This window comes from Arabidopsis lyrata, assembly GCF_000004255.2.
Source record: "Arabidopsis lyrata subsp. lyrata unplaced genomic scaffold ARALYscaffold_4, whole genome shotgun sequence".
In the NCBI taxonomy this organism is placed as follows: Eukaryota; Viridiplantae; Streptophyta; class Magnoliopsida; order Brassicales; family Brassicaceae; genus Arabidopsis; species Arabidopsis lyrata.
The window spans coordinates 992721-1045041 of NW_003302552.1; the positions used below are offsets into that span (position 1 = coordinate 992721).

The window sequence follows — 52321 nt, forward strand, 5'->3', positions numbered from 1 at the left end:
TTCCCAAAGTGAGGGCTAAAGAGTAAAGAGAAGATGAAAAATCTGCAAGTAAGTTCGAAAGGTCCCCACACTTTTATGACTCCCTCAAAATGCACTCTCCCCCATACTTTTTACTTTTTACATTTTGACTCTTGTTCTTTTCTTTTTACCCTTTTTCGCCATTTTACTTTTTTGCTCTTTTAAGCTTTTCTTGTTTGGTATAATTTAAAGTTTAAGAATGGTATAAATCATTAAATAGAGAATCTTAAATCCGCAAGTGTGTCTGGTTGCTCATAAGAATAAAATAATTACCGTTTACGTGTGTAATTAATGTTCGCGAGAACCAAAATACTTCCTGTTCATTAATTAGAGATATAATTTAAACTAATAGTAAGTTCCTGTGTTATTTTAAAATCATGACATAAAATAAATACCTTATGGCTTAAACGTGTAGTTTTATATCTTATCCTTAATTTTAAAAAATATGCATAATAAGCTATCATGGATTCCAATTCCATGATATAAGCTGACGAAAATTCAATATATAAATGATAAGACAAAGTACAGTACTGTCTTATGTGTGTTTGAGAATATTAAACAAAAATCTGAAATCACGAAATAGTTAGTTAATTTTATAATTAGAAAAAAGGACTAGGCACGCCGCATGCACCAACTTACATTAACAGTTCAACTTATTACATTGGAATAAAGTTTATAGATATAACTGATGTGTATAATTATTCTGAAGTTCGAACACTAAAGTTAAAAGTTGTGTCTGAAATCACGATGTCAAACTAGATTCGATTCCATTATTGGTATCAACCAAAAAAGTTTATTTTGCTAATTTGATTTGAAATTCTAATTTAAGGTTACATATATTTAGTACTCTCATGTATTGGTATATCAAAAATTAGATAAATAACATGTATATGGTTGGATTCATATACTTTATATTTATTAGTCACTGTAATTGAAAAATTATATAACTAATACCGGGCTCATAGAAAAACATTGCGATGTTAATTTTGTCATTGGTTCGATAAGTTTTAAAATATTATTTAATTTGAAAAAAATTAGAAATAATTTAAGAAAATATTCAATATTGTATAAGTAAATTCAATTTCAGCTTTTCCTAATTATATCTAGACCATGACAAATAGCAACAAATTAAACTCAAATAAGTATAAATTCAATTGTATTTTTTATGCATTTGGGAGTGGCGTCGGCAGGAGTGGCTGATGCAATTGGGAATGTCTACGGTGAAAGGATCATCTATCTTCGTTGATCTCGCCTAGGCATATGATTTTGGAGGTCGGACGCGTTTATTTTCGGAAACTTGCAGATCTTGAAATTTGGTATAAAGTATGATGCATGATGCTTATACTGTATTCATGGTTCTACAATTATAACATGAAAAGTAAGTACTTAATATATAATCATATTGAGCAACTCAAAAGATGCTTGATGATTCTCTTTTTATTTGCATGGCTAAAATATCATATCAAAATAGCTATCTGCCTTATGACCAATGTTATAATTTTGTAATTTTAACTTATAATTAATTGGTAATGCATGAATCTATTTATGTTTTTTCTATATATTAATATTAGTCTATCTCATTTCAATTTGGACGTACGTAGGATTCCTAATATAATACATCTTTTAATATTATTCTAGGTCTCATTATATTTCAAATATGTATTCGGTTAAAATTCGAACTTTGCTACTATGTAAATTTTATAAGCTACCAACTCAAAATAAATTGTCAACAAATAAACTTATTGTTTTTGATTATCTCCTAAAACAACTTATATTTTGAAACGGAGAGAATATTATTTATGTTTCAATTCACTTTCGCTGTGATACAAACTTTTATGTTGTTTGCTAGAACCAAGAGTACTTTATGGAGAAAATGGGTACATTTATGAAAATATATACATCACCACTATGAATTGGAAGAACTTGAATCATACAATTTAAAACAGAAGTTAATGTAAAGATAATGTTCACATCTATAAATATTGAACCATGATATAAACATGCTGTCGCCAATTATAGCCTGTACAACACAATCCTGCATTGGTAAGAGAATCTTATGCTTTATTTTTGGTGAAAATTTATAGCAACCAACTAGTGTGGTTGATCCACTTTGTTCGTCTTTATTTAAAGAAATAATACTGTAATGTTACAACTTTCATTGATAAAATACAAACCAAGATAGTATGTTATGAACGAAATGGCGATGATGTAATGGACTGGTATTCTTATCCATTTAGATGTATATTTTGTCATTTTGGTGTCGTTATTAATCTAGGTTGTTTGATTTGATCACAGTTTTTTTTTTTTTTTTAATATCTGATAAACAATGTTTTAGCTCAGGAATCTTGTTCATAGCAAAATAATTAAATCCTTGGAGTGTAAATCTATTAAAATTTCCAAATATATTACTGGTATATTATTACTTTGGCACTAGCAAATTCATTCTAACTAGATATATACAACACACACACATGGTGAGGGACAGTTCTGAAATTATCGAGACCATACAAAACAAATAAAAAAATAAATTTTTTGTCAAAGCAAAAAAAAAAAAATATTTAAATAGAATTTAAAATTATATGTGAAATAACTACAAAACAAGAACACAAGATATCAGAAAATAAAACCCTAAAATCTCTATATTATTTTAGCTGTTGAACTCCCACAAATTTTGATTCTATTTATAAATATTGTTGCAATTTTCTCTCTATCACACAATTCCTAATAACTAAATTTTACTATGATTAAATTAAGTATTAATTTTAAGTAGGTCATAAAAATGAAAGGCCTACACAAATGTTTCATAGCTGGCTCTAATTTTCACCTCTACCCTAGCAAAGTAGCAAGTAGCAGCAAGCAAGTGAAAGAGAGTAACTAACATAACTAAGCGAATAACCTTCTATTTTTCAATGTAATTTAGGGTTTTACTTCCCTTGTTTAGGTTTAGTTTCCATAGATTTATATATCTTCTTTTTTGCAATATTAAACTATCAGATGGAGAAAACAAACAAAACTAATAAACTAACACAAAATTAAAAACAGTTAACCTTTTTAACAGTATAATAGTAATTGAAGTAAGTCTATAAGTGCCACAAAGTTGTCATAATTGAAGTAAGTGAAGAAATTAAATTTTACATACAAACATGCATATATATACTTTGAAATCCGCAAGAATATGCTTATCTCGTTTTACACCAGTCTCGATCTAGGATTCAAATTGTTACTACTAAAACTAATTAATTATTGTTTTTGTTTTTTTTGTTTTTTTTTTTTTACTTTCATAAACTCAAATTAAATTTGTTCAAATTTTACTACAAGTTTACAAAATCAAACAACGAAAGTTCGCCTTTTAAATAAGCCAATCACACTAATAAAATAAAAATATATCGGTATAGTAGTATTATTATTTGTTGCTTATTAAAATCTAGTAGTACAAATTTTGTTATATAGTATGTACTTAGTACTTTTAGACTATGTACGTAAATGGGTGGTAATCACGTTAAACTATTTTAATTACTTATAATAATATTGAACTGCATTAGAATATAAATATAAAACAACAAACGAATGTATAAATATATTATTTATGAGCATTAAAAAAAAAAAAAAAAAAAAAAAAAAAAGAAGGCAGTAGATTCCCAAGGTTTCTTATGCTCAGTGATTATTATTTTTTGTTTTCTCAGACACGAGGAGAGAGAGATGTTGACCGGTCGCATAGTCAAAACAAAAATAAGTGGACCCACTAAGACCTCTTTTCAGGGCCCATTATGGTTTTCTCTTCTCCAATCCCCAAAACATGCAATTCTCTTTCAAACCAATTATGTTATTTTTGTTGTTGTCAACATTAAATAATTTCTTCAAACAAGGAAAATTCACATTAAAATCAAGGGATATAGCTTTGAGTATTATATGTGTCATCAAAATCTCATCCTCATCTTTTTTTTTTTAGGTTCAAAACTGATCATTGTATCTCTTTGTTGTTTGTTTTAGATTCTCTTCTATGCTGTATTTTTCCTTTATTAATATACTTCCAGTGAAAAAAAAAAGAGTTTTGAGCGTTATACTAACCATGTAAAAAGTACGATTTTTTAAAAATAATTTTTGTTAGTTTAATAAAAAGTATCGTTTTAAAGTTATTTTATTTTAAAAGTGTCGTATCTACTTTTTCTTTTTTAACAATTAGAAAATTTGAACCGCGGTTTAGATTAATTTTAGATTTATAAAATTTTGTATATATATTTTTAAAGTTTTATAGTAGAAAATCTTTTAAACTATGAGTTCGTTTTTACATTTTCACTATGATTTTCAAATGGAAGTTATAAATAACTTGTCATCTAAAACAAGAATTTTTTAGTTTAACTCATCTTTAATTAACTTGTTGTGTAGTGAATATAAGGGTGTCAAAATGTTTAACCCAACTCAACTCAACTCATTACCCAATGAGTTTAGAGTTAAATGAGTTGATGGGTTGACTCAACTCATTTAGTAAAATGATAATAATAATAATAATAATCAACATCACTATTATTTGGCGGGAAAATCACGGATTTATGTTTTTGGCGGGAAAATTACGGATTTACGTGGGAAAATTTTACATTCTCATTTTTGGTTAAAAATTATAAAAAATTTTGGCGGGAAAATCACGGATATATGTTTTTGGCGGGAAAATCACGGATTTACGTTTTTTGCGGGAAAATTTTACATTCTCATTTTTGGCTAAAAATTATAAAAAATTTTGGCGAGAAAATCACGGATTTACGTTTTTGGCGGGAAAATCACGGATTTACGTTTTTGGAGGAAAATTGCGGATTTACGTTTTCGGCGGGAAAATCACGAATTTATATTTTGATGGAAAAATTGTGTGTTCACATTTTTGGCGGGAAAATTAAGGACAATATTCAATCGGTTTAGAAGTTTTGGTTAGACTCAAATTGAAATCGGTTTAGAGATTTGAATTGGTTTAATTCAATTTAACAAAAATTGATGGGTTAAATAGGTAAATCATTGAAACCACTGACCCATTACAACTCAACTCATTTGATCCATCAACCCATTTGACTTAATAACTCATTTGATCCATCAACTCATTTGAATCAAAAATTTCAACTCATTAGGGTTCATGGGTTGAGATGAGTTTTGGTTGACCCTATGAATCTTGACTCATTTTGACACCCCTAAATGAATATATGCATAATCATATATCTTAAAAATTATTTTTAATAAATATAAAATATGTCAAAACAGTAATTTGTTTTAATGGAGAGTGTAAATTTTTTAGTGGTAAACTTTTATTTGTTATTGCAAATTTACAATAATCTCTATTGCATTATATAATATTTCATAACTTTTAACATAATATAATAAAAATATTTAATACTTTACTACACCTTTGAATACACGAAAAATCATAAACCTAGATTCTCTTTTTATTTCCTTTTTAATTATATCTCTGACATTCTGTAGAAAAAAAAAAAAAAAAAGTCCCTTGGAGCAAGAACATGAACTAGGGATGTCTCTCATCATCATCAATAATGACTTATTAATTTTGCCGCCTTTATGTAAGAGCTCTCTCTCTCTCTCTTATTTTCTTTTTTCCTCTCTCACAAAACTCTCATTTCCAATCCAATTTTTAGATTGAAAATGAGAAATCAAAGAGAGAAAAGAAATTTTCTGTAGAAAAAAAGGAACAAAACAAAAATAAAATAAGAACCTCAAATGTCATGAGTCCTTGTGGATTTGATTTGTAAAAGAAATGTATGACTCTTTTATTCTCTCTCATTGTTTTCTCCTCCTCTTGTTGCTATTGTTGTTGTTGTCTGGACTACTCTGTGAGGAATTTGTACATGACTCAACTGTTCTCTCTTCACTCTTATAGCTCAAACATGTTGCTTCCAACACTCCAATTGGACTTGCCGGTACCACTCTTACTGCTAATCGCGGCTGCTCCTGCGATAAACTAGTTCCCGGCACATTCTCCCCTGTGAGAGTTCTCATCAGATTCAAACATCTCTTCACTCTCTCCTGCTAAAGAAGGACAATGATCAAATTCTGATGAAATGTGTGTTATTGAAACAGTAAAGGTTTCGTCTTTCGCTATCATACCGAATGTTAATTAGCGAAAGCTACAAAATTCGAGTCTTTGCAACCATTTGAAACTAATATATTAGATGGGTTTACCTGTTTTACATATAGGAGATTAGACATCGCCTTTTCGTCATCAATGCATTCTGTTTCTCCTGAAATGGAGACAGACACTGCTGCTGCTGCAGCTATCTCAGAAGGCCTGAATTCTAAGAATTCAATTGCTGCATTCAATTTTATAAACAGAAACTCATTAAGCCTTCCTAAGCTAGTTGCAAACAAGGAAAGACTATTATTAGAGCTTGCTTTCGATCAATAAATGACGCACCTTTGGTGGTGTTTAAGATGAATCGCGACGATCTATAGATCAAATTCTCTGACACATGACCACTAATCTTGTCGACGAAATAATCAATGAAGGAGAATGGAGTTAGAGCTTGCAATCTCCAGTTCAATGTGTTGAGAACCAAAAGCTCCATCCTTTTTATTGTTTTGGCCTCAAAAACAAACTTGGGATCCTCCACCTGCTCATCAAAACCATTAGGAACAACAATTCAAGATTAGTTCCACTAAACCGCGATTTTCGATTATGATTATTCGTAACTGAGCTATTAAAGAACTAAATGTGTGTTGCACCTGTAAATCAACAATTTGAGGCACATCAGTTTCTTCCATTTTGGCTGCTAATGATAAGCAAGAGACAGCTAGCAACTGAACAGCCCAATCCTTGTCTTTCTACGCAATCGAAAACACACAAAACGGTCATCGATTGTCTCGAATATAAAGAAAAGCAATCCGAAAAGACGATGCAACTTACCGGCAATTCATAGGACGTTAAGAACCGATCCAAATAGTTCATGGATAGACATATGCACAGAGCTCCAAAATGGTAATGAGCACAAACCTGTGGAACAATTGGCATTAAAGACAAAAGAACTCAATTACTCAACTTAGATCAAAACCTCAATCTATTGAGAAGATCCAATAATAAATACATCAGAAGCCTCTCTAATAAACCCCAATATGAATGATCTATCAAACTGATCAAAGAACAGAACACACTTTAACTCAATCAAAAGCACAAAAAGAGACCAAACCAGATTTGAGTTATTCTCTTAAAACACAACACAGATCAAAAGAAGAAATCCCAAACCTTTAAAATCCAATCAAGAGCTTGGTTTCTAACAGACAAATCCAAATCACCAGAAAGCAATCTCTTAACATAATCAGTTCCAGGGCAGAACTCAATCTCTCTCTCCAACATCTCTCTGATTCTGTCTTCACTCAAGGACGATGAAGAAGAAGAACCCATCATCGGAATTGATCCGTTGCCGCCAAAGTTGTCGTCTTTAGTAAAAAGTTGATGACTGTAATCAATCTCGTTCGTAAATCCGCCGCCATAGTTGATATCATCGTCGTCGTTGTCAATGATCCATGACTCGGTGGTTTCACCACAAGCAAGATTCTCGGCCATGGGTTTGGTTTGGTTTTTATCTGTATTATTGATAGTCTCTTTAATCGTTTATTGGGGTGTCTCAAAGTTCTTGAGAGCGTTCGGACAGTAAAGTGAAAACTAAGGAAGCAAAAGTCATCAGAGATGGGAGATTTCTGAGGAGGTTTTGTCTCGAGGAACTGCGATTTTCATGGCAGGAGAGAAGAGAGAGGAGAGAGAGGGGCTTATACAGAGGAAAGTGGGTGAGTGTGTTTAGGGTAGAGAGGGGAGCGACCACTCCACAGACTCAAATGGAAATACAGAGAATATACACACTCAGAAAAATATGTGGAAATAAAAATTAAAATTTTAAATTTAAAATAATAATTTATTAGTAATTATCATGGGCATATAAAAAGTTAAAAAAAAAATTCTCATGCACATTTTAATAAAAAAAATAGTAAAACTAAATACGCTAACGAAAAAAAATTCTTGAAAAATAAATTGGTCATAAATGTTATAATTCTAGGAGATTACATTCCTAAAAAGCAAGATAGTTTTTGAAAAAAATATAAAAAATATAAATCAAAACCGTTAAACTTAGTTTTTACAAATTAAATATGTATCTTATTCATTAGTTCTAGTTCTTCTCTGAGATCATATATTGTTTTGATGTCGATAAAAATCACAAACCTCTCATAAAATTTTTTTGGTCTTCATGTCTTTGCTTGGCGTTTTGTAGAACTCTGAAATTGAAACATATGCTTATTTACTTCGGTTTGATGGGTTTTACTTTTAAGGTTTGAGAATCATTTGTTATTCATCGACATTGGTAACGTCGAGATATACTCAACTAAGGTTTGATTGAGAAAAAGCAAAACCTAATCAGATCTTGACCACTTCTAGTCTTGAATTCGAGTAGAATAAGCTGAAAAGGTCGCTCAACCGCTTCACATGTCACAGTAGATATAGAAAGTTGTAGATCGATCAATTGAAAGCCAAAAAAAAAAATACAAAGATAAGAAAAAAAATATTGACAAAAACTTAACCCAAAACAGCGGACCACCACCACATAACTTTAGAAATGAAATATGTCAACTCTAATCCAACCAACAGCGGAGTTGTGTAAACCTCCAACCTAATGAATAAAATTCTAAGAAATAACAAAATGTAGCCAAAACTATGCTCGCTACTTAGACGAATCATGTATAACTTCACTTATACAAAACACTTTTTATGTCATGTTTTGACATTGTTTTGAACATGTGTTCACAGCCTTCTTCAATTCCCAAACACCTAGTTATCAGACAAGTACTCCGATACAAAAGATATTTGCTATTGAATGATCTACTAACTTTAGAAATCTAACCCGCCTAGCATGAAAGTTGCTTAGTCTCAAATCAAGAATTATGTAACGTAACTCACTTTTATTAGGTTTTAACTGGGTGACGTATTCTCGGATTTCGCCCATTCTACATTGTTATGGAGCAGTCACGGTTATGAAAATTATATCCCGACTGCAAAACAACCGAAATAGGATAAATTAAATCTAAAATCGGTTAAACGGGGATTAGACTTCACGTCAACATACAAGCTGCGAATATGGTCTCAAGCCAAATCAGATTTTAGGGTTTCCTACATATTACTTAACACACAATTTTTGAAAAATTTTGTATTTGCGTTTTCAGCTATTCTCTTTCAAACTGACAACATTTATGATATTGATCATCTAAGGAGTGGAAGTGTCACTGCTGAAAAATAAAAAAAGAACTAAAACTTCATTTCATTTTTAGGTTCTTGAAATAAAACCCATTTGGAATCAAAATTATCAGTTTCATTTGGGTTTTGACAAATAAATTATAAAAACCTAGTAACAAGAAACTTATTTAACTAAAATTATATAGGTTTAACATATTTAAATATAGATTTTTTTTTTACATTTAGCTAAATATTAGTTCTTTTAATGTATTTTGGTTAGTTTGGTTCGGTTTTTCATAGTCCAGGTTCAATTCGAAATCGGTAAATTTGGTATAGATATGTATATATATATATTTCTATTTCGGTTATTTTACAGTTTGGTTCGGAGTCGAATTCGAGAATTTTGGCTCGGTTCAGAAATTTAGGCTAAGTTTGAAAATTTCGGCCAAGTTCGAAAATTTTGTCCGATTCTACTCTAGATTCATTACTAGTAAGTTTACATAAATGTGTTTTTCAATGCATAGAAGTACTTAAACCTTAAAAAAAAAAAAAGTATGATGACTAACACTATTTAAAATTTTGACATATTTATATATATATATATATATGTGCTAACTATTAGAGTTTATATTTACATGTGTTGTCTAAAACTATAGCCATGGGCATTCGGTTAAATCGGGTTAATCGGTTCGGTTTACTCGGTTTTTCAGTTTATTCAGATTTCTAAAAATCTGCCGAATTTAACCGAATAAAACTTCCGTTCGGTCGGTTCGGTTCTCGGTTTATTCGGTTCGGTTATAGGATTTAAAATCAATTCCGAAATAAACCGAATTTTATTCTAATTCGGTTTATTCGAACCGAATTAGACCAAAAATTAAAATAATGGGTTCAAATAACAAATACATTCAATTACAGACTACTAAAATAATGGGCGAAATAAAAGTAACAAGCCCAAAAATATCTAAATGAATCACAAAACAAATCTATTAGATTACAAGCCCAAATCCAATATACATTAGGGTTTCGAGAAAAGACGATGAGCGGCGACGACGGCGGACTGCGGCGGTCCAAGCCACCGAGAAGGCGAGAACCAAGACCACTGTTACAAACCGTTAATCTCTCCGCCGCTACTATCTTTCAATCCACCGGATCTGACAATATAACAAATCTCTAAACATCAAAAGACTCTATTTAACGAGTAAAACACATCAAAGACACTAACAAGCATAGATAGTACATGAAAAGTAAGTTTAACGGTAAAAAAGGAGAGCTTACAAGTTATCTGAATATCGCGAGGGATCGAAGGATGAAGAGCTTCGTCTAGGACACGATCTCAACGAAAAATAGGGAGAGTTGTAGAAGGTAAGAAGAGAGGTGGGGAAAAAAAATCTAAGAAAAATAGAAGAAGATCGAAGGAGAAAAGGAGAAAGAAAAGGATCTCTTCTTTGGCTGCGGGAAAAGAAAAAACAAAAATGACTTAGATCTAGGGTTTTTGTGTTTATATATGGTGTAGCCTTAAACCGAGAAAACCGATCGGTTACCGTCTGCCGAACCGAACCGAACCGATAATCGAAGTCCAATCATAATTTTGCCGATCGGTTATTTCTTGAGCTTGAAGTCAAACCGAAAACCGAAAGATTCGGTTCGGTCGGTTCGGTTTATTTTGGTTCAAACCGGACGCCCAGGCCAAACTACATGTTTCTGTTCTACAGATATACAGTAAAACCTCTATAAATTAATAACCTCTCTAAATTAATAAATTCTTCCGGTCCCGAGTTGGGACTAGTATAAAATATGACATAAATCGATAAATTAATAAGATAATAATTTTTTGAAAATCTCATATAAACATATGGTCCCATCGATATAATAAATTAATAATTATATAAACTTATCAATATATATATATATATGATATAAATTTATATATGTCATATTTGAATTACTATGATATATATTTAAAATATTCTATGTAAAAAATTTAATAAAATATGACTCTATTATTCGAAAAAGTTTTGTTGTTTTTTTAAACTTAACAATTGTTTCTCTACTTGTAATTAGTTTTTAAAAGATATTACTTATAAAGGAAAAAATTATTTTTAGATAGAAATATTTTTTAAAAATTGCAAAATTAGTAAAATCTCTCTATAAATTAATAAAATTTGCTAGTCCCAACATTATTAATTTATAGAGGTTTTACCGTATGTGTTTGACCACTAGATCATAATGGATCTAGTGGACTTTGGGTAAGAATCACGCTTGTTCCATTTTATATAAAAACACAAAAAGGTCCAAAATATTTTCTGGCACATTTTGAACTCTATGGTTCGAAAGTTGTAAGCTATTTCATATTTGTGCGTAAGCCTTTGGATTTTTGTGATCCAAGCATATACTCCCTTCTATTTATTTGAGCAATCATGATTAATTGCCTATACTAATCTCTTAGCTGGCTATGACCTAAACTACCCAAAATGCCTCTGTTTTTTTCCCTTTAGTTTACATTTTCCATCTAGCATCGCAGCCACCAGTCAAAGACTTATCAACACATTAATTATGCCAAGATTTGGAGCCTAATGGTCTTTGGAGAAATTAGAAAAAGATCTTTTTGATCAAAAATGTCTATCTTATACCTTTTCTAATAAGATTTGGTCAACTAGATTTTATAATGATGGAATATAGTCCAAAACTTCTAATTCAAAAAGAGTCTTTCTATTTACCCAAAAAAGATATTTTACATAAATCAGAAAATAAATTTTAGAAAACCCTCTTCTCCTTTGTTCTTCACGACACAACCTTTGTTCTTCACGACGCAACCCTTGTTTTACTAAGTATAGTTTTACTAATTGTTTGTGCCATTTTGAATTTGAGTTTACAACCCTCGTTTCTATCTAATTGTGGTATGAGAACTAAAAATGTGTCACAGAATGGACTAATACAACATTGACATCTTTGGTTTTATATAGATTAGTTAAAAATGTCTTGATTTCTTAGGATAGGTCCGGCTCACGTCTTTGACCATATAGATCTGGCTGATCTAACTTAATTGCGAACATACCTAGTTTTATATGAATCGATTTTTTTTTAATACGTTTTTAATCTTTTCTATTAATTCTAAAATTTTAAGAATATGAATTCTAATTTTCGTAGAACGTAAACAAAAAATATATTATCAAGATTTTCCTTTTTTTGTAGAAATATATTCGATTTCCCTAATTTTTAGATTTAGCTTTCTTATTTTTTCTACTTGATTCCTATCTTTATGGAAATTTATTTTCTAATTTTAGCGGAACATATATTCTAACTTGTAGAGAACATAGGTAAAGTGTAGAACATATATTCTATAAATCGTAGAACATAGAGTAATCCGTATAATATATGTTCTAAATTTCGTAGAAATATAGTAAACGGTAGAATATGTATTCTAAATTTCATAGAACATATCAACTTTAGAATTCTGAAATTTTTAGAACATATGTCAATTCTAAAATACGTAGAACATGTATAATGTCTAGAATACATATTCTACATTTACACTAACAATTTTTAACTATCTAAAAAATTACCAATTTTTAACGAAATCACAATAATATAGGTCGTGGATCTAAGATAGGTCAGAAGGAATTGTCCGTTGTAAAATCGTCTATGTAACAGTTCTCATAATTTACAATAAATAATAAATTCTGATGTTTAAAAAAAAACACGCTATAACCTTCTTGATAATTATTATTATTAATTTTTTTTTGTCAAGGAGCCGGCTTGATAATTCATCTTGTAAAATCGCAATACAAATTTCATCATTATGTCCTTTATCCGACTGAGAAACTGTATCCAACAAATTAAAATTCAGTTGAATTTTTTGTTTATGCCTACCACACCCATGACCCATATTCGAATTGATTGATCTACAGAATTCAGTCCAATCAGAGCCCATACATAATATATGGGCCTTTAAAAACCCAATAAGAAGTAGCTCAGAGCCCATCAACTAAAACCCTAAAGTCTTCCTCTATAAAATAACTCATCTTGTAGAAAACGAATGAGATCCGGCGAAAATTGAAAAACCCTAAATTTCCTCCGCTTCTCGCTTTGTGATTCACTCTTTTTTTTTTCTATTGTATGCGGGTTTCATAACCCTAGTCTCCATTAGTATATGTAGAGGTAAATCTTTAGTTGTTTCAGATTCTGTCTCTATCTTGTAGGGAATGTTAGAGATTAGCCCTGCTCTAGTGTTTTAATCTCGTGTTCTGTGTTCAATAATGAAGAAATTTTGTGAGTTTTCTTACTTAGTTATGGTTGCAATGATGAGATCTTATAATGAAATTGAAAGTGTTTACACTTAATGAACGGTCGACAAAAATAGTCGAACCTGAGCGGTTAGCTGAGCAACCATTTATATTTATCTAATTTTAAGACAAAGATCTGTTACTATGCTTAGTTCTATGTCTGTTTTTTTTTTGTTGCTATGATGAGAAAAAATATTTATAGAAAGCATTATTTTGATGCTTAATGAGTCAGCGATTATAATGTCGATCTGAGCGGTTAACTGAGCAACTTGAAAAACTATCACAGCCTCTTATTTCATTTATGTTTGGTGAATTTGTCTTTATATTTTGTGAACTTTTTTGGTGAATTTTGCAATTGTTATAGCTAATTGATTAGGAGTGACCAATCCCGGTCTAGTGATTATAAACATATGAGAGTAATATAGCTGAATATTTGGAAGTATTTCATTAAGTCAGTTGAGTTTTCATTGATTCATTACATTTAAGATTCTCTGCTATATTGTTGCACAATATGTTGTATGGCCAGTAATAATGTTGAAGAAAGACATGTTAACACTTTGATTGTGGAGTGTGGACAGGTCCACTACCAAAGACGTCGGCATTTCTCTTGAGACAGGAACTATCCACATCAAAAAAAAATTGAGTTATTTTGTTAGTGACTGGTTGTTGGGTTTGATTTTGATAGAAATATTTGGTTTGTAACATTTTGGAAGATTCCATTGCAATGTTTTATTCTGATCTTGTGTGTTTGTATTGTCCATTAGCTTTTCTTATTCTTTTTCATATATCTTCTAAAGTTTTACTTTCAAACAAACAAAAGGCAATGAACAATGGTCTATAAATGATTAGCTGGAGGTTATGTAATACACTACAGATCAAAGACTAGAAAGAAATCATCAACTCGATCCAAAAGAGACCAACTTGGGCATTACCAGTCACTTGTTGGTCCAAAAAAAGATTAAGATCTGCGTGGTACCCATATTTTCTCACGGGACAAATTTGACCAAACAAGTTATGAAATTAAGAAATCTTGGAGAAATTGAAGAATTCAATAGGACGAGCAGAGCATTTGAACCCAATACAGAGAACAAGATGAAATGTCAATGTTTTTATTATACACACAACCCAAAGACTCTTCAGAGAGTTAAAGACAGAAAAAACAAGGGATCATTTAAATAAAAGTGTAGCTAGCTACTTTCGTTCTTGCGCTACTTACTCCTTATTGTAATCAGATTGTGAGCTTCCGGTTTGGTCGATAGGTTTTCTTCCATCTACTAGGCTTTTCCAAAGCCATAATGAGCTTACAAAGTGAAGCTCATTTTGTGATGCGACATCATAATAAGAACCTGCTAAGAGAATGTTGTAACCTCTACATTGCAAAATTCGAAGAACCCTGAGGAAACCCTCCTCTTGTAAGATGTTTTTGGAGATAACCATCACATTTGGCACTAGTACAGGGTAATCTGAAGGATTGTCCAATGTCCAGAAAAGAACGTCGCTCATCATCCTATAAACTCTCGCACATTTATCTCCTTCGGGTACAACAATGGTTCCGGCAAGTAGAAACTCATCCCGGATCTTGTTCTTCTCACCATAAGCCTTAATTTCCACAATACCACGATAACCCTTTTTCGCAATAGCTGATTTGATTTTCTGATAAACCCAATCAGGATCGTGACCATCAGGGACCTGGAAATCCTCGACGTCCCAGAAAACGCATGTGTGAGCAGAGATCTTACGCTTCTTACTGGATAAATCTCTGCTCATAATTTCGACGGAGATTACTTGCTAAGAGAGTGATAATGGAGCGGAAACTAGAGACAACAAGAAGAGGACACCGAAGAAACAGAGGTTTTGATGAAGCGGACGAAGCTTGTTTGAGAACTGCCTCTTTACAAGGCATTAGAGGACTATTTATATGAAAGCTTAGCTTCTAGCTCCTAACGTAATTAGGAAAACGGAAAACCTAAATCAAATAAAAGTAAAATCCAAGATAAACAGAAAACTGCAGAGAAAGGGAAAAGCAACCAAGAAAAAATTAGAAAACGTTTAACCTTTGTGTGACACGATAAGGATGCTGCATCAGAGAGACACTACTGTTAGGGTTATTTAAGAGCATGATTAACAGTGGGTTCTTAGACAAATCTTAACTCAATCTTAGAATTAAAATAAATGAGAAAGTATGTTTTAAACTAAGGAACGTTCCTTAGTTAAGAGCTGAAATTAAACTTAAGAGGCGTCCACGTGTCGTCGGCTTATGAGTGGGTTGTCTTTCTCTCTCTCTCATTGTTAAGAGCTGAAATTAAACTTAAGAGCTGAAATTAAACTTAAGAAACGATCGTTGTTTCGATTTCGAATTGGGTTTCTGGAATCAAATCCACAAATTTTAGGGTTTCTACCGATAATAAACATCAAATTTCTCCCATTTCATCTGTGTTGTTATGGATTCAGATCGGATTTATTTGGTTTTCTTTGTGTATCAGATCTTAATTTTAATTTTGACTGTGGAAACCCCTAATTTTTGTAAAATGGTGATTTATTAGCGAGTATGTGAATCGCCATTTGATTTTCTTTCGTTGTTCTTGCGTGTTTGATTTCTAGTAATCCTTTGGTTCCTACTATCAACTAACCATTTACTTTCTAAATGCTAATCTCTGCTAGAGAGTTTGTCTTTCATATTTAGGTAGCCTTTAGTTTTTCTTTTAGGTTGTGGCATAATTAGCTTTGGGTTTTAATTTTGATGATCAATTACATTGCAATGTTGTACATAGTTTCTTGTCAATCTCTTTGTATCTGTTATTCATTGTATAGAAACAAGCCACAAGATAAGATGAAAGACATGTTCGGATTTTGAGCTGTGTGTAACGTCTAGGGGCGAGTGGCTTCGCCAAAGTATGAGAATCTTTGAAGTTTAAGATACTGAAACTGTGAACTTCATGTTAGCTTTAGAAGGTTTTAATTGGTAAAGCAAAGATTTTTGCTTTTCTTGATTGGTGTAATGTCTTTGTTGAATGGAATTATGAGAATGTGTAATGTATATTGTTGATAGGCCTCAGCGAAGCGGTTCAGAGTCACGGGTAGGGGAAGATTGTGAGGAGGAGATCCGGAAAGCAGCATTTGTTAGCTAAGAAGAACAACAAGAGGAAATTGCGTTTATCGAAAATGGTTGGTTTTCTTTAACAAGTATCTATTTCTTCAATCTTGTTTCTGTTTGCAAACTACATTCTTTTTCCCTTTAGGTTCATTGTTTGATTCTGCATATCGTGATGGATATATAGTTTTGTATGTGTGTGATATGCATTCATCTCTTTGAAGCTTTAGTGATTAACTGTGAGGTGACTCGCGTTGATGTTTCAGCACGAGGTGTGATATGGTTGGACAAAAACGAGCTCTTAGCAATAATGATGATAGGGCAGATGCAAAAAACTCAAGCTAGATATATAATCTGAGACTTGGCTGCTTCAGTTCTTGGTAGTAAATGCACGGTTTTGTTTTGTTTTGTTTGTCAAAACACACATTTCGAACTTCAAATCTCATCTTTCTTTGTGCATTTGACTCCCTGCACCTAGACATTACCATGACATCGAGATTCACTGCATCGGCTTCCATTAGAAATGTGATTTAGGGAGACATCTATTATCATTAACTAGTAGAAACAGGAAAGTAAAAACTTATGGCATCAATACGATGATCACAAGTTCAAGTTATTTCTTGTTTTGGCTATGTTCATTAGCAACTTCACTGCTCTGTTCTTTTCCCTCTTCTTTCTTACATGTTTAGCTTTGTATTCTGCTTCCATAATGCAGACCGAAGTGAACCGGAGCTCTATGACAATGTGATCGGAGCTCTACCATACTTGAAAGTCAATCGAAAGGCGATTTAAGCAGAGTAGGCTTGATCCTTTTCTTACATGCAATTCTCATTTTGTAATCTAAATTTGTGGTAATATCCTTTTGTATTGTGATATAATTTGGTCAATGAGTTGATTTTGTTTCATATTTGTGTCTTCTTTTTCTCGTCTCGCATGACAAAAACTATTCTAGGTGTAACATATACATCATCAACGATTATTAAATTTTCTATAATTATAATTTTAATTTGCAACGATTATTAAATTTTTTATAATTATAAATTTAATTTGCAACAATTATTAAATTTTCTATAACTATAAATTTTATTTTTATATTAATATTTTTTTTCTAACAACCACATGTTAAAGAGCCTACCATTAATCACACAAAAATCTTAACTCAAAAATACTATCTCTTAACTATCACTTTTACAAATATATTACTTAAATATTGCTAAGAGGTATTTTTAAGATACTATGGATAATCATGCCCTTAAGATCTCTCGAGTCTCCAACACAAGCCCTGACCTTATACGCCGTCGTTTCAACAAGAAAAGTCTACACCCTAAGATCAGAGCTCCCACATATACCAACCGTTCGATCTGTTTTTTATTAGTCACGTGTCAGCATCCTCACGGTTTGTTTATGAAGTCTTACTCAGCTTCGCAAGTCGCAACACCATCCTCTAGGCCTGGACAAAATACCCGGAACCGAATACCCGAACCGAAAAACCCGAACAATACCCGAACCCAATTTTTAAAAATACCCGAATGGGTCCTAACTTCCTACCCGAAAAAAACCCGAACCGAATCCAATACCCGAATGTACCCGAATACAAATATACACTTAAAAATATTAGTTATATTTATATTTATAATACCCGAAATACCTAAAATTACAATCATAAATCCGAATATATTAGGTATTTTAAATATTTTTGGTTATATTTGGGTAAAGAGTAACCAATGTATTTTCGAGAAATCGGGTATTTCGGTTAGATTTGGGTATATATGAGTTAAAAACCCGAACCCGACCCGAACCCGAAAATATTTCGGGTATTTTTGGTTATTTTCGGATATTTTACTTTTTTTTATTAAAATACCCGAACCGACCCGAACCCGAACCGAACCCGAACCAAATTTTTAGAATACCCGAATGGGTCTTGACCCCCTACCCGAATAGATCCGATACCCGAAAAAAAAAACCGAACCCGAACGGGTACCCGAATGCCCAGGCCTACCATCCTCATCAAGTAATATATTCACATATACGATCGCCCTTGGGAAAGCAGTGTGAAAGATAAGCTAAAAGCAGTTGCAATCTCCTCCGCTATATTCATTTTTGATTTCCACGACACTAGCATTTTTAGATCTATTAAAGAATATTGTTTCTTTTCACCATGCATGAGCGGAGAGATTCAAACTCAAGACAACATCCCACCAATTTCATGTGACTACTATATCCATCAATGAGATCGCAATGTCACGAGCACATTCGACAAAGTTTCCAACTAAGGCTTTCTCTGTTTTTTCTTTCTTCTTTTTTTTTGTTTGTCATTGTTCCATTGGTTCTTTGCTACAATTTAGGAGACTAGAAACAAAACTAAAATTCTGTTTGGTAATACTAAAAAAAAAAAAACTGCAAAATAAATGATTTAGACTCTAACCCAAAAAAAAAAAAATTAAAAACAGAGGAATGACTAACTTCAATTTCTGTAGACTATATAAAAAAAGAGAGAGATAGATCCCTAATTAGTAGATGTCAAACAAACCTTGAATAAAGCCTGGCATTAGAAGAAATGCATAACATCCAAGTGCCATAAATCTTGTAATCCATCTACAACCTACCCTGAATAATAGTTTGTGATCAGTGATCAATCAAATCAATAATCTTGGAAACCAAAGATCATCCCTTTTTATGAGCCAATGTCGTTGGATTCAGCAAATGTAACAGATAACGGATCTAAAATAGGAAATAGATAGATACCCAAGATAGCTAAGACCATGTACATAGGTGATATATTTGGAGTATTAGGAGCCCAAAAACAATTTTTTAATGGATCAGACAATACATTTGGGCCTGATCTGTATCAGTGCAGTGATACTTTTGATATCCAATATCGTGTGACGTGGCGGCTCCTGATTCGTCTGTGAAACGCGTTTTTCCCTGAAAGCAGAAAAAAAAAATCATTTTCTTCTCTCCTCTCCTCTCTCGGGAGAAAACCTAGAAACCTTCCGACGATTTTCGATTTCTCCTCTCCTCCGCCGATTCTTCCTTCCCGATCTTGCCTTCACTCCCTCCGTTTCTCCTCCGGCTTCATCTCTTCGATCTTGTGTGTTTGTATTGTCCATTAGCTTTTCTTATTCTTTTTCATATATTTTCTAAGAGTTTTAGTTATATAAATTTCAAAGAATCTTGGTAAAATGATAAATTTATTTAGTATCCATTATTCCCATTTATCACATTCGAGTTGATAAATCTATGATTATGATGTATTATAAATCATTGTTAATATAATAAAACTCAAATTTAAATTAAAAGTTTTAAAACAATTTATGGGTTGTTAAATCAAATGATCGAACTGGGTAACATGATCAAACTTGTGTATCATGTTCATAAGCTTTATGTGGTTTGCTAGAACCTAGAAGGTTTCGTAACCGATCCAAAAAGTTGGTGTGGTTTATTCTTCTTTCCCAATTTGGTGTATTAGTTCTTTATCGTCGTTACTTCAGATAATGAAACATTGCTCCAACGGAACCAGAGAAGGCGACTGGTAAGGCGATTAGGGTTTCTGAAGCTTTTCCATCACGCTAGGGTTTAGGCGGCGGCCACCACCGGTGGATCCGATGTCTGAGCCGGTAAGCTCCGTGTCTCCTCCGGGAGATTCCTCTCCTGTTCAATCCAAGCAACTTTCGTATGCAGCAGCAGTGAATAAGCGTCCGTCACTTAAAAAACATGAGTTTCAAGTCAGTTTGGTTGATGGTATTCCAACGATTGAGGTTCCTTCAGCAGTTATCAGTGATTCCGTTCCCCTATGGGAAGATTTTCTTGTTGGTAGATTTCCATCTACTGCTCCCCACGTTGCTAAGATCCATGTTATTGTTAACAAAATTTGGTCTCTTGGAGATAAAACAGTCCGAATCGATGTGTATGAGAATAACACCACTTCAGTCAAGTTCCGAATTCGAGATCAAGCAACCAGATTGAGAGTACTGCGTAGGGGTATGTGGAATATTGCAGGGCTTCCCATGATCCTTGCAAAATGGTCTCCAATCCCAGAAGAAGCTCAGCCTGAAGTCTCGACAATGCCTTTATGGGTCACTTTGAAAAATGTTCCTCACTCGATGTATTCATGGGAGGGTCTCGGGTTTATTTCTAGTCCAATAGGAGATCCCATTCGACTTCATCCGGAAACAGAATTATGTAGCAACTTTGAAGAGGCAAAGGTGTTCGTTGAAGTAAACTTAACAAAGTCTCTCCCACAAAAATTCTGCTTCAAGTTGAATCAAGTGGAGGAAGTCACCGTGGAATTTGTTTATCCTTGGCTCCCTCCTCGATGCTTAAGGTGCAGCAAATGGGGCCACACAGAGGATGTTTGTGTGACCAAAAAAGCGTCTCCCGTGAAGGTAAAGGCAGATGACTTAGAAGAAGGTGAGCTGGTAGCAGATAATGATTCTGAAAAAACAGAGACCTCTGTTCCAGTTGAGGTGCAAGAGGTGCAAACACCTACGTTGGCCGTATCGAATGCAGTGCAGCAAAACAGAGCCGCTGAAACACATGAGGAGCAAGATAATATAACACAAGGTGCTGGTAAGGATGGTTGGTCCTTAGTTTCCCCAGGGAAAGGCTGTAAGAGTAATGAGAAGGTTCAAAGCTCACTAGCTTATGGTCAAGTTACTATTCTCTCTGCTTCTCGATTCTCTGTTCTAGATAATATTGATGAGCCCAAGCTAGACGATGCAGTCATCGAAGGGGAAGTGGCAGGAGGTAAGGAAAGTATAGACAACAATATCGAGAATGATGTTAACACTCATGCAAGTTCGACGCAGGCCATCACAGAAGTAGAGAAAGCAAGCTCGGTCCGAGCTACCCGTCAAACAAAGAATTTGCAGAAAGCTACATCGGAATCTTTTTCTCAACAAGCTAAGGCTCGCCCTAGCGTATCGAGCAAAAGAACCTCCAAAAAACATCATTAATGTCTTGCTTTTTCTGGAATGTGCGCGGTTTCAATAAATCATCAAAACATTCCGTAGTAAGTGACTGGTTACATGAAGAAAATTTGCAATTTGGGTGTCTTTTGGAAACGCGAGTACAAGAAACCAGGGCTTCTCGTATTCTGTCCTCTGTTTTTCGAGATTGGTCTTCTATTACTAATTACGAATTCAATAGTTTGGGCCGCATATGGGTAGTTTGGAGAAATAATGTTCGAGTCACTCCGGTCTACAAGAGTGGTCAGCTTGTAACATGTTCAGTTTTGATGGATGGTGCCTCAGAGGAGATTTTTGTCTCTTTTGTTTATGCAGCTAACCTACCAGAGGATAGGAAAGAGCTGTGGGAAGATCTTAAATATCATTTTGATACTCCACTGATTCAGAATAAACCTTGGCTCATCATGGGAGATTTCAATGAAATTCTCGACGGTGAAGAGCATTCAAACTATGAGAACTCTCCTTCTATTTCTTATGGGATGCGGGATTTTCAAGCAATGGTGAGGTATTGTTCTCTTGTGGACATGAGCTCTCACGGCCCTCAGTTCACTTGGTGTAACAAGCGGGAGGAAGAGCTGATATGCAAAAAATTGGATCGTGTTTTGGTTAATGAGGAGTGGACTCGTTTATTTCCTGAATCCTATAGTGTGTTTGAACCTGGCGGTTGTTCGGATCATCTTCGATGTCGGATTAAAATAGCAGCAGCTACTAGTCGTCCGCGTGGTCCTTTCAAATTTTCAAATGTCATCGCATCATTGCCGGATTTCCTGCCTACAGTTCAAGAGTTCTGGGATAGTACAAGTGTTCTTTATCATTCCACCTCTGCTATTTTCAGATTTTCTAAAAAACTTAAGGCCCTTAAGCCAATTTTGCGGTCTTTGGGACGTAGAAAGCTTCACCAGCTGTCGACTAGAGTTGATGCAGCATATGAGGTTCTATGTGACAAGCAACAAGCCACACTTGAAAATCCTACTTCGGCTTTGATGGAGGAGGAAGCCGAGGCTTATAAGATATGGGATCACGTATCAGTACTTGAAGAAGGTTTTCTGAAACAGAAATCAAAGCTTCATTGGCTTAATGTGGGAGATAGAAATAACAAGTATTTTCACAATGCAGTCAAAGCAAGATTGGCCAAGAATGCTATTAGAGAGATAACATGCCAAGACGGGTCTGTAGCTACAACACAAGAAGATCTTAAGACTGAAGCTGTGCGGTTCTTTGAGGAGTTTTTATCACACGAACCAGCGGACTATGAGGGTGTCCCTGCGGACCAGATTGAAGAATTGTTGGATTTTCGATGTTCTTTATCAGAACAGGACACGTTGGTGAGTCCTGTTACAGAGGAAGAGATTCGAACTGTGTTGTTCAAGATGCCGGGAAATAAAGCCCCTGGTCCTGATGGTTACACGGCTGAGTTCTTCAAGTTAACATGGCCTATCCTGGGGAAAGACTTTGTCACTGCAATTCAGTCTTTTTTCATGATGACTTTCTTGCCTAAAGGAGTTAATACCACAATTCTGGCCCTTATTCCAAAAAAGAATGAAGCTATAGAGATGAAAGATTATCGTCCCATATCATGCTGCAATGTGATGTATAAGGTAATATCGAAAATTCTTGCTAACAGATTGAAGAAAATTCTCCCAGCATCAATAGCCCCAAACCAGTCTGCGTTTATTAAGGATCGTCTTATGATGGAAAATCTGTTGTTAGCTTCAGAATTAGTCAAGGATTACCATAAAGCTTCAGTCTCTAAAAGGTGTGCTGTTAAGATCGACATATCAAAGGCTTTTGATACGGTGCAATGGCCTTTCTTGTTGACGGCTCTAAGAGCCATGAATCTTCCGGAAAGTTTTATTCGCTGGATTGAGCTCTGTATTGGCACTGCTTCGTTCTCTGTTCAAGTCAATGGGGAGTTGGCTGGGTTTTTTCAAAGCAAAAGGGGTTTAAGACAAGGATGCTCTCTTTCTCCATATCTTTTCGTCATTTGCATGAACGCTCTCTCTAGAATGCTGGATAAAGCGGCAGTGGATCAGAAAATTGGTTACCATCCTCGGTGTAAAAGCATGGGACTAACTCACTTGTGCTTTGCGGATGATATTTTGGTTTTTTCAGATGGGAGTGTACGATCAATAGCGGGTATTCTACAAGTTTTTAATAAGTTTGCAGATGCCTCGGGACTCAGAATCAGCCTAGAGAAATCAACCCTCTTCATGGCTGGTTTCTCATCTACTCATAAAGAAGATATACTCCAGCGTTTTCCATTTGAAATGGGAACTCTTCCAGTGCGGTATCTCGGTCTCCCTCTTCTCACTAAAAGTATGACTCGCTCCGATTATCTACCCCTCATTGAGAAAATAAGAAATCGCATCACCTCTTGGACGGGTCGGTTCTTATCTTTCGCGGGTAGACTACAACTGATCAAATCTGTCCTATCAAGCATCACTAACTTTTGGCTCTCAGCTTTTAGGCTGCCAAGTAAGTGTATTAAAGATCTTGAAAGTCTTTTCTCTGCTTTTTTGTGGTCTGGTGTAGAACTCAACTCAAGGAAGGCAAAAGTGGCATGGTTGGATGTTTGTAAGCCAATTAAGGAAGGTGGGCTGGGACTAAGACCGATATCAGAAGCAAACACGGTGAGTATTTTGAAACTTGTTTGGCGGCTTGTCTCCGCTAAGGACTCTCTTTGGGTCAGCTGGATTCACACAAATTTGTTACGAAATGGGTCCTTTTGGTCAGTTCGACAAACAAGTACTTCAGGTTCATGGATGTGGAGGAAAATATTGAAATATCGGGATAAAGCCAAACCTCTACATAAGATGGAGGTAAGGTCAGGTCTGGCTACTTCCTTTTGGCATGATAATTGGTGTTCTCTTGGAAGATTGGCTGATGTTTTAGGTCCCCGGGGAAGTATCGATATGGGTATTGCCACGAACTGCTCAGTTGCTGCAGCCCTCTCAAATCACCGCCGACGCAGACATCGATATGAAATGCTAAACCGAGTTGAGGATGAGTTGGATTCCCTCCGATCACATTCTCTAGCGGGTAAGGATATTTCACTATGGAAAAGGAACAATGGCTCTTTCAAGGGAACGTTCAGTTCAAAGGACACTTGGTATACGATACGAGACACTAATCCGGTGTGTGAATGGTATAAGGGTGTATGGTTCCCCCACTCAACGCCTAAGTACTCATTCATCACTTGGATCGCCATTCGTAATCGTTTAGCTACGGGAGATAGACTGTTACAGTGGAATGCTGCAGCAAATGGTGCTTGTAATTTGTGTGATGGGAACATAGAAACAAGAGAACACCTCTTTTTCTCCTGTCCGTATTCGTCTCACGTCTGGTCAGCCCTCACACGAGACATGCTTGGGCAACACTACACAACACGATGGGAAACTCTGCTTCCTTTACTCACGGCTCCATCTACCTCAAAGCTACATTTGTTTGTTTTGAGATATGTGTTTCAGATATCTATCCACAGTCTATGGCGAGAACGGAATGGGAGACGACACGGCGAGTCACCAACCCCAGCATCCATGCTAGCAAAACTGATCGACAAGAACGTTCGTAACCGGTTGAGCACCTTAATTACGACGGGCTCACCCACTTATGAAGGCGGACTGCGATATTGGTTCCAAACCCATAGTCGCTAGTTTTCCCTTCCTTATAATCTCTCTAAAAAAACTCAGATTTTTTCAGTTTGATGTTGCATTTATTGTAAAACCGTCTTTTTTTGGTGAATAAATTTTACATTCATACAAAAAAAAAAAGAGATGAGCGAAACTAAACGCAAAAGATTTGAAAGAATCGTTTATGTCCGTAAGAAGATAACAAGCCATAACAACGCAACGAATGATAGGAACGAATCAGATTCTGATGACTTAAAAAGAGAATTAGGTTTGAGTCGGTAAACGTGTGGAAAGTGCGTTCTCGTAGACGCGTTTTTAATTTATGATGTTGAAGAAAGATTCTTCATAGTAACGTATGTGTAAAACTAAAGCATCTCAAAAACACGTGGTTGCTTGTTACTGATTCTTGATTTGTCTTTTTTTTTTTTAATGAACTTTTTTGGTTGACATGATGTAATCTTAACGTTTTGCGAAATTTCATTGTCTACAAATTGATTACATGTCAATTATTGATCTTTGATGATGGGAAATATATAGTTAGGAAAGGTTCTTCAAAATTAATCTATAGAGTTATTTGAACATGTCCAAAGTTTCATCTCTTTAAAGAATAGGTATTCATAAATCATTGATCTTGTCTTTCTATATAGTATATAACATTTAGTGAAGACATATATAACATGATTTAAAAAAAAAAAAAAAAACCTCAACCCCATATTCAAACTGCACTATATATTTCAAATCGGTGGTTTCTTTGATTTCTGGTTGGTTAGGAGTATTCAAAATAAAAGGTTTATATGGTTTTTGTTTTGGTTTGGATTCGAATTTCAGTCAAAATTATCTTTAATTTTCAATACAATCAACTGATCAAGTTTAGTTTTTAGTTTTTTTTTTCAGATTCAGTTCAGATTTAAATCCGGTCTGTATATGGGAAAAAAACATGTAAACCATATTAAAATATAGTTCAATTTTCGTATCAATTGTTTTGTATTCGTTTTGGATCAACTCATATAGATTGATCCAGACGGAACAGATCTACTCCCATCTTGGATAATAGGTTTGGGCGGAGATAAAATTCGTCTATAAATACTAAATATTGTGTATAAACATCTAGACTTCGTATAAACGATCTAAAAACATATGTAAGTTGTCTGTGTAATTTTGTAAAATTAGATGGTCTAATGCTTGCTTGAACATTGATTATTTTGAATTTTCAGCTATGGTAAACGATTAAATTTTGAATTAAAAAGCATCCTTGAAGGAAAAAAGAAAAGAATATTACATAGTTCAAACTTAGCATAAATGGATCTAAATAATTGATGCGAAATTAGGTGATGTAGTGCTTTCTTTTCTTGAAAATTGATTACCGAAGATTTTTTTTTATCAAGATCTTCAATCTTTTGAGAAAATCTTTGTAAAGAATCATCCTTTTTTGACTAATAAAAAGCTTTTCAAGAAAAAGAAAAGAATATTTTGACCAAAAAAAAAAAAAAAAAAAGAAAAAGAAAAGAATATATATTACATAGTTCAAAATTAACATAAACGAATCTAAATATTTCACTGCCTTGAATAATGAATCAAATGAACTGTTTCTTTCGTTCTCTCTTCTCAAGTCATGAGAAGAAATTTCATATCATAGATCTATTCGAACAAATGGAAAACAATTTAAAACTACTCGATTAATCAAATGAAAATTATAACCCAAAGAAAAAAAAAAGCTTATTGTCGCCAACATCATTCATCATCGTCTTCTTCAATAATTCAACTCTTGTTATTCAAAAGTCATAGTCCTTGAACAACTTGCGGACTTGTTCAAGCGTAACAAACAAAACCACCGTGAACGGTGCTTGTCTCGAAACCGTCGGGACAAAACCTTTATATAAAGCCATAATCCCTTCCGCTTTCACCGTTTTCAAAGCACAATCAACCGCTCCTTTATACGGCGGCGCAACTCCAGCCTCCACCTTCATATTCATCACTCTCGTCTTGATCACATCAACCGGATTCGAAGCAACGGACGCTACAAACCCAGCAGCGAAACTCGCCAAAACATGAGTCCCAAGCCCATCTTCCAACAACCCTTTCTCCAAAATCGTCTCTTTAACCGAATCATACGAAGCTAACTGCGATGACGTCACAAGCATTGCTCTGTTTATCGTCAAAGACGATCCTCTCCACAAAGACGTAACGCCTTCACCGCGAATCATTTGCGTGATCGCGTCTAAAACGCTTTTATAGTTTCTTCTCTCAGCCAACGTTAAACGACCATCGGCTTGCATTCTAACCATCGCCACGTCAGCAGGATTCCCAACGGCGGCTCCGATTGCTCCGGCGATGGCTCCGGCACCAATTTTTTTTGTTAAAGGCATCGTTTTTGTTTCCGGGTCGGTCCATTTTCCTTTGAGGATATCATATAAACCCATACGAGTCGTTGAATACAGAGTTTGACGAAGAACGGTGGCGGAGACGCCGGAAAACAGAGCACGCAAGCCTTCGTCACGGATTAAACGAGATCCGACTCCGATTACACCGACGCGTAGAGGAGGCGCGTTGACGGTGGTCGAAGTTTGAAAGGCAAGAGCTGGTCGGAGATTGGTCTGAATCGGAGCTGATTCGCCTTGAAGTTGCATTCGGACCTTGATTAGATCAAGCGGGTGGGTCGAACAACCCGCAACAATTGAAGCGATACCTCCTTCAGCAAAACCCTTGAGACCCATTTTCGAATTTGATTCTCAGAGAAATCGAAAATCGAAATCAGTAAAATAAAAAAGATCCCTTTTTTCCGGGAAAATCGGCGAGAAAATTGAACGAAACAGAGAGAAAGTTAAAAAAAAAAGGTTAGATTTTTATTTTTGGGTTGTGTTTATTTTTCTTAGAGAGACCAGTTAGAATTAGAGCTGATCTCACTGGAGATTAAGAGATGAGAATGGAGACCAAAAGCTATAGAAGAAGAATGAGGAATCAGAGGTCTTTGAGACATAAGCTGTTCAAGACAGAGTTTTTTTTAGGTTTGTGTATTAATGGTTCTTTTAGAGAAAGAGAGAGAGAGAGAGAAGATGAGATTGTTCTGAGGTTGAAGACGAAGTGTTTAAATAAGGGAAGAGAGAGGAAACGCGGAGACTTGTTTGCTATTTTGCGCCGAAGGAAAGACAAAATCATCTTCCTATAAAATTTTGTTAGTATCGTCCGACTTTCCTTTTTTTTATTTTTGATATATTCACTTAAATCATTTTTGACCAAATATATGGAAACTCGTTTTTAATAACGTAATTATTCAAGGAAATTGTTTAATAAAGCTCCAAAGTAAAAGGAAACAAAAGGAATTTGAATATTAAACTTTATAATTAAAGTAGTAAAGTATATTGAATTAATAAATTTGTAATTTATGTGTTTTAGTTTTAGTTGTATACAAAACTATTCACAAAAACTTTTGTTGAATAATAAAATACAAAAATATAATAAGTAATTTTTTTTAATTTATCTAACAAATTTTAAAAATATAATTAAACTAGAGTAACCTCGTTCATGTACTACTATATATTTTGGTGTTTAAAAACAAATCATATCTATTCAGCTTAAAAATGTTATCCGGCTTCTATAGATTCGCTATTTCATAATCATAATTAAGTTATTTCGCTATTTAAGTGTTCATACGACGAACCAGTTAAGTCCTATATTCACCCAAACACAACTATATTTTCGTCCCAAATAGCAATTTTAAAAGTCACTACTCTTGCAAATTTGTAAGCTTTATTTCATATTGCAAAGACATGCTTATTTGGGCCTCATTGGAAAGTTGGAAACCATCACCCCGAGAGTTCTCATGCTTCAAGAGTTCTATGTATTCTTATCCTCATGCAACATGCATGTACCAGAAATTTAACTATTTTAGCTTTTCTTAATGAGAAAACCTCATATTCATGGCTACATCTTTTTACATTAGTAACAAAAATTTACTAAATTGAAAAATCAATTCTGACGCCAAAAAACCCAAAATGAATGGTAGTTGGTTTAGGCATCATTTTCCCCCACTTGAATTATTTTCCACCCCACCACATGGGATGCTTTCTTTGTTCTTCCTTCCATGTTTGATTATTCCGTGAAGAATAATAGATTCCTTTTCTCATCAATTGTTTGAAATTTATTTCATGAGATTATGATTCTGGTGTCTAATAATAATGGAATGCAATGATTTAATCTTGATTTATATAAGATGGTTGTAGTTTTTGTCTTGATTTATTTTCTTAATCTTTTTTCGGTAACAAATATATATAATTATATTACATAACAATTTTCTATGACGACATTGTTATGTGAAAACACTATTTAATGGGCAATATGTCTATAAACGAATTGTTCCTTTATTAAAAAGTTAAAAGATATATAGAATATGGTATCAGGAACCATACTGTAATATTTGAGTGTCAGAGGTCTTACTGTCTTAGAGCCATCCATTGGCGTCGTCTATATATAAAGCTCTGCTTAAAATAAAAACCCAAAGATTCTTCTTCTTGCAGCCTCACAGAACTTACCTACCTTCTTACAGCGTCGTCTATATATAAAGCTCTGCCACTTTGCATCTCGTGAATTAAATTTCCACGTTTGTTTATTTTATTAGTTTGTACTCGTATCAAAACTTATGCATGTTGTTGTTAAAAAATAAAATAATAAGATACTAAATAAATTTTTATTTTGGCGCTTTAATCTTCTCTTGATAGCTGTTTAGTCCACATATATATCAATTTGCAATTCGATTTAATTTAGGATGTTTCGTTCATCAAAACTCAAGAGTTATGCAATCTTGATCAAATCAAAGAACATGTAATTTTTATTTTATTGCCTCAATATTCAGATGAGCAACAACGAATATTTTTTATATGCAGTGAAGCACGAGAGTAGTGGAGTCCTTTGGTCTTACGATGCTAACGTTTCTCAAATTTACTAGTAATTTTTACTATCTTTCTTTTGTTTGTAGTTTTTTTTTTTTTTCTTTAAATTAGATAAAATCAGGCCTGGCCCGGGACCAATTTCTATGATACATTTGTATTGGGCCTCATATTTTCGAGGCCCAATCATGTGGAATTTTTTTTTTTTTTTTTTTTTTTTTAAGGCCTCAAAATAAATTAAATAGGCCTCAAATTGATTATAATAGGCCTCAAAATAAATATAGAAGCCCAATCCTTAATATAAAGCCTCATAATTAGGAAAAAAGTCCTATAACTAGAAAACAATGTCCAAAATTTTTTAAAAATTGTTAAATAAAAATTATAAATACTCCATAATTAGCAAAAAAAATTTTTTTAGCAGTTTTTACTTTTAAAAAGACCTCAAATCTTTTTTTTTTTTGTATTTGGCCCCGGATTTTACCGGACCGGCCATAAACTAATTTTGTCTAGTGTGTTCTTTGCTCAATCCTAGCGTCTACCACGTCTCTGCTAGAAACATCTCTCTCTCTTTTTTTGCACAAGACAAATCGGTATTATTAATTTGGTTGTTGAAGAAGACAAAACGTTTCTATGGGATTTTACTTCACTTAATACATTATTGACTTTTCTTTTCATATAGTAACTCGTATGCTTGCTTGTGCAAGGTTGGCGTGCTGAGGCCACACGCGCAGGCGTCTTAACTCTTAACGGGAAAATTCAACTAATAAAAAAATAAACTGCAAAATTTTAAGAGTCAAAAATAATAAATTTTGTATTGAAAATTGAAAACAACAAATAAAATAAAACAATATTCTTTTACTTAAAGAACATATATAAAGAAATAGAGGGAGTAGTATATTTTGACGTCCTCTTGCAGTTTTCCATCGTGAACTATTTAAATTTACATTTGACTCCGAAATAACTAACTTTGACACTACACTATATAGTCTATATTAAAGAGATCAACATTAAGAGAAAATTCCAGCTATGTATGTTATTTTATCTACTCTAATACTCCAACATGCATTATCAAATAATAAAAATACAATTAGACATTACAAAGGACTAATCTGATTATATTTATCATGGTGACTTGTTTTTTGGAACTTAATTATCACGGTGACATTCAAACGTACACTCAACTTATCTGTAATTTTCTACCAAAAAAAAACTTATCTGTAATTTAACATTTTCAATTGTTGTGGATAGATAAACACAAGATTAAAAATGTAGATCCAACGGGGATAATATATTTGGTTGAGCAATAATTTTTCTGTAATATGGTTTTACATGATCTGATTTTCGATCTAAAACTTTTGTTTGAAGAAAATCATAAACCACATGACCTTCCAATTTCTAAACTACAAAAAAAAAAAAGATTTATAGGCTACGTACTGAGTTCTTATCTGCTACTTCAACAAATTATTTGAATATATTATTTATTTGAATATATTTAAATTGACATTTCACTATATTAAACAGATAAATATTAAGAAAGAATACAGCTATCTGTTTTATTTTGTCTTGTCTAGTCTAATGGTCTAACACAGGCTTTGTCAAACTACAATGAGACATGCCTACCAAAAAAAAAAACTACAATGAGACATTATAAAAGACTAATCTGATTATATTTATCACGGTGACCTTCCAAACGTACTCTTAATATTTTTTAAAAAATTCCAACTGTTGTGGACAGATAATTAGTGCAAGATTACAATTATACACTTTTTAAAAATCCGAGTCACGTTCCAACTGGGAAATACTACTACAAATTTTTTTTTTATTTAAGCTTGATCTGATTTGCCATCTTGGTTTGAAGAAATTGTGATCCACATGACCTCCAATTTCTTAACTATAAAAGGAAAAAAGATTTATAAGCTACTTAGTTCTTATTATTTGAATATACTTTCGTAACAAATGGGTTCATTTCGTTATACAGTATAAAAAAAATATCGCAAAATTGTGATGTAAATTTTATTTTAAAAAAAAAACAAAATGTGATGTTAATTATGTTTTTCATCCGGTCTTGTACCGGCACGAAATGAGTTATACCACCATTGACTTTATCTATTTGAAAACAACTAATTACGCATCAAAGAAGGGAAGAAAAAATAAAATATAATTAATTAAGCAATTAAATCACAATTTAATATACTAAACTCTGTGTGGCCCGAAGAGGACAATTGGGCCAAAAAGGGTCTAAAAGAGTTGACTAATGACTTGTACCTCTCCCGCCAAGTAAAAGCCGTTTTAAATTTCGTACCAAACTCACACGTGTCACCTAAGATGTCGGAGTGGCCTAGAGTTGACTCTTGACTTTTTAGATGGCTTTTCCTTTGACGAATACGTTCTCTACTATAGTTGAATTATTTACATTGGAAAATTAACGTGTAAACAAAAAATTTGCAAGAACTATACATACATGAACATGAGTGTAATAATCTTATTTCTCTATTTTGAAAAAATCTCATCTGTCTTTATTTATTTGATTAGGATAAAAAATTTTGGTTTGATTAGGAACGGTTATAATAGAGAAATATCAAAGATTCAAAAGAGGTACATGATCATCAGCGTTTATAATCCCGTTGAGCTTACTCCAAAAAAAGTGGAAAAGCTAAGGAGGATACTGTCTTCAAAACCAGATGCTAAGTGAATCCGAGAAGTGAGATATATGTGTCGATGGCGATGGGCCAAACAAGTTTGTCAAATACCACAATCTACGCCAATATAGAAATTCGCCGGAGGATCATAGAGAGGAGGAATCCATCTCCAAGGGAAAATTTCCTCGAATTTTTAAAATGATGAATGGGAAATTTATTCTAGCCAGATACAATCTCTAAAAGTCCTTAAACGAAGCTTAGAGGTCGCCGGTTCGAGTGACGCTTAGACGAAACTAATATTAAATATTGTGGTTTCGAGCCTGGGAGGATTACGGGCTTTAGCCCAGAACCTCAATGATACTCAAAAAAAAAAAATTCTCTTAAAGTCGTAGCAATCAAAGACATTATAATAATGGTCTTTGGTTTTGAGTAAATTACTGCACATTGAAAATAGTAAACCGATAAGCTCTCATGGGCCATAAATCATCACATATATTGGGCCTAGATATGGGCCTGGTCTTCATCGCCACGGACAAGTCGTATCATTAAGAGGAACAAGAAAGCACGTTATCATTAAAATTAGATTAAGCTGTATATATTACAAAAGCATTAAAACAACAACAAGAAGGATAACATCAAACGACAGTAAAAGAATAATAAACATTACAAACATACAAAAAAAAAAAAAACATTACAAACATAAATATGCAAACAATAGATAGATGGTAATGTGTTCATGTGTTGTGTGGCAGCAGCTAGCTAAAGAGCTTAATTAGCTTCTCATTTGGAAGGTGGTGGAGTGAAGAATGGGATGGTTGGTATGCTGGTGGGAAGATTGAATGGGAAGTTGTTTGGGATAGAAATTGGGAAGTTGGGGATATTGATTTGTGGGAAGTTTGGGATATTAATGGGTTGTGCTGGGTTAGGCAAAGAAGGTATTTGTGAGCTCGGTAATGGCGGAAACGCAGTTGGCTGAGGAAGAGAAGTTGAAGGAGGAAATGGTGGCATTGTGGTTGTGGGAAGTGGTGGGAATGTTGTTGTAACCGGTGGGGTAATAGCTGGTGTTGATTGAAGAAGGTGACGACTAGCTGAGAGACTAGTGAAAAAGCTTGTGAATGTTAATGCGATGACAAGGGATGATAACCAGTGAGCCATTTTTGGAGATTAGGGTTTTGAGTTGTCACTAGAGAGAGGTTTGATTTGTGAGTGATGATGGAGATATTATGAAGGAGTTTGTGTGTATTTTATAGAGGAATTAATTAGGGTTTTGAGGTTTGATGAGAAGTAGGTTTGAAGAAGTTTATTGTTGTTGCAACTTATTAAGAGTTACTTGTTCCACAACCACAAGTATGATTGGTCATTTCTAAGTTCTAACTAGAAACAACGATGACACATAGCACTTTAGCTAACCCGGTTTAATATATATGTACTATTTTTTATTTAAATATTGTAAAATAAAATAAATCTTCACAAACAAAAGAACTACTAGAAAAAAGTTAATTTAGTAAACAAAATTATTATAGTCAATAAAAATTTTAAAATTTTCAATCGGATACTTTTTACCTTCTGGTTTGGCCTCTGTTTGGACTTCGATGATTTTGTACACATACCGAAAAATTCGGTGTGTATTGGGTTTAATTTAAAAAATACAAGTGATAATATCTTATTCTTCGTCAATTGATATATGATGAGATTAGGTGAAAAGCAAAAAATATCAGTTTCATTAGATGTTCAGAATTGAAACTTTGACTTTTTTACGAATAATATTTTGTTTGGTCAACCAACAAATACGACATTTAATTAATTTTGATTTTTTTTTTTTTCATTATCATCAAGAAATTGTAATTTATTCTATCATATCTACCTATATGCAACACATAATGAACAATTTCACAAACAATTTTACGGCGACGTGCAGTTTTTTTTTTTGACGCGCAGTTCTCTTTGCAATATTCAGATCTCCTACTGACAGTTCTTATATGTACTATACTAACGATGAACAACCATACTCCTAACAGTCGAGATCACAACGGATAGCGCTCTATACTGTATTACTCGGGAACTGCCCATTAATTTTGAACTAGAAAAATACTATTAATCTACAAATTTGCTGTATCAAACGCCAAACCAGATGTAAGAACTTTTAAATCCTTAATCACTTGACCCAAAAAGATTTCCACAATTACTTATGGTTTAAAACTTTTCTTTTTAGGACAGTATATATATTAAAAATATGATATTGGCTGAAGTTAAAGTTTTAAAGAATTGTAACTGAATACCTAAAATACCACAATTTTATAATCTCGGTCGTAAGGAAAAAATAACTATGTTAATTTTGCATATTAGACCTAAATTGCCTAATCTAAAGAGGAAACATAAAGAAAAATAAATATAACAACACATGTTATTATTACTTTTTTTGTAATGAACGAGTACATATTTCCATTTTTTGCGTCAGGATTAAAGAGTTTTCGTAGCTAACGGAGATTCGAATGAAGAAAACGATTTTCGTTGTTTAACGTTTAATTCATTCATTAATTTGAAATCGAATACAAGAGTTGATACACCCATAATACATGAAAAAATAAAAATTCAAATACACAACAACTAATTAATACATATTTAATCATAAATTAGTACGATAAGGAAGTGAATTTACATGATGCTTTCAATACGTAAGCCTTACTCGCTAACGAATTAAGAAATCCTTTATTTTTTTTCTTTAGAACCAATCCCAATCCGACGAGAATCTTGTAAGATTTTTTGTTAAGCAATAATATTTTAAAAGTTGATAAAAATAAATAGATTAACGAAAAAATAGACTGTCGCAATTTTCAAACGTAGTAAAGGAAAACCATATTTCGGGAAGAATAAGGAAATAACATTAACGCATATCGCTAAGTCATAGAACAAAAAGGAAACATCACAAACTTGCATACACATGTTTCCTTTTCTGTAATGGAGTATAAATCCTTTTTCTATTAGTAACTAAAGACCTCGTTGATTATAAATAACCCTTTAAACCTCTCATTATTTCTCACAATCAGCTGATTAAGTGCTTCTCTCGTTCGTTTAAAGCAAAAGACGAACAAGAACCCAACGAAGAGCACAAATCTTCTTGAAGATGTCGATTACGTTAATACACCGTTACATCGTCAAAGACGTTTTTGCCGTTCCGTTTCTTACAAAACAAGGAATTGGTTACCATTACTTTTGTCGTAACTCCGTTTTACATATTCGTCAAAAAGTGGTTCCTCGCTCCGGCTCGAAGAAACGTTCTTGTTACCCACAAAAAGATTCTTTTAAACCATCTAATACCGGAAAATCCCAATCTAAACCGGATCCGGTTCATGAAAAGCCGATTCAAACACCGAGTGAAGAAGGAGAATTTTTTGATGGTTCTGTCACAATGTGTGCAGCTCCTTCGCCAAGACACGTGCCGATTCCGATATTTTGTGGTAGAGAGATGATCAAAGAGTCTTCAAAGCTAGTGAAGACATGAATGACAAGAATAAGAAGAAAACCACTTAATCTTTTTAGATTTTGTTTTGTTCAGCAATTATTAGTATTATCTTTGTCTTTGTTCAGAATTATGTAGCCACTAATCTTCACTCTTACTCACAATCTGTGTAGATGAGTATTTAGTTGCTAACTAATTGTAATTGATCCAGAGTTCGGAGATAATAAATAATTTTAGAGTTTTCGAACTTTTCTTGTTCGTTTCTATAATTATCTGAGTTGTTTACCTTTTGAGTCTTACGACTACTTTAGATTCAAAACTAAGACCATCTCCAATGCCCAACTCTATAATTTCCTCTATTTTAGAGAAACTCTATTTTAGAGGCATACATTGGAGCAAAATCTCCTCTAAAATAGAATTCCTCTAAAATAGAGGAAATTATAAAGTTGGGCATTGAAGATGCCCTAATCGATTTAGACAAATATACGGTATATACCCAACACTGACAAAAGATTGTTGGGTACAAAAAAAAAAAAAAAAAAAAAAAGTTGTGTCTAAATAATAGGATTCAGTGTTCTTCTACATTAAATTTTAGAAGAATTGTTGTGACCATAACTACGAGTTGTTGTGTCTTGTGCGATTGCTTTTAAGGAAGGTAGTGACAGAGCAAGCGTAGGTTACAGTAGCAGCGACTATAAAAACTCCGATGTATGTGCACAGAGTGGTTGCACACACATATAGGTACCTGTTCCGATTGTTCACCAAACACAATCAACAACTATTTTTTTTTTTTTTTAATCGAAAACCAACCCGATCCAAATCGAACCAAACAGGATCAAAGACTTACTTGGGAGAGAAGACGCTCCACACAAAGAGGTGATTCCTCATGAGTAACAAGACGACAGTATATGCGGTCAAGAGTATTGAGTTGATGCAGAGCGGAACAAGGCAAGGGAACCCGAGCTTTAGCTTCAAAATTTGTCCAAGACTTGTTTCTGGGTGAGTTGATATTGTTGAGTGTGAATGGTTTCTTAGCTTTGCACCAATGTACATCACCAATGATAGAAGGAACAACATGGGAGATGCATAGGTGATCATGAACATCAATATCCCAGAGAGTATTGTAGAATGACTAGAGATTCCCTAAAGAAAAAGGGTTTGGTGAATGTGTCAGTGTTTGGGTAAAGATTATACATGGAAAGCGAATTAAGAAATAAAGAGGAAGCAGAGGACTTACGATAAAAGCACCAGCAACATCGATGGTTGCTAAAGTGTTGCTGTTTCCAAGAGCAAAGTGACCTGCCATTCCCATGTAGTAGAGTGCAGCAATCTACAAAAAGAAGAGAAACCCCAAACCATAAAGCTTAAATCGATGAGCTTTTTACGGTATAAATCCCGGACAAAGAAGAATAAAAAAAAAACTGACCTCGACCCATTCGTTGACCTGCAAATCATTAGAAGAAAGACATAAAATTGCTAAGATTTGGAGGAGCAGCAAAAGTATGGGCCCCGAGTTGATCGGTTGTTGGAGAAGTAGCTGTAGAAGACACCAACAAAGTATGTATGCAGAGCCAATCGAATACAAGCAATCACCCACTTCAGCTAGAAAAGACTTGTCTTTGTTTAGCGCAGACCATGGCAAAACCAAAGAAGCTCCAATGGCAGATATAGATAGAAGATAATAAATAACTTTTACTGTGACAGTGGCTCCAAAATCGGTCGACATTTCATCCTGATATCTCCCAGCATGCAGCAAGGTTAGGAACCCACAAGCTGAGAAACCAAATGCTAGGATGCGAACACTTTTTCTATTCGATTCTGTTCGAAAGAGAGTATATAGTCCTAGAACAATAACAAGGAAGTTTGAGATTAGCTGAATCCATTTCACATAACCACTGCCAGCTTGCTGTAGCCACTTCGAAATATCAGGAAGGTAAGTCCAGTTCACGCCCCCTTGATGCCAACCTCTCAGTAATCTACCAGAAATAAGAAGCGAGAAGATAGAACCGAATTTAAAGTCTCTGAGTATGTTCATCCCCTCGGAAAAATTGAATGACTTTGATGTCTTGAAGAGTAACAGAAGATAGAATGTTGATACCATGAAATGCCATATATAATGCTCTTCTTCCACCATTGAACTAGATCCCATGCTTATAACAAGGATCAAAAGAAGAGCAAAAATGAACATCTCTTCTAAATTCAACAAAAAACTCAAACTGCAGACCTGATCCTTGGGCTCATGGTAAACATCTTTGAATAAAGACAGAAAGACAGTGGCACAGATGAAGCATGAAATAAGCATGGCACTCACTCCAAGACCGAGTAAGAGAACAGGTTTCTGCAAACATAGAAGAGTTTGTTAAGCATACTACAGATTTTTTACTAGATTTGGAAACTAGTGACGATTGGCAATTGTAATTTTCTTTAAAGAAGCTCATGGGACTCAAGAAAAGATATCAAAACATACTTCAGTGGTTTTGCTTGCTAACCACTCACTTGCAGTTTTCAAGAAGGTGTTATATGCATCTAAAGCTCTGCTGAAATCTTCCATGGCACTAGACGACCTACCAACATGAAAGCCATCCTTGGAGTTAAATATAAAGAGTTCAAAGTCAGGAGGAGTACGGTGAGTGAAAATCTCATATAACTCACGCACTCTGTTGATTTCTTGGACTTCCAAATGCCATGGAGAACAGCAGCATTCCTAAATAAGCAAATAAGTTGTTTCTCTTTATCCCCAGAACACTCACTAATATCCAATTCAAGGCCCTCACAAGTTCCATCAAGGAAGCAATTGCAGGAGAAGCCTGGAAACGAGGAATTTTGTATCTGTGCTTGCATAAGTCTGAGTAACTGCCATGAATTCAGTTCTAGTGCCCGTAGTTGCTCAAAATCTGAAATGATCAGAGAAAGCGAAGAAAAAACAGTCAAATGCATACCCACAGACTCGAACAGGAAAATGCGAGAGCTCAAAAGTGGTTAACCTCTTAAAGAACTAAGTGTTCCTGGGACAAGGACGCCAACGTTGTTCTTTGGGATAGGCACACCAAATAGAAGAGCTAAAGTTGGCGCCAAATCTACCTACATCAGAAGAATTTTGTTGGTTTCATATCATGCATAACTCATTATCATCAACAGACTTTCCAAAAGAGGTAGATGTTCAACGGACAGGAAAAGAGATGAAAGATATCACAAAAGTTGCAGTGACTGTTCTACCTGGAAAGCTACATTATTGGTAGCTGAAGCATAGTCAGAAATATTGCTATTCAAGCCAATAAAGAGCATTAACGAGTCAGTTTCTTCATATGAGGACCCTCCGTGGTTTCCATTCTCAGTCATGCCATGATCACTGACTATTATCTGAATATGAACCAAAATACGATTAACTCTTGACATATGAAAGTCAAATGGACCTTCAAATACGAAAATTACTCACCAGAAGAGTCTGTCCTTGATCATGGCTGCGATCCATCAAGGCTCTTAAATGCATTGTTCTAACTATATCATCCATTTCTTTAAGTTTTGCAGGCATCAAGGGGCTAGAATAGAGAAACAAATAACAAGATGATTCAGCCATACAACTAGTAAACTTTCTACTCACAAATGGGTTATGAAACTAGGAAAGACCTGTTACGACCGCCAGTATGTCCAACGTGATCCAAACCAAGGTAATGAAGGATCTGATAAGGGGTAGATCTAGTAAGAATAAAGCACAGAAAACCTTAATTGATATCCAAGAGGAATTTTTGTTTAAGTCACTATATATTTTAAGGGAATAGAGAACAATCAATTGGCGTTCGACGGACAAAACACCAATCCTGGGGATAAGAGAAAAAGCAAAAACTAACCAAGAGATTCCAGTCATCACTGTTAAGCTCATCGGGCAAGTGTCGAGAAACATTTCTGTCTACCTGTACTGTATCTTTGACCTGTCCAAAAAACATTTTTTTTTGTTCATATGACCATGACATAGATAAGAAAAAAGCAATCAACAAAACCAAAGATCACATAAAAACTCACAAAGAAACTGCTAACACCGTCATGTCTCATAAATAACCCTGGGAATAACTTGAGCCACGTCTCATCACCGAGCATCACCATCTTCCAACCAATCCTGAAAAATTGACCTGGTAATTTTGGAGCACTGTTACAAGGGCTTTTCTTTCAACTGCATATGTTTGCAAACATGAAACATTTCTCATTGAAAAAACTAATAGCTACCAAGAAGGTTGTCATCTAAGAGAGCTTGTGTGTTAAAATTAAAAGCCACGTCCAAGAAACCACCAATTGCCCCAGAAACCATCGCCTGAAAAAAACAATGATATATATCAACTCAGCAAGCAAAACAATTCATCTTAAACTGTGATCATCCACTTAACAACGACGATACACACACCTTCAATCTCGGCATTGTAACAGTTGGAGGAGCTGCTTTAGCATGGTAACCAATAGCATCTCCATTAGCCAACAATGACTGAGTATAAGGCATAGACTCTTTCCATACCTTCCATGGAGGTTTACCATCTTTCCCAAGAACGAACTCCGCAGGAAGCCCATCAATAACCTAAACTAGCAATAATTGTGTTAACATAACATCCTTAAAAAAAAAAAACATTCTCTCACAAAAATCAAGATCCACAAATTTCAACAAAGTGCAACATACCATCAAAATCAGTCGATCATATTTAGAAGAGATTCCAGACAAATCCTACAAATTCACCAAAATCAGCGAAAGATACTCAAAAGGAAGCTTACGCATTTGTATTTGGATTCACAAAAAAAAAAAAAAAAAAAAAAAAAAAAAAAAAAACCTGGTAGAGCAATTTCAGTTTTTCAGGATGATGAAGCTCCGATTCGTTCGAAATCGGAGAAGAATCACAGAAAGGATCTCGATAGCTCTCCGAGCCACTGCCAATTTCAACATAAACGAATCAATAAAGCGTAGATTTCTTCTTCTTCGACTTCAAATGTTATTGAATTAGTAGTACCTGACACCGGAGAGAGTCGGCTTGACGGGGAAGAAACCGAATACAAAAATGGAGAGGCCGATAATCTGAAGAAATATCCCAGCCACCGTAAAAATCGTCAGTCTCGTACAAGTCATCGCCGTCGTCATTTTCAAGATCCGGCGAGAAACTGAACCAAAAGAATTCAAAAAAGAAAAGAAAGAGGACAAAGGAAGCTTTGGGCCTAATAAAAGCCCAATAAGAATAAAAAGCCCAGTAAGGACTCTGCTTTATTATAACGGTCACTGTAGTTTCTCTGTGTGTCAGAGAGAGAGTGTGTAGAAAGAAAGAAGCCTAAAATGGCTAAAAGGTTAGGTGCAATCCTTGTTTGAAAAATCGCTAGGCGCTAGTCGGGCGCTCGGCATGGGCCTAGCGATTAATCAGAAATCGGATTAAAATCGGGGATTAATCGGGGATTAGTTTTAGGGTTATTTTAATATTTTTAAAACATATTAATCCAATATTATTTTCAAAATTGCAGTAAACACATAAAAATGTATTTTTGAGACAAAATTTTATGATTTTTATTACAAATTTTTGATTTTTATTAAAATTTGAACATAAATTATTGTAAAACATTACAAACTCTCAATTCAAATGATTGAATAACAAAAATAAAAAGTTTTTTTACACTAGCAATCTAAAAATAATCGGAGTATGTAAGATTAGGCGGGGAATAATCGGATTAGGCGGAAAGTAATCGGATTAGGCGGAGAGTAATCGGGTGACTGATTTCTTTAAGGGATTAGTCATTAATCGAGACGGATAGGGTGGGCCTAGCGATTAAGCGGGGAGTAATCGGGTCTAGGCGGGGATTTTTAGAACAGGGGGTGCAATGTTACATAGAGGCTTAAGGTCACGAGTCTACTCATTAAAAACTCTGACACTTTGACCAATCAAAAACTAAAGACCGCACCAGTTGTGTCACGTGCGCCTCTAAACTGTATTCAATTTCAAATTTTCAATTGAACATAAATGATTCATGCGGTTTCCAAACGCAGTAAACGCTAAAGCGTTAACGTATGTATCTGGCATGATGGATGTTGGACCAAATTTTAATCTACTTTTACCAAACCATAACAAATATGAATAAACAGAACTTACTTAATTGAACCAAATAAATTGTTTTAGCGAATAATTTTTTTTTAATTGAAACTAAACCAAGCTGAAATAAAACTCTACGATTTTTCGTTTTCAGATTATGCCGAAAAAAAAACAAAAAATGATATTGTATCTAATCGGCTTTTTTAGATTAGTTGAGGATTATATGATAATTTGTGTTGGGATGCGCTCAAAACTCAAATTTGGTAAAGTTTTGTTACAAACTATTTTGGATGTAATATGAAACTTAATTTGATCATATTTGTTAAATTTCATGGGCTTCACATTTTGATCCTAAATTTGATGATATGAAACTAAGCTTGAGGCAAATTCCTAACATTATAAAATGTCACAGCATCACGATACTCGCCGTTACGTAATTTAGCATGTTTTCTAGGGTTTTTTTCAAAGTCCTGTGATATAATTACTAATTTAAGCGTCAATGTACAATCTTCCAATCCTAAACTCTCATCAATATTTACAAAAACTTTCCAAAAATACAACATTGTTTGTTCTATAAACTTTCAATATTCCATGTATATTACTCGTAGAACACTTGCTTTATATAGACAGATCAATAGATTTTTCCACAAACGCAAACCATTTTAATATTGTTGTTGTCAACGAAAATTGATACTACTATTTATATGTAGTTAATACCGTCTTAATCACATCAACCATACGATTTTTACCATGTGGAACCCTTCATAATTCATATGGTATCATAAATTCGCAATACAGTAAAACTTCTATAAATTAATAATATTGGGACCAAAAAATTTTATTAATTAGGAGAGGTATTAATTTATCGATATATAGAGAGATTTTCCTAATTTTGTAATTTTTTAAAAAATTTCTATCTAAAAGTATTTTTTTTCTTTATAAGCAATATTTTTTTTAAACCAATTGCAAGTAGAGAACCAATTATTAAGTTTAAAAAACAACCCAAACTTTTTTTCGAATAATAGAGTCATATTTCATTAATTTTTTTTACATATAATATTTTAAATATATATCATAGTAATTCAAATATGACATATATAAATTTATATCATATATATATATAAAGTTAAATATACATATAAATATATATATATATATTAAGTTAAATATATATATATATATATTGATAAGTTTATATAATTATTAATTTATAATATAGATGGGACTATATGTTTACAAGAAATTTTCAAAAAAATTATTATCTTATTAATTTATCGATTTATGTCATATTTTACATTGGTCTCAACTCGGGACCAAAAAAATTTATTATTTTAGAGAGGTTATTAATTTATAGAGTATTAATTAATAGAGGTTTTATTGTAATTCAACTTCAACACGAGAGTTTCGTCGGAAGAGAAAATACTCGAATAGGGAGCCAGAGATACGAATACGAGCCACATGTATAACAATGGGTAAAATAATTGTATTCTTGGAGTAATAAAGTAAAGAATGGAGTAGTTGCTTATTTTTATTTGGTTATTAGAAATAAAAATCTGTGTGTTCAAAAAAAAAAAAAAAAAAGAATAAAAATCTGTACGGACAGTGGATCGTGTCCCAATCAGATTTCTTGTGGCTACTACGGGTTTGGTTTTGGGTCCCCTCTAAATTTTTAGTGGTCGACACTGTTTTATTTACTCTGGGTCGTGGGCCCTCCTATTTGTTTCTTCGCATCAAGGAATGCTTAAAACATTATTTTATTCAAATCAAACCCTTTAATTTTCTTTTTCTTTTTGCCTTTAATTACGGTTTTAGTCTATGGAATGATGATTGAAATCAGTGTTTGGTTCGGTTGATGACGTTAGTAAAGTATATGTGATTAGTAATGTTGAGGTTATGTAATCTATATCTACTAAATCAACAGTCACTTTTTAAATAACTGCAGCTTTCTCTATCTACCACATGTCATAAGTCTCAAATTCTCTTCTTTTACTTTTCTACGCCATTTTACTTATTTATTTGATAAAAATATATTCCTACAATGTTATCCTTTTTTTTCTCTTATCTAATTAAACTCACAACTAATCAAAAATATAAAAATTTTTTTCAATTCTTTCTCCCACGTTCCATTTACTCATTTCCTTAAATGGTAAAAAAGCTCGTAAGATAATGTAATTTCAGTTAAATTTTATTTTGAATTACATATTCAATTTGTTCTATAAAAATACTTCAGTCATGATACCCCCTTAATTTGTATGTATATGACAACTTCATATTACACAATTATTCGTGCATGATACCCCTTTACTGGGATTGAACAAAAATTATTCGTGCATGACAACTTAATTTTCCAATTCAGTACTGTACATAGATTGTATAATGGACTGTATATATCATGAGTAGATATGGAACATTAGCTTACAAAACTATTTTGAGGACACAACTCTTCCGACAAGTTATTATGCCCCATTATTGACCGTTAGTAAATTTTCAAAAAATATTGCACTAATGTGTTTGAAATTAAAAACTTATTTTTGTCATTTTCGAGTTGCACTATTATCATAATATGATTAGATTAAATATTTTTGATGATGATGGTATATATATAATAAAAAATAATAATAAGAAAGCGTTGATATTATTTTGTTCTTTCTGAGTTTTGTCATGAGATACTAGTATACTACCATAGTTCCATATATTTGATTTACAAATATGAAATTATGGTATAGCCCTTGACGTTCTTTAGAGTTTCTTGTTAGTTTTTGCAGTAAATACGACGATCGAATTTAGTTACAAGACTATAAGTGAACAAAGTGAGACACCTCATTTTATGCTTCCCTATAAAAGAAATTCTCCACTGACCCAAACACACACTTCTCTTCTCTCTCTCATCTCATAGGAGACTTATATCACACCATATCCAATAACCACCACACACAAACCAATATCCTTTTTTTGTTTCTTTTGTTTTTTGGACAACAACAAATATCCTAAAATAATAACAATATATCTTTTTTCTTTCCAAAAATAATCATTTAAGAAACCCCATCATCTTGTAGTATTATTTAATTAATAAACCTCTCCCTGAAAATATCTCATCCTTCACCAATCAAATGTCTTCTTCTCTACCTTTGAGGTGGAAAATTAAAATTTTAATATATTCCTTTAGCTTTCTCCTTTTCTCCTTCTTCTCTCTGAGTTTTTGTTTGATATATCCTCTCCATTTTCCTTGTTGATTCATCAACTAGATCTAATTCTCACAAAGAGACTTAGATTTTCTTTCTTTCAAATCCTTCAAAAACTAGGGTTTTTACTGTCTTCAAGTCATATTTATTCTTCTAAATTTAGCAAAAAGAACACGATTTACTTTCCATTTCAGTCGTCTTGTCACACTCTCTCTTCTTTAAAGTCTCCCTTTTTAGCAAAAAAATCTCTCTCTCACAAATTTTCCTCTGGGTTCTTCTTCCTCCTCTCTTTACTTTCTCATATATATCTCTCATTCTTGAATCTTGATCCATCAAAATCAAATCCCGTTCGAAACCTAAGCTCTCTTCTTGCTTCTAGGGTTTTTTCTTGTTGTAATGGCGAGAGAAAAGATTCAGATCAGGAAGATCGACAACGCGACGGCGAGACAAGTGACGTTTTCGAAACGAAGAAGAGGCCTTTTCAAGAAAGCTGAAGAGCTCTCCGTTCTCTGCGACGCCGATGTTGCTCTCATCATCTTCTCTTCCACCGGAAAACTCTTCGAGTTCTGTAGCTCCAGGTCTTTCTTTCTCTCTCTCTCTCTCTCTCTAACTATCTATCTCGTTTAGATGTCTCATAACTCGTAGAAGGAATCTTGTCTAGATCCAGACAAAAACTGTTTTTCAGATGTATATGTGATACATAGAAGTTTACTGTATCAATCTTTATAGGACCACTAACTATTTATATAATTAAAATACTTGTTGGAAATATTAATCATGACCATAAATGACATAGATAAAGTGTATAGTAAACTCTGTATTTAGATAAATTAAGGTATCTAATTACGGTAATATTCAAAAAGATGTAAATATGGATATATGTATATATATAAGGTATCTAATTACGGTAATATTCAAAAAGATGTAAATATGGATATATGTATATATATATAAATCTATGTATATGTATCTTGTGGTATAATATGTATAAGCCATCAATGTCATATTTATTTCGAAATATGTGGATACCATAACATTAGGAGTTTAGGAGGTATCTATATGTGTGGAATATTAGTGTTGGGAAAAGTCATTGAGATATTATGGATATGTTATTAATATCGTATTAGAAAGCTACGATATTGGATTTTTGACCCACTAGTTTTTTTTTTTTTTGTTTTTTTTGGTAAAAGGTTAAGGGTCTAAATGGTGACATTATCTTGAGGAATTGTTGTGGAAAACTTGTTGAATTATTCTTTGGTCACATCATTTACACTTGAGGAAAACTTGAGGAAATTAAGTCACGTCATTTGGTTTAGTAATATTTTTAAGCTTGTAATATTATTATTGTTATGTTTTTAATAAATTATGAATACTTTCATATTATAAATCATAATTTTCATAAATCTTTTTAATCTGTTTGTGTGATGATTATAAAAAATAGTTAGTTAACTTTTCTTAAAAAATAAAAAACATAAATATTGATGAAATTGGTTAGGTTTATATTGATGACTAAACACTAAAAATAATTCCGTAAATAATTAATTTTAATAGCTTATGGTTTTATATATCAATTATGTTTGATAAAACTATTAAAAATATTAACCTATAATTCCACCAAAATCTACCTTTTTTAATTATAGTTTATTTGCTAAATTATGTTGTTATATTAATAAGATTATTAAGTATATAAAACTTTAAATAAATTATTTTCATTTTTTATGGGGCTTTTGCAAAAATGCCACTTTTCAAAAATACCCCTTTTTAAAAACCTTATAAAAAATGTTCTTAAAAATATAAGATTTATCCAAATATGTATGTAATATTATTAAAACATACACAAACTACATTTCTATGTATCTAAAATCTTATAAATACTTTATAAATACTTTATAAATGCATTTTAAATACCTTTAAAAACCTTTAAAATATCTTGTAAAACATTTGAAAAACCTTAAAAATCCTTTAAAATAACTTGTAAAACCTTTAAAACACCTTATAAAACCTTATAAATACTTGGATCGAGTCTTCAAGTAGTAGTTACAATCCATAAGTACCTTATAAACCTAATAAAACTTTATAAAAATTTCAGATTTAAAAAAGGGCATTTTTGAAAATGGACATCTAAAAGAGGCATTTTTGAAAAGAGGCACACCAAAAGGGGTATTTTTAACAATTTTCCTTTTTTTATCATCGTAAATTTTGATAAAAATTGGTAAAATTACCTAAACATATAAAAAAACTTATAATAACTTATTTTGTTTATTTCATTAATATGGTTGACAAAAATATATTTAATTAAGTATTTTTATAAGTTTATATCTTTCATTAATTTTTCAAAAATTCAGCCAGATTCAGCGGTTACCATTTGAGTTCTAAATTATTCAGCCAGATTCAGCAATTCAGCAATTCAACCAGATTCAGCCGGATTCAGCGGTTACCATTTAGACCCTAAGTTTCGACCCACTAGTTATCAGTTCAGTTCCTACCTTCGGTGACATACACACTCACAAATAAGTGTGTATGTAACTAAAAACTTCAGTGTTTGACATGAAATAATGTATATGTTTGGGATTAGGTTTGCATCTTTTGATTTTAGAATTTGGGTATATTGTCGATGTTTATATAACATACATAATAGAGCAAAGATCATTGACAGTCTTATATAATAAGAAATTTATTGGAATGTGTTTGCATTATATAATGAAGCATGAAGGAAGTCCTAGAGAGGCATAACTTGCAGTCAAAGAATTTGGAGAAGCTTGATCAGCCATCTCTTGAGTTACAGGTTAGCTACATTTTCTTTCGCAATTTCTGTAACTTACAAAATAAGAGTATTGCTCCGGTGGATTACCAATATTTTTTAGATTACTATATATACTCATGTACACAAGATTGATCAAGAATCTGTAATTTATTGTATCAATAGGCATAGGCCTGAGCAATATACCTGGAACCGAATACCCGAACCTAAAAACCCGGAAAGATATCCAAACCGAACTAAAACCGATTTTTAAAAATATCCGAATGGGTCCTAGACCTTCCTATTTGAAAAAACCTGAACCGAATTCAATATCCGTGGGCATCCGAATACAAATATACACCTAAAAATATTAGTTATATTTATATTTATAATACTCCGAATACCTAAAATTACAATAATAAATCTGAAAATATTATATTTTGTTATATTTGGTTAAATACAATGTATTTTTGAGTAATCGGGTATTTCAGTTAGATTTGGGTATATATGAGTAAAAACTCCGAACCCGACCCGAACCCGAAAATATTTCGGATATTTTTAGTTATTTTCGGGTATTTTGTTTTTTTTTTGTAAATACCCGAATCCGAACCGAATTTTTAGAATACTCGAATGGGTCTCAACCTTCCTATCCGAATAGATCCGAAACCCGAAAAAAAGATCCGATCGGGTGTAGGTACCCGAATGCCCAGGCCTTTGTAGGCAAGCATTATATTATTGCTTATGATTAATTAGTCTACATTTTAACATAAGAAAATAATCAATCCATGTAGGAGTAATGAATGGATGCGAGCTGTCTAAGGATATACTTGTATAATAGTCATGTGTAGAGATTTGAGCTTTAGAGCATTATGGATATGATTAAGAGCTTAACTCAATGTTTATTCTGTAGCTGGTTGAGAACAGTGATCACGCCCGAATGAGTAAAGAAATTGCGGACAAGAGCCACCGACTAAGGTACATTATCTATGTAAATTCCATGAATTTTTGAACTAACTATCATTTTCTAACTATGTGTTTATATGATCATATATAGGCAAATGAGAGGAGAGGAACTTCAAGGACTTGACATTGAAGGGCTGCAACAGCTAGAGAAGGCCCTTGAAACTGGTTTGACGCGTGTGATTGAAACAAAGGTTAATTGTTAAGAAAATTACATGATACAATGTAGAAGATTTCTCTAAGCTTACGACTATACACAATTTACTATTACGAGATGTTGTTATTGCAGAGTGACAAGATTATGAATGAGATCAGCGAACTTCAGAAAAAGGTAAGAATTAATCAAAATAACGTTTATTCTTTACTTCTTGATTTCAATATAAATTAAATTTTGGCAGTTTCAAGAGCCAACAATATCATATTCCTTTCTTTTTTTGGTGTTCAGGGAATGCAATTGATGGATGAGAACAAGCGGTTGAGGCAGCAAGTATGTGTCTTACCCTCCGTTTATAACAAAACTTTTTTCCTTTGTTTACACTACACACACTCCTGAATTTAAACTCAGGATTATGAATTACTAAGTTACAGACCCTGATTATCTATAACATATATCTTTGATCATACTGTGAGATAAATGAATAAACCAAAGTGATTATCGCGACTGAAATTTGTTTTTAAATCTATGGTAACCATGTAGCTAGTTAGTTAGTCCCTAAGGTCCTAGAGGTAAGAGTGTGCATGGTTTTGGTTCGTTTTTTTTTTCGTCTTCATAATTTTTTTAAAAAGTTTTATGAAATATGGAACCGAAAATATAATGAATTTAATTCTTGTTTGATATGGTTTGGTTGAGACTTCATGTCAAGATTTGCTCATTCGTAATTTGATCTCTAGCTAGAGAAATTCAAAACACATGCATGGTGCCAAAATGCAAATAATTAGAGAACTTAATGATTTGTTTTGTCTTTATTTTTGCAGGGAACGCAACTAACGGAAGAGAACGAGCGACTTGGCATGCAAGTACGTGTATATATAATCTTGATTATTTTGAGTTTTGTATGTTTCTTTCGGTTTAATGTTAAATTTGGAATATTTGTTTGGTTACGGTGTAGATATGCAATAATGTGCATGAATACGGTGGTATCGCTGAATCGGAGAACGCCGCCGTGTACGAGGAAGGACACTCGTCGGAGTCTATTACTAACGCTGGAAACTCCACCGGAGCACCTGTTGACTCCGAGTGCTCCGATACTTCCCTTAGGCTCGGGTAACAAATTAATCACCCTTTCTTTTCTTTTTTCCATTCTCTTTATTTAACAATAATTTAGGCACCAAAAGACCATATGTTGGCTATTTATTTACAATGCAAAAAATGGATGACAAAATCGTAAATAAGTTGGTTCATTTATATTTATATGCTTTTGATAAACACTGTTATTTCTCTCCGATATCTTACTATTTGTTTTCATGCACAAAAAAATATACCACTTATTTATGTTTGTCTTTTTAAAATTTTTGCCCCTAAATATAATCATCTAGCTAGCTTTATCGCTCTAAAAAGAGTATCGGATTTAATGCTTGGTGTTGTGCAGCTTACCGTATGGTGGTTAGAGATGGGACAATCCAAAGAAGTTGATGGAGGGAGGAGAGTAATGTAAATCTTTTTTTAACTCGGTAACAACAAGAGACAATGTCTAAATAGTAAAATCTAAAATGTTTGTTGTAAGTTTCTGTTTGCAGAAGAGGCTTTCCTATTTTTATGATTATCAGTTTATCACTATATTTGATATCTCTTCACTGTATTTCTGGTTTGTGACGTTTGTCACCAACAAACTGTATTGACATGGAAGGTTAGAAAATGAAGTATTGTAGAATTTTGATTATCGATCTACTCTTGCTTAGGGATCAAAAATATAATTTAGTGATGCCTGAAATAACTGATCATCATAGGACTTAGTCTCATTAGAGATTTTGGTGTTACAAAAGCGTGTTGTTTTTGTTGAATCTATAGTACAAAGTTTAACAAGTTATCTGAGACCAGAGTTTTTCAAGAGTCTTCATTGTGATTATGGTGAATTAATGATATAACTTTGTGTGTGTGACAATTGCAACGTGTCTTGTTTTGAGGAACACATGTCTGTTGTTTAGTTGGATCTGTGGGGTTGGATGAGATTGAGTTCTATGATGTTAAGTTTTTTTTTTTTTTTTTTTTTTTTTTTGTTGGTTTAATGTTAAACTATGATGATTCAGCAAAATATGGTTCCGACTTCCCGTTCGTTCCATTCACCGTACTTTACCTCATAAAGTTTGAGTCTTTCTTGGCGAGTAAGAGCCGAAATGCTTCTAAATTGCTTGAACATATCATTCAAAAGTGCTAAAGAGAAAGCTTTATCATTCAAAAGTGCTAAAGAGAAAGCTGGACCTGTGGAAGAGTTCCAATGGCTAGGGCTAATGCTCGTTATAGCTGTTCCATTCCCTTGAACTGGTGCTTGGACAGGCGCTATAATAGCATCGATCTTCGACATGACGTTCGGTCTGCTGTTTTGTCTAGTTTCTACGTTGTTGTGTTGGCTGGACTGTTGCCTGTTGGCAAATCTTGGTCTCTGAAACAAGCCATTGTGGCCAGGACCGGCGTATGGGGAGTTCTAGAGGAGAAAATGTGTAGGGCAAAATTTTTTTTGGGTAAATTTAAGACCTAAATTTTTTTTTTTTTTGGGTGATTCACCGGGAGACAAGTGTCTCCCGTGTTTTATTAAAATATGAAAATAAATGTCATTACACACGGATTAGCCGTGGTCGTGTTGACCCAAAGCTATCTTTTTAATATCGAATCCAAATTACTCGGAACCGAATCAAATGAATGAAGGGTCCAAATTTTTTTTTAGTAAGAAAAAAAAATAATTTTTAAGATTTTAAAATATTTTTAGCATGAGAAAGGTCTTTTTATTTTTATATGAAGAAAGGACTAATTTTAAAATTTTGTACGGGAACTCTAAATTAATTGAGCCGGCCTTCTGGCAGCGTAGTTGGTATTGCTTCTCTTCTTTGTATTAATTAAATCTCCCACTTAGCGTCATATATAGGCCCATTATTTTCTTAGAGAGGCCCGATTTTATCGATTTTTTGTCATGTGGCTTTAGTGTGGAAGCCCTATTAGATGGCCATTTATCGTTTTATTAATCACGTTTTTTTAATTAATCATTGAAAGAGG

At 33.4% G+C, this 52321-nt stretch overlaps 7 protein-coding genes and 3 long non-coding RNA genes across 15 annotated transcripts; 4 read left to right on the forward strand and 6 right to left on the reverse strand.

The window, feature by feature from the left end:
* Positions 1-5530: 5530 nt before the first annotated feature.
* LOC9314687 (cyclin-D2-1) lies at positions 5531-7851 on the reverse strand. 2 transcript variants are annotated; one of them, XM_021029680.1, is made up of 6 exons: positions 7253-7851; positions 6917-7003; positions 6736-6834; positions 6428-6623; positions 6196-6323; positions 5531-6039 (listed from the first exon to the last, which is right to left on the reverse strand). In XM_021029680.1, the coding sequence occupies exons 1-6, from the start codon at positions 7571-7573 to the stop codon at positions 5794-5796; spliced, it is 1077 nt and encodes a 358-aa protein (XP_020885339.1). In that variant the 5' UTR covers positions 7574-7851; the 3' UTR covers positions 5531-5793. The 2 variants fall into 2 exon arrangements, with proteins under 2 accessions (XP_020885339.1, XP_020885338.1); XM_021029679.1 differs by having other exon boundaries at positions 5531-6042; positions 7253-7840.
* Positions 7852-9978: 2127 nt separating this feature from the next.
* On the reverse strand, positions 9979-10810 carry LOC110229572. Its single transcript, XR_002332994.1, has 2 exons — positions 10505-10810; positions 9979-10380 (listed from the first exon to the last, which is right to left on the reverse strand). It is a non-coding gene; the product is annotated as an uncharacterized LOC110229572 (long non-coding RNA).
* Positions 10811-12985: 2175 nt separating this feature from the next.
* Positions 12986-14297, forward strand: LOC110228836. Its single transcript, XR_002332302.1, has 2 exons — positions 12986-13387; positions 14091-14297. It is a non-coding gene; the product is annotated as an uncharacterized LOC110228836 (long non-coding RNA).
* A 136-nt stretch (positions 14298-14433) lies between these two features.
* LOC110228835 lies at positions 14434-15618 on the reverse strand. Its single transcript, XM_021027016.1, has 2 exons — positions 14695-15618; positions 14434-14578 (listed from the first exon to the last, which is right to left on the reverse strand). Exon 1 carries the CDS (start codon positions 15277-15279, stop codon positions 14725-14727), a length of 555 nt encoding a protein of 184 aa, XP_020882675.1. The 5' UTR covers positions 15280-15618; the 3' UTR covers positions 14434-14578; positions 14695-14724.
* Positions 15619-15842: 224 nt separating this feature from the next.
* Positions 15843-17576, forward strand: LOC110228839. 5 transcript variants are annotated; one of them, XR_002332311.1, is made up of 3 exons: positions 15843-16404; positions 16562-16677; positions 17319-17576. It is a non-coding gene; the product is annotated as an uncharacterized LOC110228839 (long non-coding RNA). The 5 variants fall into 5 exon arrangements; XR_002332312.1 differs by having other exon boundaries at positions 15843-16058; XR_002332310.1 differs by having other exon boundaries at positions 15844-16474.
* A 9116-nt stretch (positions 17577-26692) lies between these two features.
* On the reverse strand, positions 26693-28259 carry LOC9314688 (mitochondrial uncoupling protein 5). Its single transcript, XM_021028449.1, has one exon. The coding sequence runs from the start codon at positions 27911-27913 to the stop codon at positions 26972-26974; it is 942 nt and encodes a 313-aa protein (XP_020884108.1). The 5' UTR covers positions 27914-28259; the 3' UTR covers positions 26693-26971.
* A 5007-nt stretch (positions 28260-33266) lies between these two features.
* LOC9316516 (extensin) lies at positions 33267-33956 on the reverse strand. Its single transcript, XM_002880403.2, has one exon. It carries the CDS (start codon positions 33874-33876, stop codon positions 33502-33504), a length of 375 nt encoding a protein of 124 aa, XP_002880449.1. The 5' UTR covers positions 33877-33956; the 3' UTR covers positions 33267-33501.
* Positions 33957-35797: 1841 nt separating this feature from the next.
* On the forward strand, positions 35798-36728 carry LOC9316517. Its single transcript, XM_002878575.2, has one exon. It carries the CDS (start codon positions 35846-35848, stop codon positions 36221-36223), a length of 378 nt encoding a protein of 125 aa, XP_002878621.1. The 5' UTR covers positions 35798-35845; the 3' UTR covers positions 36224-36728.
* LOC9314689 (GPI ethanolamine phosphate transferase 2) lies at positions 36654-41335 on the reverse strand. The gene is made up of 17 exons (XM_021029127.1): positions 41170-41335; positions 40993-41089; positions 40845-40889; positions 40578-40745; positions 40403-40487; positions 40202-40308; positions 40030-40110; positions 39809-39861; positions 39618-39720; positions 39398-39541; positions 39166-39262; positions 38838-39075; positions 38649-38745; positions 37608-38519; positions 37419-37511; positions 37029-37324; positions 36654-36926 (listed from the first exon to the last, which is right to left on the reverse strand). The coding sequence occupies exons 1-17, from the start codon at positions 41295-41297 to the stop codon at positions 36797-36799; spliced, it is 2874 nt and encodes a 957-aa protein (XP_020884786.1). The 5' UTR covers positions 41298-41335; the 3' UTR covers positions 36654-36796.
* A 3975-nt stretch (positions 41336-45310) lies between these two features.
* On the forward strand, positions 45311-50993 carry LOC9316518 (MADS-box protein SVP). The gene is made up of 9 exons (XM_021029273.1): positions 45311-45991; positions 48120-48198; positions 49064-49128; positions 49208-49307; positions 49403-49444; positions 49559-49600; positions 50089-50130; positions 50223-50377; positions 50703-50993. Exons 1-9 carry the CDS (start codon positions 45810-45812, stop codon positions 50719-50721), a joined length of 726 nt encoding a protein of 241 aa, XP_020884932.1. The 5' UTR covers positions 45311-45809; the 3' UTR covers positions 50722-50993.
* The last annotated feature ends 1328 nt before the right edge of the window (positions 50994-52321 follow it).

Coding starts and splice junctions, on each gene's coding strand:
- LOC9316516 (XM_002880403.2), bottom strand. CDS start 33,876: ATGGCTCACTGGTTATCATCCCTTGTCATCGCATTAACATTCACAAGC.
- LOC110228835 (XM_021027016.1), bottom strand. CDS start 15,279: ATGAGCAGAGATTTATCCAGTAAGAAGCGTAAGATCTCTGCTCACACA.
- LOC9314689 (XM_021029127.1), bottom strand. CDS start 41,297: ATGACGACGGCGATGACTTGTACGAGACTGACGATTTTTACGGTGGCT. Junction 39,076..39,165: donor AACACTTAGTTCTTTAAGAG/GTTAACCACTTT, acceptor TGATCATTTCAG/ATTTTGAGCAACTACGGGCA. Junction 38,746..38,837: donor AAGTCCAAGAAATCAACAGA/GTGCGTGAGTTA, acceptor TCATGTTGGTAG/GTCGTCTAGTGCCATGGAAG.
- LOC9316518 (XM_021029273.1), top strand. CDS start 45,810: ATGGCGAGAGAAAAGATTCAGATCAGGAAGATCGACAACGCGACGGCG. Junction 45,992..48,119: donor TTCGAGTTCTGTAGCTCCAG/GTCTTTCTTTCT, acceptor TATATAATGAAG/CATGAAGGAAGTCCTAGAGA. Junction 49,445..49,558: donor TCAGCGAACTTCAGAAAAAG/GTAAGAATTAAT, acceptor TTTGGTGTTCAG/GGAATGCAATTGATGGATGA.
- LOC9314688 (XM_021028449.1), bottom strand. CDS start 27,913: ATGGGTCTCAAGGGTTTTGCTGAAGGAGGTATCGCTTCAATTGTTGCG.
- LOC9316517 (XM_002878575.2), top strand. CDS start 35,846: ATGTCGATTACGTTAATACACCGTTACATCGTCAAAGACGTTTTTGCC.
- LOC9314687 (XM_021029679.1), bottom strand. CDS start 7,573: ATGGCCGAGAATCTTGCTTGTGGTGAAACCACCGAGTCATGGATCATT. Junction 6,624..6,735: donor CTCAAATTGTTGATTTACAG/GTGCAACACACA, acceptor TTTGATGAGCAG/GTGGAGGATCCCAAGTTTGT. Junction 6,324..6,427: donor CATCTTAAACACCACCAAAG/GTGCGTCATTTA, acceptor AATTGAATGCAG/CAATTGAATTCTTAGAATTC.